Source organism: Bubalus kerabau, chromosome 2 (assembly GCF_029407905.1).
Source record: "Bubalus kerabau isolate K-KA32 ecotype Philippines breed swamp buffalo chromosome 2, PCC_UOA_SB_1v2, whole genome shotgun sequence".
NCBI classification, from domain to species: domain Eukaryota; kingdom Metazoa; phylum Chordata; class Mammalia; order Artiodactyla; family Bovidae; genus Bubalus; species Bubalus kerabau.
This window is the reverse complement of record NC_073625.1, coordinates 102,819,922-102,892,010: the sequence shown is the minus strand read 5'-3', so window position 1 is coordinate 102,892,010 and position 72,089 is coordinate 102,819,922. Positions and strand designations below refer to the sequence as shown.

General features: G+C 42.7%; 1 protein-coding gene and 1 long non-coding RNA gene across 3 annotated transcripts; one reads left to right on the top strand and one right to left on the bottom strand.

The window, feature by feature from the left end:
- Positions 1-12,699: 12,699 nt before the first annotated feature.
- On the bottom strand, positions 12,700-64,949 carry PLCXD2 (phosphatidylinositol specific phospholipase C X domain containing 2). Its single transcript, XM_055568134.1, has 4 exons — positions 64,247-64,949; positions 27,631-28,091; positions 19,971-20,212; positions 12,700-13,605 (listed from the first exon to the last, which is right to left on the bottom strand). The coding sequence occupies exons 1-4, from the start codon at positions 64,404-64,406 to the stop codon at positions 13,446-13,448; spliced, it is 1,023 nt and encodes a 340-aa protein (XP_055424109.1). The 5' UTR covers positions 64,407-64,949; the 3' UTR covers positions 12,700-13,445.
- Positions 18,891-58,606, top strand: LOC129643508 (uncharacterized). 2 transcript variants are annotated; one of them, XR_008710339.1, is made up of 3 exons: positions 18,891-19,192; positions 20,903-21,005; positions 58,224-58,606. It is a non-coding gene; the product is annotated as an uncharacterized LOC129643508 (long non-coding RNA). The 2 variants fall into 2 exon arrangements; XR_008710340.1 differs by lacking the exon at positions 58,224-58,606 and adding an exon at positions 27,683-27,815.
- Positions 64,950-72,089: the final 7,140 nt, after the last annotated feature.

The following is a 72,089-nucleotide window of genomic DNA, read 5'->3' as shown; positions in this document are numbered from 1 at the left end:
ATAGTTCAATTCTTGGTCCTAAGAAGTACCAGATAAAGGTGAAATGTTGCTATTTGTCCCTCTATTTCTGCTCAACTTTTCTCTTTATCCTAATGTTTTAGTTGGCAAAAATGATAGTATGTGAGCAGAGTTCATGTGGGGCCAGATGCATTAGAAAAGGGCGTTCAGTGGACGTGGTGGTGCAATCCCTGTTTTTAATGCCTTTGCTGTCACACATTTAGGTATGTATGAGGCAGGTCAGTAAAGAAACTCTTAGTTAACCAACCACATCTCATGATGGCATTTCTTTACCTTGATCTTGTAAATGCTGAGGAATTGTGGCTGCTTTGGAATGTCTGCCAGATGTCTAATTTAATTTTTAGGATGTATCTGAAAAAATAGTGCAAGCCTCATTCTGTCTACATTCCTTGGGTTCAGTTGAATGGATATTAGCGAGGTAAAGTGAGATAGTAATTAAATCCTTGAGTTACCAGAGAAAGATTAAGATGGTGTAATTTCTTTCTCTGGAAATGGTGCCGATGTTGTACTTTGGTTGGGGCTCATGAATCTCTGGAAGAGAAAGGGGCAGAGATCTAGCCTGAGAATTGCCTAAGTTTCTTTAGGATGTATTCAGGACTCCAGTGATTGCCACTAGGAGTGGAAACACTTCCCTTTGCTCCTCACCCACTCCTCCCCTTACCTTTCCTCAAAGAAGGTCCAGTCAATGCTGGCCTTTTAGTTATAGTGGTACCCAATGGTCCGGGGACATGGCACATCCAAGGGCCAGTGAAGAACCTCTGACTTTGTTAGTCAGCTTGCTTTCCTCAGTGACTCCCCCCAGTTTAAGCTCCTGCATGTGCTTAATTCCATGACCACTTGGGGAACGCAGTGGGTTGGGAATGAGGCAAAAGTGAGTAGAACCCTGGCTCAGCCTCTGACTGACTGAACTTGGGCAAAATAATTATCTTCTGAGTTCTAACTCATGACATGTCAAAGGAATAATACTGTCTATATAATCTAGTCAGTCTCAAGAATAATCTTCCACCACTTAATATATCCAATATGCATGAAGTGGGAAGAAAAGCTGGGTGTACTCTCAAGGGGCCACCAGCATTTTGGTCTCAAGCACAGGTAAGACCTAGTGTGGGACACGCAACCTACAGGACTGTGGGTGAATCTGGCCAAAGCATCCGAAGTGCTGACAGCCTTCTCCCTCTTTCAAACCACCTCCATCATTATCTCTAAGAGTTCTGGAAACTGGCCAGATGTGCACTTCACATTTTACTGAGCATAATATTGTCACAGAAATCTATCAGTTTCTCATAATTCTTCCAGAACATTCCCAGGAGTTAGCCCCAGATTCATCCAGAATCACACACGGGGTTTCTGCCTGGGCTGCACTCTCAATGGCCTCAACTCCTGCCTTGAGTTAACCTCAGGAGCCACTTAAAACTTGTGGTCACCAACCTCACAAGGGGACCATTCCAGTTCCATGAATGATTGACAAAAGTAGTATCAAACATTACCTGGTCTCACACGTGGCCAAACTCCTTCCCCAAAGGCAGTTCAAAAAAAAAAAAAAAAATAGGGCCTCCTTATCACCAGGTTTCTAATAATTATAAGAACCAGGAACCATATCACAGAACTGCCAGACATACGCAGTGACAACAGGACGATGTTTCTAAGGCAAGTTATGTTCAGACCTGAAGAAGAGCAGATCATGCTCACTAAAAATAGCATATTTCCAGAATGTGTACTTGGAGGGGAAAATTCCATGTTTTTTGGGAATTATGCAACAACCTCAGTCCCCTGCTAGAACAACTTATTCTACAGCTAGTCTGTTTTCTCCTATTAAACCTCCAGCAGCAGGAGACGCTTCTCCACAGCCACAAGCTCCTATATCTGAGGTGGTACTAGATATCCAGTTTGTGTGTGAATCTTTTTCACATTTGTTCATTATAGAGCTGGGAAGGGCCCTGTGACATTTACTGCTCTGGGCAGGATAAAAATGTGCTCTGGTCTGGAACGAATACAGGCTATAGCTTCAGAGAAAGATACCTTCTATGTTGCCTTGTGTCTATTCTTTAGAGAGAATCAAGCAAGGGCTTTAGCGATCCTTCGTCAAAGGTAGGAAACAGCTTGGTATCAGTAAATGATTGACCTGCTGCCTGGGGTGATCAGCTTAGGTAAATAAGCTTGATTCTGCTCCAGCAATTTCAAGACTTTTAACTCCCTAGGTTCCAGAGCAGAGAAGAGCACAGTGCTTCCTGAGAGACCTTGTTATTTGAAGTTGACAGTCCTCTGCATGGACAGTGTGTTCCTCAGAATAATTGCTAACTGTCCTCTCTGGTGTATCTTCAATCCATGCAAGCAAAATTCTGGAACAAAGCCATGACCACTGAAAGAATTTCAATAAATTTCAATAAATAGGATTTTTTTTTATAATGAAAGATTAAAAGTCTTTTGAAATATGTAGAGCAACAACAACAATTTTCAAAGGAGAGAGAACCTGGAAGAAAATTACAGCCCATTCTTCAGAACACATTAGTGGACAAATGATTGGACTGGCCCAGTACACACACACCCTGACCACATCTTCAGCAGAACATCATGAGATGCTCTGACTACGAGGTTGGGTCAAGTGTTAGCTTTGTGATCTTCAGAGAAATGCCCGTGAGCAGACAGAGCACCTACCTTGATTGCTGCTTCTCAATCTGGTTTCTTCCCTCGGCTTCCTTCCTGATTCAGCAGCGGTGGCCTGCGACTGCTGTAATCTTTGTGGAAGATTTTGGGATGTTCGGAAGAAGAATGGACACAGGCTTTTACATTCCCTCCAAGCACAAAATTTAGATGTTCCCCTCCGTTTCCTTTCCTGGCCTCTCTGGCTCCTGCAGACAGTGGTCACGAGCAGTAACTTGCTTGCAGCCAGGTATGTTGACAGATATGAAGGCGGGAGCCCGTGCTGGTTTCAGCTGCCCTGACTGGCCAATCATTACATACCAGGTCAGACTCTCAGTCCTGCTCAAACCCAACCAGAGATCTGAGTGACAGTCAGCAGTACCACAGGGGGCAAAAGACAGGATCTGTTAGCTATTTAACAATCCAGATAAGCAAATATCTTACAGGTGGATCTATAAAGTAGACAGGACAATCATATCTAGGAGGAAAATCCCTTTTATTTCATTCCTTTTTATTTTAGCAATGTCAGAAGGGAATTTGGAGGTCACTTAATCAATTTTTTTGAAATTTAATAAGGAAATGTCTTTCATTGAACTCCTGTCCAGGGAGAATCATCTGGAAGTACCTTGAACAAATATGGCTATCATTTACTGAGGGTGTACTATAGTTTAGGCATTTTACATATATTGCCACAAATCCTCATAAATATAACCTTGAGATTTTATTCTTTCTTTATGGATGAAGGGACAGAGGCTCAAAGGGGTAATGGTCAGGCAATGAATAGGTGTCTAGTCAGGATTTTAGGGCTTCCTAGGCACTAGTGGTAAAGAACTCGCCTGCCAATGTAGGAGATGTAAGAGATGCAGGTTCCATCCCTGGATTGGGAAGATCCCCTGGAGGAGGGCATGGCAATTGCTCCAGTATTCTTGCCTGGAGGATCCCATGGACACAGAAGCCTCGCGGACTACAGCACATAGGGTCGTGGAGAGTTGAACATGACTGAAGTGAGTTAGTACACGGCACACAAGCCATTAGGTTGGTGGTAATTTGTTATAATAGCAATATGAAATGAATACAGATTCTCTCAGAAATGTTCTTCACGATGCTCACTCGCTCACTTAGCATCCCATTCCACATACGAATGCTTTTTATCACCATGATCTACCTGCTTGAAATGGCAGCTCATGAGTTCTAGTTCTTTCCTGCACATTAGGCACTCAGGGGGGCAGTTGATAAATGATGGAAAAGGGCTCAGAGACTAGATTCTGCTGCCAACTCTGCCCTAGGTCAGGTGGCTTTCTCTCTGGTTTTGTTTTCTCTCCTGTAACATTAGCACTGGGACAAATGCTCTTTGGTCCTTTCCACATCTAAAGTCATAAGATTCTAAAATCTCAGTCATAAATATCATCGTCACATTTCTCTCAATCTTTTCTGATGTGTGGCAAGTTATTTCTACACCCACTGGCTGCTGGTGGGGGATACTTTTGTAAAAGGCAAACTAATATCACATTTCACAGAGACCATGAAATGAAACTCTCTGGGCCCTGATTGAGAAAACACCCACTGGGGATCAGGGAGGAAAGTCTTTAGGCCAAAAAAGCAGAGATATTCTCAGGTTAAACAAAGAAGCACTTTCAGTGGCCTCCCTGTTCACCAAGAGCTCGGCTTCTCAGGGCCTTTCTCCACAGGATAAATCTTGTTCTTTAGACCCCTTAGATTAAAGCCATGTGCTGGCCCAAGGCTTCTCTGGATGGGATGATGCTACTGGACAGAGGCTGACACTTCTGGGTCCTCCTTCTCCATCCATCCTATCCCCAAACACTGCCCAGCTGTGCAAACATCCTGGACTGAGCAGCACTTTGGTTTACTGGCGCTCATCCAGGCCATCTATCCTGGGTGAGGTTTGAGGCACATGGGTTTTGGCCATGATCCCTCCACTGCAACCCTCCATCCTGAGAATGAAAGGTTTCAAGTCTTAAAGATAATAACACTCCTTTAGTCATAGTGAGCGGATCTGCAGAGGGGTAAACAAAGAACATACTGCTGATCAAGAAGAATTCCTTTGGGGCAGGGCAGGGGGAGAATCCACAACAAAAATCCAGGATACTCAGGCATCTCAAGTTCAGGAAGACACAGAAAAGGAAACACTTTCCAAGTTGGAGGAATGGTATTTGGTCTCTGCATTGAGCGCTAACTGGGTACAGCTGTCCATGGAACTGAGTGACCCTCAACTTTTCTCTCCTGAGTTTAAACTGCTGCCCTGGACAATGTGGCGAGAGGATAGTCTGAGCACAGACTTCTGCAGGAAACATGAAGAAAGTTCCCTTATGAAAAAAAGAGGTGATTTCCTATCTCAAATAGCAGTTTATTTATATAGTTAGTTAGTGAGTTAAAGATGTTCAACCAAAAAGAGCCCAGCCAAACCCAATTCTTGGCTAAAGTGTGGTAGAATCAATTATAATTTTTTTTCAGCCTGGGAAAGAACATAAATTTAGGTCATTCCAATAGCTTCTTCACAGTGGACTCTTTTAAAAATGTAAATTTAATTTGAAAGGGAATTTTATATCCCTTTTGAAAAACCCTGATCACTTGGTACAAAGAGAAGGCAACCACAAAAATAAATACAATACAAAAAAACTTAAAAAAGATAAATACAATAGAAACAAAATGATATTTAATATTTGCTTACCTGGATGGTAAAGAATCTACCTGCAGTGTAGGAGACCAGGGTTCAACCCCTGGGTCAGGAAGATCCCCTGGAAGAAGGCATGTCAACCCACTCCAGTATTCTTGCCTGGAGAATTCCATGGATTAGAGGAGCCTGTCAGGCTACAGTCCACAGGGTCACAAAGAGTTGGACATGACTGAGCAACTAACACTTCACAGATACTATCACCTTTTTGTTTTGTTTTTGCTGAATAAACAAGCATCAGAGAAATTTTTGTCACTAAGCTGAGACCTTCCCCTCAACTGATCAGAATGGTTAAGTGATTAACGATATTAATGTTAATTAGGGTGTGGCCACTTTCCTCCTTGCATCATTTTACAGACCACCAGTGATGTGAATCCTACTCTCTGAGCAATGCATATTTGGTCCAGTGATTGTGCAACATGGTCTGAATTTATCTGCTTTCTCTTTCATTAACTGGTTTATGTTAAATCATTTACCAGTGGACACAATGGCTAGCAGTCAACCATGCAGAAAAGGCTGTGCTCAGTGCTCTTTGGAGGGGTAGGTGCAAAGTCCCCACCCTAGCACTAAGACTAATAGCTAAAGTATTTACTACATGCCAGACTCTGTGCTAGATGCTCTTCACATATTTTCTTATTTGGCCTTCTCAATAACCCTTTGTAGTACATATTGTTAGTCCTATATTCTATATATTTAGATATATTAGTTTGCCTAAGATCACATGGCCACGGTGCGATTGAGTTGAGATAGAAACCCACGTCTATGCATCTCTGAAATGCCTGTTCTTAGTTTCTGGGCTAAATAAAATGTTTATAACCCAGCAGTAATATGATAAATTGTGATTAGATAATAAAGGGTTCATACATAATACAATGGTTCCATTGTCATTGGGGCAATGTTTCAATGCAAGTATATGTTCAGAAATTGAGTTAGACCAGCAGAATCATTGCACTTTCACCATGCAGGTTATGGGCTTCCGAGGTGGTGCTAATGTTAAAGAAACCGCTTGCTGATGCAGGAGATGAAAGAGACATGGGTTCGATCCCTGGGTCAAGAAGATAGCCTGGAATCGTAAATGGCAACCCATTCCAGTATTCTTGTCTGGAAAATTCCATGGGCAGAGGAATCTGGTGGGCTACAAAGAGTCAGACACCACTGTGGGACTGAGCTCACTCATTCGTGCAGGTGATACCTGCTTTGCTTCTGTTTGGACCCAGTCCTGTCTACATTGTTATGTTTTATTAAAATCAAATGGGGTGACTGGAAATGGTGCTTATCAAAGCCAACCAAAGTATAGTATGGTAGATTTACTCAAGAATCACTAAAATCATGGGCAGAAAATTCTGAATATGACTATTTTCTTTAACTGTTGTGATAACTTGAATAGAAATATAATTATCCCGAATTACCTGTCCTAAAATTCAACTTCAAGAAATGATTACTTAGAATTAAATTTGATCTCTGTTAAACTTATAAACAGGACTTTCATCCAACCTATTCTTTTTGTAGGGGAGAGGGCAAAAAGAGAAATTCACCAAAACTCAGTGGCCTCAGATACACTATCAAGAAGAATTATGAATGAGGGAATTACTGAAATCTTTACTGCCAACAGAAACTGTAGGCCCACTTTTATTTATTCTTTGCATGCACAAACACATGATCTCTTCATTGTTCTATTTCTGGGCATTTGGCAACCACTCAGAGTAACATGGGACAGAGGTATTAGTCAGATGAGAGCATGAATGTCAAGAGGACTGAGCCTAAGCCTTGTAGAAATAGCTGAAGTGCTGAGGGGAAAGCTTGGAAAAGCATGGGTGACAAGGCTGTGTACATTTCATGCAAGGCTCATTTCGGGAATCCCAGGCATGTGCAGTTAATTTCAGTATGTGTGAGACAAGGCTGAAAAGGTCTTCATCTAATATACTATAATCAGGTATTTTATTGATGCTGAGTCTATAACTTTTTAAAACAAAATTAGAAGTGAACCAATAATAAATTGTGCACACCAACGAAGGAAAAGTGCCTGCCAGAGTTTTATATTTATTCTGAGGTTTAAGCCTATTTAGGTAGTTCAAACAAAACACAAGAAAAAACATCATGTCCTCATACCTATTAAACTTTTTTTCACAGTTAAAATGAGGTAATCTGGCTTTACAATGTCTTAGGTTGAATTAAACAGTTTGATCCAGGTTACAAGAAAGACGAGAGAGATATATTTGAACAATTATTTCCTAGGGGGGAAAAAGCCATGTGAAATGCATATGAATAAGATAATTATGCCACAAAATACATTTCAGAGTGTCAAGCAGCACATATGCAAAATTTTCTAACCTTAAAATTGGTATAACATTATTATTTTTTACTTAGCAAACAGCATGCATTGTCATATAAAACAAGCATAGAGGACAAAATATATAATAGAGAATTTACCAGATTCACATTATCATCTGAATTGACCAAGACTTATTTTCACTATGACAATCTCTGTATTTTCTAGTCAGTGAGGTTAAGTATTACATTTGGCATATACACAATACAAATAATGTCATACATCATCTGTATGTAATACTTATTACTATCAGGAATTTAGTAAGTATAATAGCAGCAAGGTACCACTGTTTCTAGAATATATTCTAAGGTTTATCATATTGATACCATAGATTTATGATTGAAGTGTTATTAGTGCTCTAAACTAATAACAAGTGTAAAACTGCAAATGTACAAAGCTACAGAAGGCCTATCTGACTTTTCAAAGTGCTGTGCTTCTCGTTGGGCTCAAAGCTTATGAGCAAGCCCCAACTGTCTGAATGAAGCATACTGGCCCCAGTTCTGAGTTCCAGTCAGGTCAAGTTCTAGTGATGGGGTGGCAGTAGGGGTGCAGAAGAATGCACTGGAGGAGAATAAGGTGCAAAAGCCACTGCGGTCAGAGCGCATTTGCACATTGCTGAATGTATGTGCTTTTTATTGTAAGTTTTGCCAGCATCCACAGTAATCACCAGTTGATTGAGGATGACCAGGAGACAAGAGGAAGCAGTGGTATATATGACAGAGATGAGAGGGAAAGAGATGGAGAATGCCTCTAGATTATTGATGGAAAGCCTCAGTAGACTGTGAGATCGAATTTCCAGTGAAGAGATTTTATCCAAACTATGTGGCTTAGAAACAAATTTGAGAATCTTAAGAACAAGTTTTGTTGGAGTAAAGACTAGAATAGTATACCCACTGCAGGATAGGGTTATCGTAGAATATTTTTACAGTGTCTTAAGACTGTGCTATTTCAACAACGTTAATAGCATTTTGTACTGTACTCCTCTGGTTTAGGACCAATTCAGTGACGACAGTGCCGTTAGCGTCACTGTTTCATTTAAGAAGCTGGGGAAGCCAGGGGATAAGGAGACAGTGGGGCTCTTGGAACAGTAAAGAACTGTGTTTGGAATGAAAGGTAAAGTTTCTAGCTAAACCACTTATCACCCAGTCAGGTCACCCCTGTGTGTCCCAAGGCAACATCTGTGAGTGACAAAGCTCTGGTGGCAGATACCAGGAGGCAGTATGAGGAAAGGGAAGTCAGTGGAATTTAGAGTATGTCTGTTAGGGGACAGACATTTCTCTGCCATACAAAATAAATTTTATATCGGTCTGAGCATTTAATGTTATCAACTTCTATTCACTCCCTTTTGGCATAACATGACTATTTTAGTGTGTATTTAGGAAAGCTCAGCTCACTAGCTCAGGTATTTCTTTCAGTCTCACTCATCTCATCTTACAGGTCACTAAAGGTGCTACTGATAGACAAGGTCTGTCATCCTAAGCCACTCTCTTGAGAAATGAACCCAGGTAGCATTTCCCTACACATGCCAAACAAGGAAGATTACCACCCCTGTGCACCCTCTGAGCACAGGCATTCAAGCTAATTATTAAGGACCTGATATTTGGGGGGAGCTAGTCGACTGTGGCTTGCAAAACTGCAGACAGCATCTTTATCCCGGATGAAAGAACCAATCTGTGCAGATTGAGCACAGAAGTGCTTCTTTGCTCTGCAAGGAGGGGGCGGAGGAGGGGGTGGTTTCTCATGGCCCTGCCCTGATCATTAGCTCATTCTGTTGCCCTAGGAACCTAACAGTAAAAATCTGCAATCAGCCAATGAAGAACATTACAAAAACTTCAGCTGAAGCATGAACAGATTCTGTAAGATGGTCTAAATTTGTGTAGGACTTTGGCTTCCTAGAAAAAGCAGCAGTTTAATCTCCATCTTAATCTCTTCTGTTTCTCCACCTTTAGTTTGGCACTAAGCCTCCCAGCTGGGTTGTATGTAATAATAACGTCTCTGTGGGCAGCACGTTCTTACTGTAAGATTCGGAAAAAAGCGAAAGTAGAAAATCATTAAATTCCAGAATGCTCCACTACATTGTCTTCTTGAACAGAGAGATAATGTGTTTGATGCAAATATAAGGTCATATTAGAAGCAGGACTCTTAAGAACGATCATTACCTGGGTTTAGCTCTCGTGCTTTTGTTTGAGTTTATATAAAATCCTGGGTTTGGGCTGTGGCTTAACTGTTCTTAAGAATTCAAGGGTCTGGACTCAGTGCTGAGGAGGAAACTTAAACTTAATTACTATAGAATCTAATACAGCAAATACATAATTTTTGGCATAACCCTCTTAGACCTGCCATTAATTTAAAATTTAATCCTCAATAATTGTTCACTCCCTTCCATTAATTCCATCTTGACCTTGCCCTCTAGTCCTAAGAATACCTTCTGCACCCATGAAACCACGGGGGTACCTCTAAAGGGCTCAGAGTTCAAGCCTTTGAACACTGCTCTACTCTGACAGGAGATGTTGTCTGCTGTTTTGCAAACCACAGTCAGCTAGCTTCCCCCAAATTTCAGGTTCTTAGTAGTTAAGTTGAATGCCTGTGCTCAGAGGGTGTACAGGACTGGTAATCCTCCTCCTGCAGCACGTGTAGATGGTAACCTTTGCATGAAGCCATGGCGGTGTGGCTATGTGAGAAGTGGTCTAGGGAACTGTAGAAAAACTCAGTATACATTTCGGAATAAATGTGGCCCCAAATCCTGTGAAACTAAAGCTCTCTTTGACTCAGTCAAGTGGCTTTTTCTCTGATCTTGAAGTTCCTCCTGAGTGAATGCTATAGCCTTATTTGACCTGAAAAGTCCCCAGAACTTGTGAGAAAAAGAAATGTGATTTGGTCACCATTTTTTTTTTTTTTTTTCTTGTTGGCAGTGGCAGAAGGAGTCATAGACCTAAAGTCTCTTTCCGGTTGGTCCCATCATTGAGTCTCCTGCTTGACTTGAGGTCAAGGAGCAGAACACACACATCCTTTACAATATATTAAGCAACTGAGTCTTAGGGCAGCAATTCTGCCAATTCAGGGGTGTTTATCAAGGATGAACTGTAAATAATCCTCCTCCTATCTCCTAGAACTCCCTGTGCAGAATTTCAAAATGCATGCATGAAGGAGTGAGCAGCTGCCCCTCCACAAAGAGCAAGGCTCCATGTATGCAACCTTGGTACCGTTTTCTGTGCTTTTTTATCATGTGAACACTGAGGTGCACTTAAATGTTACAACCCAAGTGAAGTGCAACTATATATTTTAACACTAAAGGGAAAAATCAAGTAAACATTTCACTGAACAGTCAGCAGCCCTTGGGTATCATTGGCATCCTGTGTAGATACCTGTCAACACACCTGGCCTCATAGCACCAAGCACCTGGGCAAAGCTGAGGCTGAAATAAAACAGAGCAGAACAATTCTCCTCTTGCCTCCGTATATCTCTTTGCCAAGTAACAAAGTATTAAAAGAAAGGAAATGATCTAGTCCTTAGCAGTTGACCAAGTTCTAAGATCAAGACCAAAATGAAACAATGACAACACAAATAAAACCCTGAGGGTAGGCCAGGGAATTTCAGAGCTTATCACTGAAGTTTAATACCAGAATTGAAGGAAGATTAAGAAAGCGAGGGCACTCACTTTCTTCGGCCTTTCCATAGAAAGCCTTAAAAAATTAATAGCAAAATCCCAGAAACCTCTTTGGAGAGAGATTCAAGTCCAAGAGAAGGGACAGTTAAACCATATTTCCCCAGAAGCATTTGTGTTGTGACCTCTCAAGCTGTGGAAGCTAAAGGCTGGGGCTTAAATTACTCTAAGCAAAACAAAGGCTGGAAGACCAAGCATCGGTGGGGTGCATATGCTCTCAGTAGCTCAGCTCGGACACCCCCACTGCAGGCAGCATGCAAAATCCAGCGATGAGCATCAGAGAACATGATGGAGAAGCTGCTGGGAGGGTGTCCAACCATCTGTATAAACGCACACAGCTGTCCAGGATTCCAGGTTATCTTTCCACCTAAAGGATCCAGATGCTGGCACTTCCTTAGGGATTCTCAGAGAGTTGTGAGGAGTACTCAAGTGCTCACACTTCTGTGCCCAGCATTCTTTCTACTTCCTTCCTTTTCATCCCTCTTCTAGAGGGTTTTCCTCCGGAACCGAGAGATCCTTAGGACCCATTTCGCCTTCTGCTCCAGTGTGTGGTTTGGTAGAGGCGTCTCAGGTCTGGACCACACCTACACATGAACACTGTCCCCAGCATGACTGGGGGGACCAGAATGTCTACAGTTTCTACAGTAGAGTCAGAAGTCACTCACGGTCCTGAGATGTGCGGTCCTCTTGAGGGCCATCTGGCCTACTGAGAAGAGTTCAGGAAGCTCCTTGGTGAGTGCTCTTGAAGTAAGAAGCACTGAAGATAGTTAATCTATAAATACATAAATGAATAAATAAATAAATAAAACACAAGAGGGCTCTTTGTAGTTAAGCACCTCTTATCAATAAAAAATAATGATAATAATAATAAAATCCCCTCTTGAGTTTCAAAGCCCTCCTGCAGTGATTAGTAGGCTCAGAATAACCTGCAGAGAGTAGAACAATCAAGACACAAACCGGAAGTGTTCCGACACTGGGTATTACTCGCTGGATGACATATGGTCATCCTAAATGTTCCCGAGGTAGTCTTGTGTTCAAGGATTTACAGAATGGCTCCACATCCACTTGGAGCCTCCTTAAATCCATTGCACTTTCCCACGCATCCTGTGTCTGCCTCCAAGGTGTCATGGACAAGGTGCCTTCCATTAGTGCTGAGTCCCACAGAGCAGACTTGAGTTCTAGACAGACAGCAGTGAAATGCAATTCCAAAATCTGGCTGGAAGATCCCACTCCAAAGAGGACTTTGCCAAAATGATGCAGGCACTTGCCCGGCAGCCACTTTGGGGAGACCTACAGAATTAGATCAAAGAAATATGGCATGCAACAGACATGCATGTCTATCTCTTGTTGGGCCTCAGATTGCAAAGATGTACCAGTGTTGTTCCTTTCAGTTTTAAGAAGGGGCCAAAGAAATGGAGAGGAATCAGTGTTTTAAAAGTGGGAAACATCTTTCCGATACCAGGGACAGTATGCACTGTTTATCTGAAGAATGAAGGTGACCAGTTACCAAGCACAAGCATGCCAAGAACAGCTTGTGGCTGAAATACCTTGGCGATAGAAACATCTTACTCTTGGGGAGGAAGTGGTGACATTCAACACGCCTAGAGAAAACTGGTGCTTGACCTTTCTCCCTTCAGAGCCCCACGGTGGTGAATGAGCCACCCCACAAGGCAGTCCACATCTGCCTTGAGCCATCCTTTGGATCAGGAATGCCTTTCTGCTTCAGCCTTCTCTCTGGCTCAAATACAGCATCCTGGAAGACAACAGGGAACTGGGCCAATTAGGGGACACTCCAGCATCCCAAAGGAAGCTGGAGACCCCATTCCCATATTATATGCAACATCATATGCCATTAGGGAGATGCTGACCTTGACCATAAGAAACATGCTTTCTTCCCTTGGACTTCAGTTTTTAAAAAGTCTCATTTGGGAAAAATGCAAGTAATAGCCCTATAATTTTATCCAAATAACCTCGTGAGGAGGGGAAAAAAATGTCCCATCCTCTTACTCACTTCACCATCACTGCCCAGGGGCCAATAGGAAACCCTTCAGAACTCTAGCCTGGATCAACAACTTCAATATTAAGTTAAATAAAAAATTAAATCAGCATTTAGCCAAAGCTCTATCCTCCTGTAGGAGGTCATTCAATTCAATGACTGTCGTGGCAAAGTCCACCAGGTCTACGAAGTCAGACGTGATGATGTTGACCCCCATGGCTCCAGGCTTCTGAGTCTTCACCCAGTCTAGGATGGCAGGAAGATTCCTATGCAGGAGAATATTGGGGCAAGAGAGGACAGAGAATTGTGTTTAGAAAAGGAAATAACACATTTCTGTTAATATAACAGAAGCATGTCAATAGAGGTATAAACCACAAACCCCCACCCTTGCCTCCAAATTGGTCTACTTAAATAATCTCTTTGAGGGACAGAGTGATGTCAATTTCATCAGACACCTGTACTTTCAGAATTTCTGTGCTGGAAGAGGAAATTATTTGCCTCAATCACCAAAGAGATAAAATGTCAACAGGACCTTGAAAAATTAAGATCAAGAGTGTAATTATTGGAGGGTTCTTTAATTTTTTTAACCATGAAATTTTTTTATCATGAGAACTTTAAACATATTGCGACACTGAAATAAACTTACAGGAAGCATCTCAAACATCTAGGTTCTACCACTAACGTTTTACTCTATTGTTTACCACATATCTGTCCATCATGCTCAGTGCATGCTCAGTCGCTCAGTTGTGCCCAACTCTTTGTGACCCTATCAATCAATATTATATTTTTTGACAAATTCCAACTACAAACTTTTATATGTGTGCGTGTGCTAAGTCGCTTCAGTCATGTCTGACTCTTTGCGACCCTATGGGCTATAGCCTGCCAAGCTCTTCTGTTCATGGGATTCTCCAGGCAAGAATCCTGGAGTGGGTGGCCATGCCCTCCTTCAGGGAATCTTCCCAACCGAGGGATCGAACCTGCGTCTCTTACGTCTTCTGCATTGGCAGGTGGGTTCTTTACCACTAGCACCGCTAGCATTCCCCTCAATACCTCAGTAAGAAGATCATTAACTAGGGTTCAGTATTTCTTTGCAATTTTTCTTTTGACATAAAGTTTGTACACGATAAAATGCACAAATCTTAAGTGAACACTAGTTGAGGTTTGACAAATGTATATACATAACCCATAGCCATCTCAATGTAGAGAACATTACCAGCATCCCAGAAAGTTCCTGAATTCATATTCCCCATCGATCCCTGCCCCCTCTCTCCCAGAGGCAATTCTTATACTGACTTTCTTTTAACCACAGATTAAATTTGCCTGGTCTAGAACTACACATAAACCATGCATTTTCTGTTCTTGTGTGTAAGGCTCTTTCACTCAGCATTATGGTTTTGAAAGTCATCTGTGTCACTGCACACATCAGCAACTTGTTCTTTTTTAAAATCACCTGATAATATTCCACTGTATGCGTACACTGCAATTTATCCACTTTCTTATTGATGGGTAAACAGGCTGTTTCCAGTTTTGGGATATTATGAATAAAACTGTTATGGTCATCTTTACGTAAGTCTTTTTTAATGGACATTTACTTTCATTTTTCTTGGGCAAATATCAAAGAGTGAAGTTGTTTTATTATATGTGAGATTTACATTTGGTTTTATAAGAAGCTTCCAGATCTTTTCCCAAAGAGGTTGTTTCATTGTATATTCCATGAACAAAGTGTGAGAGTTCCGGTTGCTTCACATTCTCTCTCAGATTTGGTGCTATCTGTCTCTTTTAATTTTAGTCATTCTAGTGGGTGTGAAAAGTTACCTCATGGTGTTTCACTTTGCATTTTTCTGATCACTAATGATGTTGACCAGTTTGTCATGTACTTACTAGCCATTTATGTATCTTCTTTCGGAAGTATCTGCTTAATTCTTTTACCCTTTCTCCCTTTTGCTCTTTTTCTTTTAACTGTTGAGCTGTAGAGGTTATTTATATATTCTGGATACTATGCTTTTTGAATATTTTATCCTCCCCTGTAGCTTGCTTATTCATTTTCTCAATGGCCTATTTTGGTGAGCTAAATTCCTTAATTTGATGGAGTTTATCTTTTTTTTTTTCTTTTATGGTTTCTGTAACTTAAGAAACTTCTGCCTGCTCCCAAGTCACAAGATATTTTCCTGTTTTCTTTAACAGTTTTATAATTCTAGCTTTTATGTTTAGATCTAAGATCCATCTCAAGTTAATTTTAATATATGGTGCGAAGTACGGGTCAAGGTTCACTTTTCCATATGTATACAGCAGTATGTGTGCTTCCTAACAGACCAGTGCTTGTTCACAGTTGTCTTACAGACAGTCAGTCTCATGTTATAATCTGAGGACTTTCTATGTGAAAGCCAGAATGTTATGTCCAAGGAAGCTTGCAATTCAGAGATGTAAACAAATGATGACAGTTTAATGTTATAGTTCCTATTAGCAGTAAGTGTAAACACCATGGGTGGTATAGAGGAGGAAGTAACGAAGCACCAAGTTTTACATTATGGTAAAATAGCTCACTAAATGCTTGCAACATTGAAGATGCTGCAGGAAAGACACAAACCAGGGCTAATGTTTGGTTAAGAGATTGGAGTATTTTTAGGAAGGATTTTCTCTAGGTAAAATCTGAAAATAAACCGAGTTTATTTCTCAATGGCCCCATTTCTCTTCTTTTGGTAACACTGTCCTTGGTTGTCACTTTCTCTGCTCCGTGTTCCTGGGAAGCTGTCCTCCCTCTTCCGAGCACAGAGCTGACTTCTCAGTCTCTCCCAGGCAACCTTGTGGGTCAAGGCCACACAGCACTTTGTCTTTCTCTTTCTTTCCCTTTTATCCTGACAACTATAATCAGTTCGGGGTCTCTTCCCTTGCTCAGTGGACTCTACAATCAGCCATGGGCTAAAACACATCTCATATATTGATTTGCATTTTTAGATTCATTGCTGATTAGGACTTAGTAGGCCACTATCACAGGGGTACTTTCATTTTTAACTGGGACTCCTGAAGACTTGGTAACACCCTTGATTTGACTATAACCTATTCAAAGTCTCTGTGGCTCAGTCTCTCCCCCAGTAAAATGGGGACCATAATAATACTTCATATAGATTTGGAGGGAATTAAATAAAGTAATGGAGGCTTCCCAGGTGGTGCTAGTAGTAAAGAACCCGCCTGCCAATGCATGAGAAATGCAGCTTTGATCCCTGGGTCAGGTAGATTTCTTGGAGGAGGGCATGGCAATCTACTCTAGTATTCTTGCCTGGAGAATCCCATGGACAGAGGAGCCTGGTAGGCAACAGTCCATAGGGTCGCAAAGAGTCGCTCATGACTGAAGCCTCTTGGCACAGCACACACAACACAAATAAAGTTGGCACATTAAGTAATATGTGTAAAGCGCTTAGAGGAGGGCCTGGGATATAATAAGCACTATGTAAGTATTGGGAGAAGGAATCATAATGGTGGAGAGATTTGAGGGTGGAGGTAGGAAACTTTCCTAAAGCACAAAATGCTATGACCTGAGAAGGGAGGGTCACAAATGCAGTTTTCCTTTGGAGACAGAGATCTGGAACAAGGAGTGGCCCACATGAAGGCCACAGCAGCACAGAATCTGATGCATTCAAGCCTTCTTGGGAAAAAAAAACCACCCGCTTGTCTGTATTTAAGGATGAAATGCAGGTGCCACCTTCTGGTCATCACGGGGAAATGAGGATTAAGCGTTTGCTGGAGGCACGTCGGCTGACTCAAGCCAGAGCCAACAAAGAGCTCTGTGTCACCTTTGTGTTCACAGGGAACCCTCCCCAGGGCAAGGATCAGATAACCAGGATTGCTCACAAAGAAAGGGGAATGCAGAACCCACTGTGAGCACGAGCTGCTTTATTTTCTTAACTCTTAGCCTTCCCCAAGGCCTCTTTACCAAGAGATCAGTGCAGACAGCTGAGCCACATACAGCTAGACACAGGCTGCAGAGCAGCTCAGAAAGGTCCCTCTGGCTTTCTACCCACTGAGAGCAAGGCTGGCCCATTACGGGGATGGGCCTGGCAGGCCTGTTTTGTGCCAGGCGCTGTGGGAGGCACTTTCCTGTTAAGACTCCACAATCTTGTGTGGTGTTACTAACCCCACTTAACTGGTGAGAAAAACCACAGCTCAGAGTCCTCAGGAAGCTTGTCAAAGGCAGCCTGTTGTAAAGGGACTGCATTAGTTTTACAGGGCTGCTGTAAGAAAATGTTTGAACACCAGAACTTTATCTCCCCACAGCTCTGGAGGTCCGAAGTCAGAGATCAAGGTGTCGGCAGGTTTGGCTTCTCCTGAGGCCTGTCTCCTTGACCTGCAGACAGCCACCTCCCTGTGTCCTCACAGGGTCTGTTCTCTGTGCACACCCATCCCCAGGGTCTCTGCATATCCTAATCTCCTCCTCTTACGAGGACACCAGTCAGATTGGATCAGGGCTCACCCAAAGGGCCTCACTTTAAATTAACTACCTCTTTAAAGCTTCTTTCTCCAGATACAGCCACATTCTGAGGGACTGGGGGTTACGACTTCGACGTGTGAATTTCCAGGGAACATGTGAGTGTATGCTCAGTCATGTCTGACTCTGCAACCCCATAGACTGTAGCCCACAAAGCTCCTCTGTGTATAGGATTTTCTAGGCAAGAATCCTGGAGTGGGTTGCCATTTCCTCCTCTGGGGGCTAAGATATATCAGGCTAATAAGATAAAACAATCCTTATTTTTAAAGACTTCCTCTCCCGTGTAAGTACAACTCTCTGCACAGACTTCATCATAGAGAATCCCATGGACAGAGGAGCCTGGTGTACAGTCCATGGGGTTGCATAGAGTGGGACACGGCTTTCACTTCACTTTTTTCAGTGTTACACAGAAATTTACAGGTTTATTTTTCCTCACAGAATGTACATCTGTGGGGGCAGAGACTAGATTATTCATCTTGTGTCTCTGGATCTAGCTCCTATTCATCACTGAATAAATAAATAAATAATATTACTCTACAAATTTACCAAAGGCATAAGGAAATGATATGGATATGTGAACATATACTATACAAAGAAAAGTTCATAATTCTGATCTTGGTTTATGAAACTCTTTCCCAAGTTAACCACAGGTAATTCAATGAAGACAGTAGAGCCACAAAGAAAGGGGTTTTTTAGTTCTGCTCATGGCCAACACAATCAGGAGCTGTCAGGTTGTTTCCAAACCACTGCCAGATGAGCTCCTGTTATAGGAAGTCACGCTACCCAAACTAACCAGATAGACAGGGACACATTTTTTGGGTGGATCTTTCATTATCTGAACACTGGCACTCAGCACCTAGAACAGAACTTGGGAACGAAGTGATTCTTGTAAATATCCCTTGTTACCCAAATATATTAACTTTCTCAGCTCTGACTGCAAGGGATGCCCTATTAGGTAGATGTATTTATAACATTGCATTTATACACAGGCATAGGCATACACACATACTTGTACATATATAAAAGCCATCCTTTTTCTTGACAACACCTATCATTTATCAGTGTCCAGGATAAAAAACATCATTTAATACAACATTTCTGGAGCTTCTCCTGCCTAACTGTATGCTGCTGCTGCTGCTGCTAAGTTGCTTCATCGTGTCCGACTCTGTGCGACACCATAGACGGCAGCCCACCAGCTCCTCTGTCCATGGGATTCTCCAGGCAAGAACACTGGAGTGGGTTGCCATTTCCTTCTCCAACGCATGAAAGTGAAAAGTGAAAGTGAAGCCACTCAGTCGAGTCCGACTCTTAGCGACCCCATGGACTGCAGCCTACCAGACTCGTCCATCCATGGGATTTTCCAGGCAAGAGTACTGGAGTGGGGTGCCATTGCCTTCTCTGGCCTAACTGTATAGTCAGGATCAATTCTGCTCCAAGGATGTATCTGAAGCTATGACATGGTGGGTGGTATCCTGAGCTGCTTCTTTGGACTGTCACTTAAGGAAGGGAGAAGTGAAGTCGGTCCTTTGTGACCCCATGGATAGTAGCCTGCACCAAGCTCTTCCATCCATGGGATTTTCAAGGCAAGAGTACTGGAGTGGGGTACCATTTCCTTCTCCAGGGAATCTTCCCAACCCAGGGATTGAACCCAGGTCTCTCAGATTGTAGACAGACACTCTACCGTCTGAGCCACCAGGGAAGTCCTAAGGAAGGGAGAAGGACACCCTAAATCCTGGGTGGGCCACCTCTGAATCACTAGCACCTGGCCCAGAAGCTTCATTTAATGCTTCATAAGAGCATGAGTGCTTGGGCAGCTTCAAGGGCAGGGCAAGAACAAGACATAACTGCAAGCCCGATGTGAACAGGAGCAGACTGCTGGTGGCTGAAAGTGCTTTGCCTTCGTATTGAAATTTAGAGTATTGATGGTATGATATATGTATTTCAACAGAATATTTTATTTAGAGATCCTCTGGCTACAATTCTTGCAGGTCACCTCAAGTGCACAGCTTTTTCAAATACTATGCTTTTGGAATTTTGTTATTTTAAATCTTCAAAGTATATAGTTTTACTGCTGTTTATTCAGAAGAAAATCAAGATAAAGAGATTTTTTTTTTAACCCTCACTTGTGGGAAGGAAGCTCATTCCTACCTGTGGACCAGTGTGTTCTTGAGGCCGCCAACCAGGCCCCGGGCAATGGTCTTCACTCTGGGTGTGAGGATAGCTTGAGACACGTGGAAGGAGCCATGGGGGGAGCGCTCACTCAGTGTGGTCTCCAAGAAGAGGATGAGTTTGCGCACACTCGTGGTATTGGCCCACGGTGCGGGGATCTTCTTTCCAGGCCACAGGAAGGGGTATTGCTTGTAGAAGGGACAGTGATAGAAGATAAGAACCTGAAACGTTTAGAACAAAGGAGGGCAGTTCATGAGCCACACTCCTATCAGCGGTTATGCTGATATTCAGTTAGAGGCTGAAATTACATAGGCAGTGCTTTTACCATCCAAAATCATGGACTTCCTCAAGTCTACCCTGACCCCCTGCCCTTGGGAATCGCCGGACCCCAGGTGGAGAACCTTTGTGGTTGGTCCTGTAAGTTATGACTCCTGTGCTCACGGAATTGACCCTGAGCCCTTGGGTTGAGATCGACACACTGAACTAATCCGGGAGGTCTCAGGTTTTCAGTTGTGTGTGATGATTCTGAAGGAAAACTGCCAGGTGAGGAAGGGAGAGCAGGAGCCGCACAAGACAGGGAAGACTTCGAGTAGGGGAGGCGTCTCCATTGGGACCTCTCAGGATTGTGGTGATACTAGCAATATTGCTAAAATAATTAGCAGCTGCATCGCAGCATTAATTAGCTTCTGAAGGCAGCTGAGAGACAGGGATTGTTCCAGTCCAGAGCTCTGCTGCTTAGGTTTCCAAAGTGAGTGAGTGAAAGTCGCTCAGTCGTGTCCGACTCTTTGCTACCCCATGGACTGCATAGTCCATGGAATTCTCTAGATCAGAATACTGGAGTGGGTAGCCTTCCCCTTCTCTAGGGGAATCTTCCCAAACCAGGGATCGAACCCAGGTCTCCTGCATTGCAGGTGGATTCTTTACCAGCTGAGCCACAAGGGAAGCCCAAGAATCCTGGAGTGGGTAGCCCATCCCTTCTCCTGCAGATCTTCCTGACCCAGGAATCGAACCGAGGTCAGTAGTGTATTTTCTCTCCTCCTGGGTGGCAGGGATTCTTTCCTAAGGGAATGTCCAGCCTGTGTATTTACATTCCCTGGACTGCAATCCTTGGATAGCTGGCCTGAGAGCATAATCCTCCAGGCACCCAAGGGCAAGACTCTGAATGTGGGTCTTGTTTCCGGGGCACATTCAGCTGGTGACTAAGGAGCCTAACTGCTCTGGAAGGCCTGGAGCAAGGGAGCGCCAGGCTCCGTGCACTGAACAGACTAATGGTTGTTCTCGTTGTGTTTAATGGCTCTGAGTAATGTCTGACTGACTACTAATGATGTCTGTGGTAAACACATGTGTTAATGAGGTTAATCACAGGCTCATCGTAAGCAGATTGCCTGGGAGATTGGGGAGGATTTCCTGCTGGCGTTGTAACTGGCTTGTTTGGAAGGCCGGGGTCTCCAACATCCATACGGGTGAAGAGCTGGCTGTGAAATGGATAGTGAGAGGAGAGGTGGAAGGCTGCATGATCCTTCAACACGGCCCGTCAGACCACTTCCTGTGCTCCTGGTCCCTGGGCAGAGGGTCAGGGGTTGAAAGGACAGTGCCGTTCTTCACTCTGCCTTGGAGAATGTGCAAAAAAGACACATTCTACAAAAGGGGCTTTATGCCTTTCCTCAGGAGCCTCTTAAGTAATCTGATCCTGAAGGTTAGAGGGGTAATTTCTGTTTACAGTAGGGGGTTGGCCTAGCACACCAGGACTCTTTTTACAGAATTTTAGGGGCAGCAGCTTGCCCGGGGCCTGTGTTTGGCATCAGACTCCCGACCTCACTCTGCTGTATTTCCCATATGAGATATTCTTCCCTCCAGCTCAGCAATTCATGCGCCAGTTTTCTCCCGAGACTCAGATTTAAAATCTCATTTCCTGTATAGAATTATTCTTTAATTGACCTCTTATTTTGATCATTCTTTTCCAAGGGCCCCAGGATGTAGGTTTAGACTATATACTGTTTTTCAACTGATGGCTTACAAACGCGTTTCTTCATACAGTACATTTGAGGCAGTTTCATCTCGTAATTGTATATCAGTTGTCTTATATTTTACTAGTGTCACATATTCTTCTTACCTTCTCATTAAGATTCTAATACTGCCAAATTGTAGATGAAATCTTCTCATTCACTGTACCTTCAAAACCCATAGCCTCTAATGTACCGGCACATACCTGTGAGCTGGGATGTAATTGCATATGGAGTAAATGAAATGTGACTGAATGGTTGTACACTTCTTGCCATTAAATTATGGTAATAAAATACTCTGGGGGTTACACGCAAGGCAGCTCACTACATAATGAATAAAGTTTAGCTGCCAGCGTGGTGTGCTCCAACAGTGGGGAGGTAACTGAGGCTCTGCTGGAGATCTCTTGTTCAGCTTTTAAGAGGCATGGCAGGGAAATCTTTGGGAAAGAAAGTGGAACAAGGAAGCCCTAAAATTCAAATTGATGACATGAGACCTTTTTCTGACATGTCATCACAGTCTCTTTCCATCATAATTTTAGGGGTGTTGGTTGTTGAATGATATAGATTCAGTTCAGTTCAGTCACTCAGTCGTGTCCGACTCTGTGACCCCATGAATTGCAGTATGCCAGGCCTCCCTGTCCATCACAAACTCCCTGAGTCTACTCAAACTCATGTCCATCGAGTCGGTGGTGCCATCTAGCCATCTCATCCTCTGTCGTCCCCTTCTCCTCCTGCCCCCAATCCCTCCCAGCATCAGGGTCTTTTCCAATGAGTCAACTCTTTGCATGAGGTGGCCAAAGTATTAGAGTTTCAGCTTTAGCATCAGTCCTTCCAGTGAACACCCAGGACTGATCTCCTTTGGGATGGACTGGTTGGATCTCCTTGCAGTCCAAGGGACTCTCAAGAGTCTTCTCCAACACCACAGTTCAAAAGCATCAATTTTTTGGCACTCAGCTTTCTTCACAGTCCAACTCTCACATCCATACATGACCACAGGAAAAACCATAGCCTTGACTAGATGGACCTTTCTTGGCAAAGTAATGTCTCTGCTTTTGAATATGCTATCTAGGTTGGTCATAACTTTTCTTCCAAGGAGTAAGCGTCTTTTAATTTCATGGCTGCAGTCACCATCTGCAGTGATTTTGGAGCCCAGAAAAATAAAGTCTGACACTGTTTCCGCTGTTTCCCCATCTATTTCCCATGAAGTGATGGGACCGGATGCCCTGATCTTCGTTTTCTGAATGTTGACCTTTAAGCCAATCTTTTCACTCTTCTCTTTCACTTTCATCAAGAGGCTTTTTAGTTCTCTTCACTTTCTGCCATAAGGGTGGTGTCATTTGCATATCTGAGGTTATTGATATTTCTCCCAGCATTCTTGATTCCAGCCTATGCTTCTTCCAGCCCAGCGTTTCTCATGATGTACTCTGCATACAAGTTAAATAAACAGGGTGACAATATACAGCCTTGACGTACTTCTTTTCCTATTTGGAACCAGTCTGTTGTTCCATGTGCAGTTCTAACTGTTGCTTCCGGACCTGCATACAGGTTTCTCAAGAGGCAGGTCAGGTGGTCTGGTATTCCCATCTCTTGAAGAATTTTCCACAGTTTATTGTGATCCACACAGTCAAAGGCTTTGGCATAGTCAATAAAGCAGAAATAGATGTTTTTCTGGAACTCTCTTGCTTTTCCATGATCCAGCGGATGTTGGCAGTTTGATCTCTGGTTCTTCTGCCTTTCTAAAATCAGCTTGAACATCTGGAAGTTCATGGTTCACGTACTATTGAAGCCTGGCTTGGAGAATTTTGAGCATTACTATACTAGCGTGTGAGATGAGTGCAATTGTGTGGTAGTTTGAGCATTCTTTGGCATTGCCTTTCTTTGGGATTAGAATGAAAACTGACCTTTTCCAGTCCTGTGGCCACTGCTGAGTTTTCCAAATTTGCTGGCATATTGAGTGTAGCACTTTCACAGCTTATCTTTCAGGATTTGAAATAGCTCAACTGGAATTCCATCACCTCCACTCTCTTTGCTCCAAGTGATGCTTCTAAGGCCCACTTGACTTCACATTCCAGGATGTCTGGCTCAAGGTCAGTGATCAAACCATCATGATTATCTGGGTCATGAAGCTCTTTTTTGTACAGTTCTTCTGTGTATTCTTGCCATCTTTTCTTAATATCTTCTTCTTCTGTTAGGTCCATACCATTTCTGTCCTTTATCGAGCCCATCTTTGCATGAAATCTTCCCTTGGTATCTCTAGTTTTCTTGAAGAGATCTCTAGTCTTTCCCATTCTGTTGTTTTCCTCTATTTCTTTGCATTGATCACTAAGGAAGGCTTTCTTATCTCTCCTTGCTATTCTTTGGAACTCTGCATTCAGGTGCTTATATCTTTCCTTTTCTCCTTTGCTTTTCCCTTCTCTTCTTTTCACAGCTATTTGTAAGGCCTCCTCAGGCAGCCGTTTTGCTTTTTTGCGTTTCTTTTCCATGGGGATGGTCTTGATCCCTGTCTCCTGTACAATGTCATGAACCTCTGTCCATAGTTCATCAGGCACTCTGTCTATCATATCTAGTCCCTTAAATCTATTTCTCACTTCCACTGTATAATCATAAGGGATTTGATTTAGGTCATACGTGAATGGTGGAGTGGTTTTCCCTACTTTCTTCAATTTAAGTCTGAATTTGGCAATAAGGAGCTCATGATCTGAGCCACAGTCAGCTCCCGGTCTTGTTTTTGCTGACTGTATAGAGCTTCTCCATCTTTGGCTGCAAAGAACATAATCGATCTGATTTCGGTGTTGACCATCTGGTGATGTCCATGTGTAGAGTCTTCTCTTGTGTTGTTGGAAGAGGGTGTTTGCTATGACCAGTGCGTTCTCTTGGAAAAACTCTATTACCTTTGCCCTGATTCATTGCGTACTCCAAGGCCAAATTTGCCTGTTACTCCAGGTGTCTCTTGACTTCCTACTTTTGTATTCCAGTCCCCTATAATGAAAAAGACGTCTTTTTGGGGTGTTAGTTCTAAAAGGTCTTGTAGGTCTTCATAGAACCGTTCAACTTCAGCTTCTTCAGTGTTACTGGTTGGAGCGTAGGCTTGGATTACCATGATATTGATTAGCCCACTCTTAAAACTATATCAGAGCTTTACTCTCTGCTAGAAATTCACTGCCAGCATGATTCGTTACTCCTGAAATTACCTGTTTCTCTGCAAATTTCTAAATGATCTAGTATGCAATATGGCAGCCAGTGTACAAAATTATAAAATTATAACCTGTTTACCAATTTAGCTCAAAATTTAACCTTACCCAAATCCTCATATTCAAAGGCCCATTCACAGATCTTCCCTGTCTCCCATTCAGCAAACCCTCTGAAAACCTATGATAATAGAGGCTTATAAATAAAGCCAAAGTGTTTTTGTTAGCATAATCTATGACTCTGGTTGTGAAAATCACCAAATGTGTGAACAGCCCTGGGAAAGCATTGAGAACTGTGGGAACTCTGGGGAGCTGACAGTCTGTGACTGAGACCGCCTTGCCACTCACCAACAATGTTCTCCTGGGAAAGCCTCAGTTTTCAAATCTGTAGAATGAGGGTAATAATGACAACCTATGTCCTAGTGCTGTGGAGAGAATTTAATGAGTTAGCCTGTACTTAGCACACTGTAAAAGTCCCATGAATGTTAGTATTGCTCTTGTTACTAGTATTATTTAATGTTGTAAGAGAGAGATTCCACTGGGGAAAAGTTTCTCCAAATTAGGCTTGTGAGTCCAAACAGATATAAACTTATGTTTACGGGAGAGGTGTGGTAAATGTTTGGCAAAATATCACTTATGAAAGCTTTAGTGAAGAAAAACACCTTAGATAACTTTAACAGACACTGAGAGTTGACTCTTTAGTCTTTGTAGAGCCATTTAGGGGTGCACAGTGCGACCCAGTGTTTTTTGCTCCTTAGGCCAAGTCTGGGAGTCATCCTTGAATCCTCAAGTTCCCAATAATGAGGAAACCCTATTAGCTCTAACTTCTCCTGGGTTCAAAATCTGACCACTTTCCACTGAGATTCTCCTCACTGGTTTCCATACTTTCCTTCTGTCTCTACTCCAAGTCTCTTCTCAGTAACCAGAGGGATACCATCAAAACCTAAGTCAGGCCATAGAACCCTGGGCTTGGAACCCTCCCAGAACCTTCCCCACTCAGAGTAAAAGCCAAGTCCTTACCAGGCCCCTACGATCCCCTACCACCTCTCTGCCTTCCTTTGCTGCTCTGCTTTCCAGCCCCACAGCTCGTGCTTTTCCTCAACAATGCTGGGCGCCTTCCTGCTTTGGGGCTCTGCTCTGGTTGGTTCCTCTGCTGGGAAAGCTCTTCCCCCAGTAGATTAACTCCCTCAAATGCCATTTTTTCAACAAGGGCTACTCTGATCAAACTATTTAAAATTGTGACTGATCTTCCAACCCACAGAACCCTGGTTTCCCCTTACGCTGCTTGCCTTTCTTTTTCCATTGCTCCCATTACTTTCTAACATTTTATATGCTGTATTTATCATATTTATTACCTATGATCTATCTCCCTCCACCTGAATGAAATCTCCATCAGGGCAAGGATCTTGGAGCTTGGCACATACTTGGTGTTCAACATATATTTGCAAATGAGTAATCTTAAATTGATTTTTAATTAAAAGCTCTTCTCTCATTTCAAAAATAACTGCGTCTTGAAGATGTTTTGGTTAATGCATCTATGAGTAAGGAAGCAACTGTGAATGAAAGGTCTTTTTTTTCTTCCTTTTTAAAGAGTCTATATCAGAGCCTGACCATTCCTAAAGCTCTCCTCTCCCACCATCACCATCCTCTGGGACCAGAGAAGAATTTATCTGAGGCTCACACTCCTTTTCCTGAGTTTCTGCATCATGGGTCTAAGTTTGGGTCTCTTCTCAACTTGGGGGTGCTCTTCCAGACTTGATCCCTTCATGGGCTTTTCCTTCCTTAACTCTGTCTCCCCCACTGACCCAAATGCCTTTAAAAATGTTAACACCTCTGAGATGAATCACTTCCTGTGCCTTTGTCAGCTGACGCTTCTACCTATCGATTAACATTTGTCAGGGATGATCTGACATTGAGTTGAAGGCTCAGTGGGACAGATTATCCCTAAAGGGAATGAGGAGGGTGAAAACAGACTGGATGTGAGATATAAAAATGGTAATGGCCAACTGGTCCTGTTTCACAACTCTGCCTTGGGCTGGTTCTGGCCAAGTCATTCAAAGTCTACTTAGATGCTCAGCCAGTTGCCAAACATGTAGTAAATATTTGGCAGGTATCAATCCCGGTTCTGGAGAAGGAAATGGCAACCCACTTCAGTGTTCTTGCCTGGAGAATCCCAGGGATGGCGGAGCCTAGTGGGCTGCCGTCTATGGGGTTGCACAGAGTTGGACACAACTGAAGTGACTTAGCAGCTTGGCAATCCCAGTTCAGTGGTACCCAGGGGAGCCCTTGGAGCCATCTGAGAGCCCAGGAACCAGATTTTTATTATCACAGACACTCTACGCTTCTACCCCAAGGGCCCTGGAATGAGATGTCTTAGAGCTGGTGACCCTGAAAAAGCAGGAAGAGTTCCGTTCTTGCCCTTGGAAATTTCTCTCTGTTCCCTCCTACCTGACACTTCTTCTCCCACAGCCTCCGCAGTGTCATGCTCTCCACACTGCAGGCTGAGCACAACTTGCTTCCAAAGGCCTCCTGGATCCGGAGAATCAGGCGTTTGTGATGGGCCTCATCCATGGCATAGAAGTGGTTGAAATCCAGGAAGACAATCTCTTGGGGGTGCTGTGTGAGGAATGAGTTGATCTCCATCAGTCCATCCCAGACCTTGATGCCAAAAAGCCCGTGAATGAAGTAGATTTCCTGGTCGGCGTCCCCTGGCTTGGAAGACACACGCAGGTCAAAGTAACGGATCCCGGCATCCAGCTGTTCTCGGAATGTCAGGTTCTGAGTCACAGACCATTTCTTCATGACCTTCTTCACGAACGAGATCCTGGCGAGGCGTTTGATCGCTGGGGTTTGGTCAGGCCCCACTGGGGACTTTTCATCTACCCAGTAGCTGAATGAATCATGGGAGCCTACACAAAGCAACAAAGGGGAGGTGAGCAGTTGAGACTGAGCTCGGACAGATAATCCAAAAAGATAAGAATTAAAAAAGAAGTACACACACAGAGAATACTGTGAACAAATAGTTGCAAAAATTTTCAAGCTTGCAAGGGATGAAATAAACACAAATAAAGGTAATGTAGTCTTATTAGCAGCTTGTTCATAGCTCAGTTGGTAAAGAATCTGCCTGCAATGTGGGAGATCACGGTTTGATCCCTGGGTTGGGAAGATCCCCTGGAGAAGGGAAAGGCTACCCACTCCAGTATTCTGGCCTGGAGAATTCCATGGACTGTATAGAGTCCATGGGGTAGCAAAGAGTCGGACACGACTGAGCAACTTCTACTTTTCACTTTACAGCCAGGAGTAAAATGATAATTTCATACATTGCTGGTATAAGGTAAATTAATAAATACCCTTTTGGAAAGGTACTTAGAAAAATGTTTGAGAAGACCTTTAAAATATTCACACCATTTAATCTAGTAATTTCATTTCAGAAAATTCATTTTCAATAGGAAATCTATTCCGAAGAACTAAACTAATGTTTGGAAAAATAAAGATTTCTTCTGAAGAATATTCCTAATAGATACAAACTAGAGGTTGCTTAAGTGTACCTCATAGAAGAATATTTAATGGTGGCACAGCTGCTTTATTCAAGCAGGTATTGAAAGAAAAGATAAGACAACTCTGTCTATCTCAGTAATGATGGGTCAGGCATTTAAATTCTAAGAAAGGCTGATTTTTTTTTAAACTGCCTTCTTACAATTTTGTATATACTATTTTCCTATTGTAAAAATAAATCAGTGGGAATGATTTCTTAACAGATCATATAAGCAATTCTGAAGAGCCTTGGTTAGTTATATGCCCCTTTCTGAAATCATCTCTTAATAAGCCAAAATTGCCATTAAATGATCAAATGCATGTTGTATTTCTCTTCCTTAAAGAGGGTAAGGATCCTCCTAGACACTGAGACGATCTTACTGTTATAAAGTCTAAATGACCATGAGAGACACTTTTCTAACTACAGTGAGAAAATATTTCAGTAGTAACTTAAGTAAAAATTATCTTTAACAAATATCTTCCATTTTGTCATCAGTTTCTATCTGGTGTCAACCATTATTATTTGGTTGGCTTGGTGAGTGGCTCTGACCCCAGGGGTCTCCTCACAGGGTGCTGCACTTTGCAAACAAAATTTAAGAGGAAAGTGTTGTGCTCTGCCAATCTTGTCCTTAATCACTACGACTCACACCAGAATCAAAATTCTTATATTCATATAGAATACTCTTGACTGTCACCAGTTATACTTTTCAGTAAGTTTTAGAGTAGGTATTTCATACATAATGTAGGGTTTTATACAATTCTACTGTTTTATGTTTTATTATTTCCATTTTCTTGAAAATAAATCATTCTGGGAATGGTTTTTACTGTTTTATCTTTTTAGAAATAAACCCAAAAAACAAACAACAACAACAACAAAAAATGTGACAAGCAATGCTTTATTGTTAGGTAGTCTCTAGAACATGAAGGGTATTCAGGAACTATTAAGAAAAAGCATAGTTATCAATCCTCAGGCAAAGTGAATTTTGTGAGCAAGAAAATTACTAGCATGTTTCAGGTAAAAAATGGCTGTTACTAATAGAAATGTGGAGCGAGTCCCTCTGGAGTTCCCACACTGGTTGTCTCTGCTAATGAGACTCACTGGATACTTGCCGAATGCTCTGCTTCCCTGGGCTGCAGCAGAAATAGGAGCTCTTTATACCTCTTCACTGAGAGATTTATTATGAATACATTATGTACAGATGGAGGACAGCCAGTTCTCTCTTCTTTTTAGATTTTATCAGCAGCCCAGCTGTTTGGGATTGAGTGTGTAATATAGTATGAGTTATGTATTGTACTTAATTCTTCCCTGGGTATCAGGGAATAGCCATTATCCAAGCATGGAGAAGAGCAAATCCCTGCTGGTATTCTCTGGCTGGTGCTGAGCCCAGTTTCATGCCCAGAGGGAGATGTGCTAACAACCTCCGGGGTTTTCTCTGTGTCTGAGGACTGTGCGGCAGTGTGACAGCCGTGGGGCCCCAGGGACCGTTTCTGAATACATGGGGACACTCTAGGCACCAGCGCATCCTGCGGAAGAGGAAGGGCACGCACGTCTCCTGGGAACTCGGAGTCTCTCTGCTGCTCCCTTTTCTATTCTAGCTGCCTAGCATTGCCCACTGCCATCCCCTGGACAGGAAGGAACAGGACAAGGGAGCCGGTTGTTCGCTGACTGTTTGATAGCGTTTGTCCTTCCGAGGCCTCCAGCAGTCAAAGCCAACACTCACCCATTAACCACTGTCAATACTTTTGCCTTTCTACCTAATTTTTTCCCAGGGAGTTGTTGAGTTCACTCACGTAGAGTGAGAACAATAATATCCAGACACTTGAGTGCACTTAACTCTCTCTTTTTTGAAAAACCAGGTAAAAATACCCCACACTTTACACAGAATATTTACAAGGTTACATTGTGCAAAGAATACTTACAAAAGGAAAATCTTAATATTTTCCACCCCAGATTTATTATCAAAGTTTCCTCTTCTCCCTATTCCTTGAAAGAAGACATTTGACTCTTTAGACTGTCTTGGGGCTTGCCTGGTCATGCAGTAGTTAAGAATCCAACTGCCAATGCAGGGGATACGAGTTCCATACCTAGTTCAGGCAGACGCCACATGTCTCAGGGCAACTACCGAGCCTGCTCATCCTGAGCCTGTGCTCCACAACTACAGCGTAGCCCCTGCTTGCTGTAACCAGAGAAAGCCCGAGCAGCAAGACCCAGCACAGCAAAAAAAAAAATGTTTCAAGACTGTCTTTAGGACTGTTTCTCTCCCTCTGCCCTGGGATATATGGATTAAATTCACACATTTCCCCCAGAGAAGTGACCGCCCCCTTCACTGGCACCCCTACCTCATTGCCTTGTTCTCGAAGACAACTGCTGTGTGGACTCGGTCAGGATCATGGCTCCATGAGTCCTGGCTTGTTTTGTGACAAGGTTAGGAAATAGTTTAGAACTTCATTCTGTTGCCATTTCTGCCACAGGAAGGGTTTTGCTGCTACCACCTGAAAGTACCTGTGCATCTTCACTCATCCTCTCTAGGGCATTTTTTAAAAAATCTCTGACTACAATAGATTTATGGAGAAGGCAATGGCAACCCACTCCAGTACTCTTGCCTGGAAAATCCAATGGATGGAGGATCCTGGTAGGCTGCAGTCCATGGGGTCGTGAAGAGTCAGACATGACTGAACAACTTCACTTTCACTTTTCACTTTCATGCACTGGAGAAGGAAATGGCAACCCACTCCAGTGTTCTTGCCTGGTGAATCCCAGGGACAGGGGAGCCTGGTGGGCTGCCGTCTCTGGGGTTGCACAGAGTCGGACACGACTGAAATGACTTAGCAGCAGCACAATAGATTTAAGTGGTCTTCTTTATCTTAAGAACAAAACAAATCACTTTCCACGTCTCACCCCTTCAAGTGACTGTCCTCTTTTTTTCTGGGTGTCGAATTCTTGAAACAGAGGCCAGTGCTGTGACCTTTGTCTCCCTGATCAACTCTCTCCTTCCAGTTGGAAGCGACCTCCTACCCTTGTGTTGCTACTCTTCATCCTTATATCCTTGGAATCGACAACTCCAAATGGCTTTTTTCTTCATGGCCTCTGTGAGGGTCTGCTAAGCCAGCTCTTTTCTGGAACCTTCTTACATTTTTGTATATATTATTGGGCTTCCCTTGCGGCTCTCAGCTGGTAGAGAATCTGCCTGCAATGTGGGAAACCTGGGTTTGCTCCCTGGGTTGGGAAGATCCCCTGGAGAAGGGAAAGGCTACGCACTCCAGTATTCTTGCTGGGAGAATTCCATGGACTGTATAGTCCATGGGGTTGCAAAGAGTCTGACACAACTGAGTGACTTTCACTTTCACTTTCCATTCCCTTGTGATGCACGATGCACACCTTCAGGAGTGCCTGTCCTTCTTTGACAGCTCTCCTTTGGCCTCCTTTGCTGGCTCTTCTCCCTTCTGCTTGTCTCCCAGTTTAAAGTTTCCAAGGGTCTTTATTCCTTCCTTTTCCCACCCCCAGAGATTTCATCCACTTCCCAAGTTTCTAATCACAGCCCCATTATGCAGATGACACCATAAGTTTCATTTCTAGCACAGACTCTTCTAAAGTTCCAAATTTATGTGTCCAGCTTCTGCTGTGGTCTTCAGGCTTCACCTGCCTGCAGGTGTAGGCACAACAAATGACAGATTCTCCATGTACTCCATAAAGCCAGCCACTCATGTGGCCCCTCTGGTCCCTACAGAATGCCTCTGCTAAATCTGTCAATAGTTCACTCACTCAGACTTGAACTATGGATTCTAATTAAATTCTTCCCTCTTCCTCACCCCCTGCATCCAACCAGTTACCTAATCTTAGTATCTGAATTCTAAAAAAGACATCAAACATGTTTCTTCCTTTGATCTTCACCTGCCACCGCCCCCACCCCCCACTACCTATCTTATAAGCAGGATCAACAGAGCCCTGACTTGTCCTTTGAGTCCAGCCTAATTTGTTCAAATTTAAAAGTCGATCGTCTCAATAGTGCTGATTACATCATTTCCCTCTTACCCACAGATCAGGTTCAAACTCTGGTCACTGGTGTTTAGGGCTCTCCTCAACAAAGTTCCAATGTATTATTCCGGCCTCATATCTCACCAGGCCCCTTCCTCTGACTCTATGCACTTACTTTGCTGATAGCTTTTATAAAATATTCTCTCATCCCAATTCTGTCCAACAGTGTTTAAAATGCATATCGGGTAAGCTGCTTACCCTATGCCTCAGTTTCTTCATCTGTAAAATGGGCATGATCATATTGATTGTCACAAAAATTGTTGTGAATGTTGGAATGCATGCAAAGTGCCTGGAGCAATGCTGATACATACTAAGTGCTGAACTATTGTTACTGTTATTATTAGTCACTCTCTGTCACTTGGAAACTAGAGGGAAAAAGGAGTGATCAACTGAATTCCTTATCTTAAATACTTAGGGTCTGGAGGATTTTCTTTCATGCACCTGAAGCACTGTTCCTCTGCACCTTGTTGGCTGATGTGGAGATAACAGCTTAGCCTCTTCCTTGTTGACGGTAGCTGTCACTCGGCCTCTGAGTCACCGCCTAAGCTCTGTCATTGCCCGCTTTTAAAATCTCAAAACACAATATCCTACTTTCTGATCACAACTTACTTTTCTTCTTCCTCATTGTGACTTGACTTCTATTTACTCTAATCTGAGAGCCCAGAGTAGGCTCTATATCGTCCTTTGGCTGGCTACAACCAAGCTGTTACTTGCCACTTTTATCTGCAGAATTATTAATTATAACCATCTGAAAGCTGCAAGGATCACTGTGAAGGCACATTGTCTGTCTATACATACCAATCATATGCACAGCCCCCAAATGCACATGGAAATAGTAACATGATATTTTCTAACAAACTTTTTGTCTAACAACCAACATTTTACTTCTCTAATTTATCATTTATAGAGTAGACTAAATAAGGTTTTAGAAAATAATAGTCATTAAATACTGGATAACTATCTTTAAACGTCTCTGGGAAGGGAATTTTTGTCATCCTAAGAATATTCCAACAGAGAAGGAAATAAGAACAAATAGGCCTTTCCTTAATGTTCTACACTCCATGGATTGATATCATGCCTAATTTTAGCCCTACACAGGTGAAGGCATTTTCCTCCAATTTTTGAAAACATTTTTATGTAATCTTTTCATTTCCAGTTACTACTCTTGTCCCTTCCTGTTTCCTTATACAATAAAAAGGCATTAAAATGTTTCTACTTCCTCTCTTTATGTATACAAAACCCTGAATAATGTATGTGAATGCACTCTGTAATCTAAAGTAGTGATTCTCAACCTTGAATGCACATCAGAATCCCCTGGGGGAGCTTTTAGGAAACAGAAGTGCCCAAGATCCCAGTCAAGACCTATGAAGTCAAAAAATCTCTCTGGGGTGGGAGTTGAGAAGGAAAAATATGAAAAGCTCCCCTGGTGATTCTGTCTACCCAGGCTTGGCACCCCTGCTTATAAATGTAAGATTATCCTTTGCCAACAAGCTCTCGGACTTCTTGGGATCAGTTTCTCTGGTTGGTCTTCCAGTACTTTCAAATCTTCAGATGATAATCTGGTGGACTGCCTTTCCCATGTCTGAGGAGCAGCTCTCTTCACCAACCTTTTTGTTCTAGGAATGCCTCCAGCCCTTTGACCAGTTGAAAAATCACAGCTTGTTTGCAAGAAAAGAAAAATATTGGGGCATCTTACTTCTTTATCATGCCTTCTAGTAAGTCATTATATGAGGATACTTAAGTTTAATTAGGGCATTTTATATATGTACTGGGTTACTTAGTTCAGAATAAAGTTACTGAAGCAGCAAAATCACAAGGAAAAAGATATTTGAACAAGAGAAGGTTAGCAGGACATTTATCCTATGTTAGGTATTTCCTCCTACACTGCATTGGGGTTTCTAGGTGGTAACTAAGTGATAAAGAACCCACCTGCCAATGCAGGAGACAAGAGACACAGGTTTGATCCCTGGGTCTGGAAGATCCCCTAGAGGAGGGCATGGCAACCCAGTATTCTTGCCTGGAGAATCCCATGAACGGAGGAGCCTGGCGGGCTACAGCCCATATGGTCTCACAGTTGACATGACTCAAGCGACTTAGGGACCAGGTAGGAAAAAATGAGCTGCTATGTCAGGACAGGGGACAGTCAGTTTGCTCTTTATCTGGAACACCAACTGCTGCTTGACTCTTTCTAAGGGGTGTTATTTGGGAATTGGGAGATCTCAAGTGAACACACAACAGTTTTTAGTTAAAGCACTTTCATTACCCATTTATGGCAAATTGGAATAGTAGCCATTTTTCTGAACTTAATTAAAAAGAGTGTAAAGCAAGCTTCTTGGGAAGCCGGTCTCTAAATAAAACAAACAATTCAAGTCACCACCATGAAATGATACATACCATCAACAACACAATGGCATTTTCGATTATGTAGTGACTACACTTAAAAACAGAGAGGGAAGGATGAAACAAGAGTTAAGTGAAGAATAAGAGGAAGAGGATGAAATGGTTGGCCGGCATCACTGACTCAATGGATATGAGTTTGAGCAAACTCCAGGAGATAGTGAAAGACAGGGAAGCCTGGTGTGCTGCAGTCCATGGGGTTGCAACGAGTCCAACACGACTTGGCAACTGAACAATGAGGAAGAGAGAAAATCTTCTTTAACATACCTCGGGGTGGCATCTGGGGAGGTGGGGATGGTGACCCAGGTCAAAAAACACATGATCTCATATATTCGAGAAAATTTCTTCTCACCTACCTTAGGTACTACCCCACCCTCAGGGGGCCCTTTAACCTTGAAGCTCATGAGCCCCTTCCAGGTCTGCCTACTGAAGGCCACTCTCTCACCCAGTGCTTACTCAAATCACTCAATGTATTGGTGCTGCTAGGCTATATGTTCCCAGGGCGGGTGACACTGCCCCAAGGAAGCAAAAATTGGTTTTGTGGGGATGAAAAACCCTTCTTTTTATGGGTAAAGCATAAAGAGAATACCCAAACAGATGTACCGTGCAGTGTATCTGTGGAATTAAAATGTCATTGTTTGGGGGGTGGGGGCGCTGAGCAGGAATAGAAATGGCCCAAAGTTCTCGTTAGCATGGCTATAAAGAAAACCAGGCTGAGAAACAGCACTCCAGACAGAACTCCCTAGTAGTCACATGGACAGCTGACTTGTCTGGGCTGGATCTCCGACCCTGAACCTCTTTTATCCTTAAGTGGCATGTCTGTCAATGCCATCAGTGATTGTTTCCCACAGGGCACCATTCAAAAGGTGAGCTGGAAGTGGAAGGTCCTCTTCCCATTCCCTGCCCCAGAACACTAAAGGGTTGGGAACCAATTCAATTCTCTCTTTCCTAGTTATCTTTTAAATATTCCCACCAGGCATCTCCCAAGTCATTTCTCCACCTACATAGCCCTGAAGGACCCAGAGTTTTAGTGTACAAAATACAGGTTTAAGAAGAAGAGATTTACCAATGGTGAATCCTGAGACCTCACTTGATGAATCACTGTAGCTCTGGATAGGCTACATGAAAAGTTCCCCCAGTGATAAAGAGCCTAGGGTCTGGTGCCAGGCCGCCTAGATTCATGACTGTGGCTCCACTGCTTACTAGCTACGGCACTGAAATGCGGTACCTTGTTTCTCACTTGTCAAGTGGGCACAACAGCACCAATATCAGTGGTTTGTGGTGAGTGCCAAGTGATTACATCAGGTAAGCATTCAGAAGAATCCTTGGCCAACAGAATGAGTTCCAACATATTATTATTATTTCATTATTAAGGAATTTATGTTATCTTCTACTTGAAAGACATGACCTGAGAAACAAATAATTCTAGTTTTTAAATAATGTTGTGATATCTCATTAAATATTCATATTCAGGGATCTGCTGTGGGAGTTAAACTAATAAAAATGAAGTTTTCAGTTTAAGGGATTTATTTTAGGTTACATCCAGAATTAACATCAGAAGAAATAAATTCAAATCACAGTCTTATACAGGCAAAGTATAAATTGGCACTAAAAGTTAATTATAAAAAATCTCTAGTTTGTGCCTATGTCAATAACAAGAATAAATAAATTCAGTGACTACACAGCTTGAAAATATAACAGAGAAAGTTTAAAGGTTCCTCTTGAACTTTTTATTTTTAATATCCTAGAACTAGACATCCAATCCCAGGGATGGGGGAGCCTGGTGGGCTGCCGTCTATGGGGTCGCACAGAGTCGGACACGACTGACGTGACTTAGCAGCAGACATCCTCATTTCTATAGAAAAAAAAAAACAAAACACACACACACAAAAAAAAACCAAGTCCAGGGACTTCCCTGGTGGTCCAGTGGTTAAGAATCTGCCTTGTAATACAGAGGACATGGGTACAGTCCCTGGTTGGGGAACTAGGAATCCACATGCCATAAGCCAACTAAGCCTGTGTGCCACAATGAGAAGATGCTGTGAGCTGCAGCTAGGACCCAATGCAGCAAATAAACAAATACTATTAAAAACTCAATCTATTGCTTAAAGCGTGTTGGACAGCAGATTTTTGGAGAATGAAAAGCTATAAATCATAACTTGGAATGGAAAAACCAGTAATGCTTTCCCAATCCATCAAAAAAGCCCTATCAGTTCTAATTGTTTGTTTTAGCCATTAAGTCGTGTCAGATTCTTTTGTGACCCCATGGACTGCAGCGCATCAGGCTCCTCCGTGCATGGGATGTCCCAGGCAAGAACACCGGAGTGGGTAGCCATTTCCTTCAGGGGATCTTCCTGACCCATGGATCAAAACTGCGTTTCCTGCATTGCAGGTGGATTCTCTGAGCCACCTGGAAAGCTCATCAGTCCTAATAAATATCACAAAAACACTCAAACACTTACATAACCATCAGTAAAGAATCTTTCTATAATAGAAAGCATTTAGAACACTAAACACCAGTTTTTCTGAAGTTTTCTTCAGAAGCTTTTTCCTGAATTTTCTTACATATTGAATATATTAGTGCATAGTCCTTAGGGACGTGACCATGGCCACTTTGTGCAGTTCGCTTCTCTCAGCATGTTTTATCACTTTGTTTTTTTCTTTGCATGTACAAGCTTTTCAGGCCTTTTGGGTTCACCGATTTTATTCACAGGCTTTTGGCTTTCTTAGAAGAGATTTCCACTTGGTAATGTGGCAAGTTGAGAGCACGAATGCGCAGCTGAGCCTATTGAAAGAGCAGCTGGGCCCTGGATGTGACACGTTCTCCCTCTCCTGGCCTGGATGCACCTGCAACTTAATGTTTTGCTAGCCCACACGTGTGAATTCACTATGAGATTTTTTCATTCAGGTAGTGAATTCCAGGTAAAATACATCTTGTATAAGTTGTTATGGCAAACATTTAGATAGCAAAACCTCATAGTAGGGATATCTACAGAGGTTTGGAACTAAGGTCTCTCAGTGTCGAACGTGTTTATGTGCATGTCTCTGTGTATATATTGACACTAAAACAGCCCATCTGAAATAAAATCCAGAAAAAACTTTTATTCAGGAGGAAAAAAAAACCTGCTTCATTTACTTGGAAACATATAAAGGAGTTGAGAGAAATCCACTATTTCATAGAAGTATTTTTACTAATATCAATAAAGAGCTTCTAATAGACATGATCATCATTCTGCAAATTTTCTTTTAAAGAGAATTACTATTCTGAGCTTACTTTTTAAAACAGCCATCAAAACTCCCAATTTTTATCAGGACTTCATCATACTATTAATATGTCTGTCAAAATAAAATTGATTTGGCCCATTGCAAGCCTGGTCTTAAAACATACAATGAATCGACATGCATTTTCTGTTACGGATCGTCAGAGTGGCCACTTAGGGCTTGTATATTTTCATCCCAGTTTGAACTTTAGGCCATATGATTTGTAATTTCACATTCTTTCACTGATTATTAGTTTATACCCTGTCAACTAAGGCCCAGTTTGTAAGAAAACAGGTACAGCCATCTTGACAGTTACCCAGTGGACCTGAAATGGTATTGAATGTCAAATTTATTTTTCTAAATTAATGTAAAATACATACCAAAAATTATTCCAGGAAAATGAATAAGATCTTAGCTGCAAAGACTCTTCCTCATCTAAAAAATACAGCAAGAGGATATTAAAGGTGCCCAAACACGAAAGACCAGAAATCTTGCTTACACTCTATCTGAACGAAGCTAGGTCATTCAGATAAGCAGCAGGAGTCTGGGTGGGAATAAAAACTCAACTAGATCCAGTGATGACCAGTGCGAACAGCAGAGAAGAGAGCAGTAGCAGGCTTTATAAAGAGAGAAAAGATAAGTGTTCAAGCCAAAGAAAGAAAGCAATATTCTCCTATCTCTTAAAGAGGAAAAGAAAAGAGAACAGATCTCAAACAGAGTTGGGATCAGAAAATGAGAGGCCTAGCTGAACAACACCTCTTCCTGATACAGTCCATCCATCTTGGAGAGTTCTGGGAGACAATCTGGTGATGTTTTAATTCATTTCAAAGGGCCAGATTTTTCTGAGAAAATAAGAGGATTGTATGCCTTGATTTACATAGAGATCAGAAGATTCTATCTTCATATAATTTCTAAGAAATTTTCCAACAGTATTCCTTTGAAAATGTGTGAAAAATGAGCTTTGGGTGCTCAAATACACTATTTCACTAAAAGCGTTTGCATTTTAAAGAACCTGTGCTTTTAAAAAATATATATATTAAAAAATAAAAATACTTTATAAATAAAATACTTATAAAATAAAAAAAAGAACTTAAAAAAATTTTTTTCTAAAGTACTAAGATAATAAAAAACATTCCCACTTAGGATCATTTGATCAAGGATGCTAGATATTCTTCTAAGGTTTGGAGAGACCACTGCTTAGTTTTACAAATGACTAGGAACATATATCTCAAGTTCTGTATTGAGCTTATCAGCAAGGTCAAGTTTCCAAAGAATAGCCACTTGGAAACTGCTCACTTCCTCAGTGCCAGGGTCCACTCTCAGACTCACACAGTGACAAAGAATATAGAGGGACCCCTCTCTGGCCCTTCAGGGAGCAGTGGTACAGCCAGACTCCAGATGGAGCACTACTTGGCTATCACTTCTCGAGAAGGCTGCCACTAGCTCATCTTCCTCCCGGGTATCTTCCTGCCTCCTGACCACCATTGTGGGCTTCCTGGGAGAGCTGTGTTGAGGGGCATAGTATCAGAGCTGTGGCTGAAGTGACCTGGCAACAAGGGATGTGAAGGAATCGCTGGGATAATCTGTACAAATTTGATGCCAGTTGATGTAGGATTTCACCAGAGACTCCTTACAAAATGGGCAAGATGTTTAAAAAAAGAGGGAGAAAGAGTGTGTGCTCTCTTTAACGCACATAGTAAACTCTTTATTTTGAATATGAACATGTGATAAGAGAAAAAAAAGTCATTTGCAGTTCATGCTATCCTCTAAGCAGAGCAGTCCTGATAACTGTGGTATCTTTTGTTTGTGAGGCACAAATAAAATATTCATCTTTGGTATTAATGGCTTTTGACATACTTGCAGCAGTACTAAGCAGCCGGTGGGGGTGTGCAAATCTGGAGACAGAAGCTTGGAAGGGCCTAAACTGTTCTGCAGAGGAAAGGGAGGGGGACTGAGAGACCAGAAAGGAAGGGGAGAGAAAGAGGGAACCCTAGGGCAGCAGGGCTGAGGAGAGTCCTGGGAGAGGGCAGAGCTCGTGGGGAGTTTTCAAAGATGTGGTCTATAGCTAAATCACAAATTCTGTTGTTGCTGTTGCTGTTTAGTCTCTCAGTCGTGTCCAGCTCTTTTGTGACCCCATGGACAGTAGCCCACCAGCTTCCTCGGTCCATGGGATTTTCCAGGCAAGAATACTGGAGTGGGTTGCCATTTCTTTCTCCAGAGAATCTTTCTTACCCAGGGTCAAAACCCTGCTCTCCTGCACTGGTAGGTGGATTCTTTACCACTGAGCCACCAGGCAGGCCCAAATCACGAATACATATTTTCAATGACAATGTGAGAGGTGCCATGATATTAACTAGTCAGGAGCAAATACCTGTCTGGGTCCTCGGCTTTCCAGGCCCAGTCACACCGGGGTTCCTCTTCCCCCAAACCATCCCTCCTTGCCTCTTCCCTCCCTCCCGGTGCTGGGCCCAACAGGCAGAACTCCCTGGGGAGTGGGGAGGGGGGTCATTAAAACCGAGGGAGGCTTCCCTCGGGTTGAGATGGGCTTCCTCCATGAAAAATCTTTTTTCATGGTATGCTGGAGTTGAAACAGGACCACAGGGGCTAGTATGTAAGCGTCAGTAAGCAGGATATATAGATGTTCAAGGGCATTCTGAGGAGAAAAACGATGTATAAAAGAACAAAGGCATAAGGTAGAAAATGAGATGAGCATTAGGAACTGAGCGCTTCACAAATGCTATCACGGTAACTACAGCAGCTGGAAAACTGCTGCTGAGTATTGTTGAGTTAATCCACACAAAGAGGAGACTTCCAAGTTATGAGCCGGGGAACACCTCGTCATTGGCTGACTAATGATTTATGCCCACAAAGCGAGCTCAGCAAGGGCAGCGCACTGCACTGCATGGAGAGCAGCGGGGACCATAGCGCTCTGTAGTTCTAGGGCTGCCGCGTGGGCATCCGCCACCCAGCAGGCAGAAGCAGTGCCAGAGGCTCCACCTCTATGGCCATGAAGGAACCCAAGGGCGAACTTTCCATCAATAATAAATACCTTGGCCTCACGTGCTGTTTTTGTCTTATGTGAAGTAACAGATTCCCCAAAAGGATGAGTGACCCCAGGGACAAGGTGACAAAACTGATCAACCTCTTATCTGCTCTTGCGGTGCGACAATCCACATACACTTCCCAGCGATTGTGGTATCTAGGATAAGTATGTGGATAGCAGAGTCCAGTCCAGTCTTCCCTCCCCCGCCTGGGTCAGGTGAAAACAAAGAGAGAGGCACAGGTGAGCGTTTTCTCTCACCCTGACCTGCTACCCACTTAGGCGCTTCTGGACAGTCTCTCTCAGCTCTCCAATGCTAGTGAAAGAGAAACACTGACAGAATCCCAGACTCCCCACTTCCATTGACATTTAAAGGTCAAGTCTCCCTGTATTGTACATAATGATATCTCCCACCCACATGTGTGAAAAGGATGGCTGTGAGAATTACTGGAAGGAGGAGGGAAACTTTGAAAGTTCATTGGGGCAAAAAGACTTGATTTAATGCCATTTTTGCAGGAACACTTAAGCTGAGAGAGCTTGTTTCATAAATAAAGAGTTAAGGAAAATGAAAACCAAAGGATGAATTCATCCAGCTATTGTTTTTCACCTCTGTTATTTACTGATTTTAATATGGCTACCCTCTCAATAAATCATATCAGATCAGTCGCTCAGTCGTGTCTGACTCTTTGTGATCCCATGAATCGCAGCACGCCAGGCCTCCCTGTCCATCACCAACTCCCGGAGTTCACTCAGACTCAGGTCCATCGAGTCAGTGATGCCATCCAGCCATCTCATCCTCTGTCGGCCCCTTCTCCTCCTGCCCCCAATCCCTCCCAGCATCAGAGTCTTTTCCAATGAGTCAACTCTTCGCATGAGGTGGCCAAAGTACTGGAGTTTCAGCTTCAGCATCATTCCTTCCAAAGAGATCCCAGGGCTGATCTCCTTCAGAATGGACTGGTTGGATCTCCTTGCAGTTCAAGGGACTCTCAAGAGTCTTCTCCAACACCACAGTTCAAAAGCATCAATTCTTTGGCGCTCAGCCTTCTTCACAGTCCAACTCTCACATCCATACATGACCACTGGAAAAACCATAGCCTTGACTAGACGGACCTTTGCTGGCAAAGTAATGTCTCTGCTTTTGAATATGCTATCTAGGTTGGTCATAACTTTCCTTCCAAGGAGTAAGCGTATTTTAATTTCATGGCTGCAATCACCATCTATAGTGATTTTGGAGCCCAGAAAAATAAAGTCTGACACTGTTTCCACTGTTTCCCCATCTATTTCCCATGAAGTGGTGGGACCGGATGCCATGATCTTCGTTTTCTGAATGTTGAGCTTTAAGCCAACTTTTCACTCTCCTCTTTCACTTTCATCAAGAGGCTTTTGAGGTCCTCTTCACTTTCTGCCATAAGGGTGGTGTCATCTGCATATCTGAGGTTATTGATATTTCTCCTGGCAATCTTGATTCTAGCTTGTGCTTCTTCCAGCTCAGAGTTTCTCATGACGTACTCTGCATATAAGTTAAATAGACAGGGTGACAATATACAGCCTTGACGAACTCCTTTTCCTATTTGGAGCCAGTCTGTTGGTCCATGTCCAGTTCTAACTGTTGCTTCCTGACCTGCATACAAACTTCTCAAGAGGCAGATCAGGTGGTCTGGTATTCCCATCTCTTGAAGAATTTTCCACAGTTTATTGTGATCCACACAGTCAAAGGCTTTGGCATAGTCAATAAAGCAGAAATAGATGTTTTTCTGGAACTCTCTTGCTTTTTCTATGATCCAGCAGATGTTGGCAATTTGATCTCTGGTTCCTCTGCCTTTTCTAAAACCAGCTTGAATATCAGGAAGTTCACGGTTCACATATTGCTGAAGCCTGGCTTGGAGAATTTTGAGCATTACTTTACTAGCGTGAGAGATGAGTGCAATTGTGCAGTAGTTTGAGCAATCTTTGGCATTGCCTTTCTTTGGGATTGGAATGAAAACTGACGTTTTCCAGTCCTGTGGCCACTGCTGAGTTTTCAAAATTTGCTGGCATATTGAGGACAGCACTTTCACAGCATCATCTTTCAGGATTTGAAATAGCTCAACTGGAATTCCATCACCTCCACTAGCTTTGTTTGTAGTGATGCTTTCTAAGGCCCACTTGACTTCACATTCCAGGATGTCTGGCTCTAGGTCAGTGATCACACCATCGTGATTATCTGGGTCGTGAAGATCTTTTTTGTACAGTTCTTCTGTGTATTCTTGTCACCTCTTCTTAATATCTTCTGCTTCTGTTAGGTCCATACCATTTTTGTCCTTTATCGAGCTCATCTTTGCATGAAATTTTCCTTTGGCATCTCTGATTTTCTTGAAGAGATCCCTAGTCTTTCCCATTCTGTTGTTTTCCTCTATTTCTTTGCATTGATCGCTGAAGAAGGCTTTCTTATCTCTTCTTGCTATTCTTTGGAACTCTGCATTCAGATGTTTATATCTTTCCTCTTCTCCTTTGCTTTTTGAAAGACTCCTAAAAGAACTGGACCAAGGCCCTAAATAAGATCTGGTTTTCAAACCTTTTCTTTTAGAGCATTCTTTGACTGCTGGGCGCTTAGCACCGAAGAACAGGTGTTACCTCTATAAGAGAGTCCATCTGTGGTAAAGCCATTGGGCCTAGCTCCATTTTAACTTTACCATCTAAAGGAAAATTTTATTTTGGAAGAATCACATATTTAGTATGTAAAATAAGGTATGTGTTAGTCCCTCAGTAGTATCCAACTCTTTGCAACCCTATGGACTGTAGCCTACCAGGCTCCTCTGTCCATGGGACTTACCAGGCAAGAATACTGGAGTGGCTTGCTATTTCCTCCTCCAGGGATCTTCCCAACCCAGGGGATTGAATTCAGGTCTCCTGCATTGCAGGCAGATTCTTTGTCTGCATACTAAATGTACTAAATATGTACTAAATACATTTAGTATATATTTCTTTACAAATGTACTCCCTCTGACCCTCCGGGCACATGGAAACCTTTTTTTTTCCAAGAGCTAAAAACATCACAAGGACATTCTGTTCACTCTCTAGTGTTTGCACTTCAGTTCCTTCATTATGAACTTGCTGGTGATTGATCCCTTGTGGGGGGCTCACATTTGAAAATGACTAACAATTTCAATTTATTGTTTATTGTGTACCAAATGTCAGAGATCTCATCTGGTCTCTGCCAGTCCTGCAGGGCAGGGATTATCTGTATTTTACCGATGAGAGGACTGAGGTTCAGACTGGTTAAGCAGCTCGTTCAAGGTTACCAAGATTGCCAGTGGCTGCCTGGAACAGAAACCTAGGTCTGCCAGACCTGAATCCATACAAAACCATTCTAGGGATGATGTTATTGTTTCCATATCTTTACTGATGAAGTAGGTCAAATGCATTGTGCATTTACTTCTGATAACATGGTGATCACAGGATTTGTTTGCAGAGGTACATGTCTGACACTCACCCCAATGCAGTAAAATTTGTGGAGAGATTAAAGTGATTTTTAAATTTTGTAAAGACATGAAGAGTTTCTGTGTAGCAACACCAGAGGGCACTCTAACCCTCTTAGATTTGAGAACACAGATTTTTTTTTTTTTTTTTTTTTTTTTTTTTGTGGTTAACGCACCTCTGAGCCTTGAATCCCACTGCGGGTTTTGCTCTGATTACCTGTATGAACTTGCACTTTTAGATTCAGACTGGAGTTCAACTTCTCCCTTTGCAGAATTAGGAAGGTGAGTGAAATGAGCTTTAGGATCTCTTCTGTCTAAAGAATCGAAGGATCCTAACTCATTAACAATTAATTAAAGGAATTTATGACCCTATTTTAACAAGGATTATTAAGCACTGCAAAGAAGTAAGATATGTTCCTTTCATACTTGATATACTTGAACCGGGCTTCCCAGGTGGCGTTAGTGGTAAAGAACTACCTGCCAATGCAGGAGACATAAGAGACTCTGGTTGGGTCCCTGGGTTGGGAAGATCCCCTGAAGGAGGGCATGGCAACCCACTCCAGTATTCTTGCCTGGAGAATCCCATGGACAGAAGAGCCTGCTGCAAAGAGTCGGACACTAAAAGGTCTTAGCATGCACACTTAAACTGAAAATGGCCTTATTGATTTATCTATTTGCAAAAAGCAAATCATTCCCAAGCCTGGCAGTGGTATTTATTTTTGGCTCATCTTAGACTTGCTGGAGAAATTCTCTCCCCTCTCACCAGCTCAGGTTGGCAGGGACAGATCTGCACTATGCAGCTGAATACATTGGCCAGTAGTTTGCTTCTTGTCTAGCATTTAGGTGACAGTTCCCTTTACTTCAAATCAACTGGCATTTGATTGCTTTGTGGGACATTTCTATGGAATTTATTGTTGGGGCTTTGAGAAAAACACCTTCCTAATTACCTAGCGTGGGCTGAAATTTTTCACAGGGCAGCGTCATTTTAAGATTCACTGGACCAATTGCTGAATGGCTGAGATCCAGGGATGCTTTTCAGCTAGATTCCCTCAAAACAAGAGGGTTTTTCTCTTTCCTGTAAATGACAGACTAAGTCAGGAGCTCTGACAGGGGAAAAGCAAAAAGGAGTGGGAAAATCCAACAAGAAGAGGTCTAAGTTACAAGAAATGATGGGTTTAAAGGAAATTTGTACATTGCACACGGCAGGGAAGGTGAAGGAAAATACACCCACCCAGGGAGACAAGTGTTCTGACAAGAACACACCTGCTGAAAGCCTCTGCTGACCTTTCTGCCGAGAGGCGGAAAGATGTTTTCTCTGCTGGAGCTTGCTGGGTTATCACTACACAGTCCCCTTCAACCACTGGATGCTTTTGTTCTGAGTCCAGAAGAAGCCTCCTAGATGTGAGGTCTTGGAAAAAAACTAAAAGTGACTTGTTCAGCTGGAACAGGTGAGCAGGCAGTCCAAACACAACTGTCCTGAGGGGCTCTCAGGCATTAGAGGCCTGGCGTGGAGACATGTGCCTCGGATGAAAAGAACACTGGCCTTTATTCCAGCCAGCACAAAGAACTGAAGTTACAGCCCCACATTAGGTCAATCTCCAACTCTACGGATGTCTTTTATTCTGATGCAATTAAATGAATTTGGCAAGACCAAGTTTTTACAATCCTAGGGTTGTTATCAGAATTTCTCTTGCAATTTGCTTAACTTCTCTGTACCTCAATTTTTTTCTTTGTAAAAATGGAGATAATGATAGTACTTACACCACTGAGTTGTAAAGATTAACTGGGTTTGTATAAATCAAGCAGAGCTTATCTGGTGCCTAGTAAGTGCTTTCTAAGTGTTATATAAGTAAGCTCTTCTGCCTATTACTATAGTACTACTCCTACCTACAACGCCTTGGGACACCTTGAGAAGACTCTCCCATGCAGTTATAGATTCTGTCTTACTTTAGGCACTATTATTCACTTTCTGTGTGTCTTAGTTTCTCTTTAAATTAACTAGAAACATCTGCTTTTAAAATTCTTTTTTGATGTTTCAAGATTTCATGTCTCTCTCTGATTTCAGTTGCTCCCTTTTTTCCTTTGAACAAGTACATAGACACTGAGTATATAGAGATGACAAGATGCAACACAGGTCCCAATGACATATAACGTGTTCTATTATGGAAGTGTGCCCAGAAGTAGTTCTCAAGCTGTGTCTTGCAGGATGAATTGTAATTAGCTAAGTGAAGTGGGGGTCTTGGGAGGAAGAGTGAAATGGGGGAGGAAGACTGGAGACATGAAAAGAGCCAGCATATTCTCTTTCAGGGTGTTATCTAGGCCCTATAAGCAGAGATATTACTTTGCCAACAAAGGTCCGTCTAGTCAAGGCTATGGTTTTTCCAGCGGTCACGTATGGATGTGAGAGTTGGACTGTGAAGAAAGCTGAGTGCCAAAGAATTGATGCTTTTGATGTGGTGCTGGAGAAGACTCTTGCGAGTCCCTTGAACTGCAAGGAGATCCAACCAGTCCATCCTAAAGGAGACCAATCCTGGGTGTTCTTTGGAAGGAATGATGCTGAAGCTTAAATTCCAGTACTTTGGCCACCTGATGTGAAGATTTGACTCATTGGAAAAGACCCTGATGCTGGGAGGGATTGGGGGCAGGAGGAGTAGGGGACGACAGAGGATGAGATGGCTGGATGGCATCACCGACTCAATGGACATGAGTTTGGGTGAACTCTGGGAGTTGGTGATGGACAGGGAGGCCTGGCGTGCTGAGATTCATGGGGTCGCAAAGAGTCGGACATGACTGGGTGACTGAACTGAACTGTCCCTGGCTCCCTAGTGTCTACGAGAAAAGGCATAAGGTGCTCATATCACACTGTAAACCCCTCTCAGTCTGTCTGTCCAGTGCTTTCTCATGTCTTCCTCTGGTTGCTTCTACGGGTCATCGCATTCCTTCTCTGTTTCCCAAAGGTACACTTGCTTTCCTACTTCTAAGTTTATTCCTTCGGTTCCCTCCGTCTGGAATGCCCTCCTCCCTGTTTCGGAATCCCCCCACCCCTCAGTGCAGCTCAGGTGCTGTGAGTTCAGCTGTCCTTTGACCCCTACCTGGAAATAACCTCTCCTTTCTCCTGGGCCCTAACACAAGTTGCTTGTTTCATTACTGTGGTACTCACCTCACTCTACTTCTATTGGTTTTACTTGAATCTTAGTATCTCCCCTATAAGATTATATAGTGCACTTTGTTAATTTTTAAATTTCCTATGGTATCTAATATGATGCTATAGGATCAAAAAGGATTGTTAATGATAATAGCTATATATCCAAAATTTATGCTTGTTTTGTACTAGGCAATATTCTAAGCCCACTGCAAGGATCATCTTACTTAATTCTTAAACACATTTGTTGTGTAGTAAAGAATTTAACCTTGTCCAAAGAGAAGTCTGGTCTTTGTCTTAGGCCTCTGGGAGGCAATCTCTTAGGCCCTTGGAATATTCTGCCTGATAAGAGTATCTTTGTTTACCTGAGAGCTTTGGGACAACATCAAAAAGTCTGAGGATGTGATTTATGACAGGGGTTTTGAGTCATGCAGGAAAAGGCTTGACCTCTGTGGGGCAGGATGCTGAGATCAGGCATGTGGACCCTCAACGAAGACTCTGGACACCAAGGATTGGGTGAGCTTCCTCAGTTTGCAATGCTTGGTGTGTTTTATCACATATCAATACCAGGACAGCAGCTCTGTCCATGTCTCCAGAGGAGATGACAACTGGAAGCTCCACATTTGGGATTTCTTTGGACTCTTCATGTGGTTGACTGTAACTTGTGGCCTTTAGCTGTATTCAATAGAAGCTGAGTATAACAGCTTTCAGTGAGCTCTGTCAGTCCTTCCTGCAAACTGTCAAACCTAAGCATGACCTTGAAGACCCCCAAACTTGCAACTGGTATCAGGGTGAGGGTGGACTTGTGAAGTACTTTGCACTTCTGAAATAAGTATTATAATTATTTCCATCTTACAGATGAGAAAACTAAGCCATAGAGAGGTTAAACTTTTTGTTTGAAGTCAACTATTATCTAGGATTTGATCCCAGGGCCACTAAAACAGAAACCACCCTTGGAGCTACTTCTATATATTGCCTCTGATATGAATAAAAATTAAAGATAGATATAAGATAAAACTGTGAGGTTCTAAGTCAGAGAAAACAAGACCTGGAGCTGACTGTGGCTCAGATCATCAGCTCCTTATTGCAAAATTCAGGCTCAAATTGAAGAAAGTAGGGAAAACCACTAGGCCATTCAGGTACGACCTAAATCAAATCCCTTATGATTATACAGTGGAAGTGACAAAAATATTCAAGGGAATAGATCTGGTAGGCAGAATGTCTGAAGAACTATGGACAGAGATTCATAACATTGTATAGGAGGTGATGACCAAAACCATCCCCAAGAAAAACAAATTCAAGAAGGCAAAGTGGTTGCCTGAGGAGGCTTTACAAATAGCTGAGGAAAGAAGAGAAGTGAAAGGCAAAGGAGAAAAGGACAGATATACCCAAATGAATGCAGAGTTCTAGAGAATAGCAAGGAGAGATAAGAAAGCCTTCATAAGTGACCAATGCAAAGAAATAGAAGAAAACAATAGGATGGGAAAGACTAGAGATCTCTTGAAGAAAATTGGAGATACCAAGGGAACATTTCATACAAAAATCGGCACAATAAAGGACAGAAATGGTATGGACCTAACAGAAGCAGAAGGTATTAAGAAAAGGTGGCAAGAATACACAGAAGAACTATACAAAAAAATCCCTTAATGACCCAGTTAACCACGATGATGTGGTCACTCACTTAGAGCCAGACATCCTGGAGTGTGATGTCAAGTGGGCCTTAGGAAGCATTAATATGAACAGAGCTAGCGGAGGTGATGGAATTCCAGCCAACTTATTTCAAATCTTAAAAGATGATGCTGCACTCATTATGTCAGCAAATTTGGGAAATTCAGCGGTGGCCACAGGGATGGAAAAGGTCAGTTTTCATTCCAATCCCAAAGGGCAATGCTAAATAATGTTCAAACTACTGCACAAATGCACTCATTTAACATGCCAGCAAGATTATGCTCAAAATCCTTCAAGCTAGGCTTCAGCAGTACGTGAACTGAGAACTTCCAGATGTGCAAGCTGGATTTAGAAAAGGCAGAGGAGCCAGAGATCAAATTGCCGACGTCCGCTGGAACATAGAAAAAGCAAGGGAATTCCAAAAAACCACATCTACTTCTGCTTCATTGACTATGTTAAGGCCTTTGACTGTGTAGATCACAACAAACTGGAAAATTCTTAAAGAGATGGGAAGACCAGACCACCTTACCTTACCAGGAACAACAGACTGGTTCCAAATTGGAAAAGGAGTATGTCAAGGCTTATACTGTCACCCTGCTTATTTATCTTACATGCAGAGTGCTTCATGAGAAATGCTGGGCTGTATGAATCACAAGCTGGAATCAAGATTGCTGGGAGAAATATCAGCAACATCAGATATGCAGATGATACCACTTTAATGGCAGAAAGTAAAGAGCCTCTTGATGAAGGTGAAAGAGGGGAGTGAAAGAGCTGGCTTAAAACTCAACATTCAGAAAACTAAGATCATGGTATCAAGTCCTTTCACTTCATGGCAAATAGATAGGGAAAATGTGTAAATAGTCTCATACTTCATTTTCTTGTGCTCCAAAACCAATGGGGACAATACTGCAGCCAATAAATTAAAAGATGCTTGCTCCTTGGAAGAATAGCTATGACAAATTTAGACAGTGTATGAAAAAACAGAGACATCACTTTGCCGACAAAGGTGTACATAGTCAAAGCTATGGTTTTTCCAGGAGTCACGTATGGATGTGAGATACACACATCTTTGGGCCATGAAGATGGCTGAGTGCCTAAGAATTGATGCTTTTGAACTGTGGTGCTGGAGAAGACTTTTGAGAGTCCCTTGGACTTGCAAGGAGATCAAATCAGTCAATCCTAAAGGAAATCAACCCTAAATACTCATTGAAAGGACTGATGCTGAAGCTGAAGCTCCAATACTTTGGCCACCTGATGTGAAGAGCTGACTCACTGGGAAAGACCCTGATGCTGGGAAAAATTGAGGGCAGGAGGAGAACAGGACAAAAGAGGATGAGATGGTTGGATGGCATCACTGACTCAATGGATATGAGTTTGACCAAACTCAGGGAGATAGTGATGGACAGAAAAGCCTGGTTTGCTGCAGCTCATTGGGTCACAGAGTCCAACATGACTTAGCAACTGAATGACAAGAAGATAAAAAATATTAAGAACAAACATAAAAATGAACATGTCTTTAAATGCTAAAGATGTTTATAGCAGCTTTTGTAGGAAAGCATCTTGCATTACGACTTACTTATTTAATGTTTATGAATATGGCAATAAATTTGATCTGAACAGACTGCAATTGTGCATATTAAAATAGGTCTGTGGCCTGAGCTAAGAACATACGTATTTGCAAAAGTATGTAGAGAATTGAGCCTGATGGTTATTAAGTACAGCAAAATATCTGTTAAAAAAAACCCAAAGCACCCTTAGAATCCTTGGGAAAAATCTCATTGTCCCTTGCCTGTCCAATTTAATTACTTGTATGTGACTCAGGTCACAATCTTTCGTCTGTGAGCTCACGTGACTTAACCATGAAGATTTAACTGCTCTTTGCCCTGTGCTGCTTGGGACACTGGTGGTAATTATCTCCACGTCTGTCACTGACAGCTGACTGTGAGATTTTGAGGATGGGGATCATATGTAATTCATGCCCATATCTCCATACTTAGTAAGTTTCTGGCATATAGTAGGTATTGAATACATGTACTGCAGATGTTGACTGCAGCCATGAAATTAAAAGACGCTTACTCCTTGGAAGGAAAGTTATGACCAACCTAGATAGCATATTCAAAAGCAGAGACATTACTTTGCCAACAAAGGTTCGTCTAGACAAGGCTATGGTTTTTCCTGTGGTCATGTATGGATGTGAGAGTTGGACTGTGAAGAAAGCTGAGCGCTGAAGAATTGATGCTTTTGAACTGTGGTGTTGGAGAAGACTCTTGAGAGTCCCTTGGACTGCAAGGAGATCCAACCAGTCCATTCTAAAGGAGATCAGCCCTGGGATTTCTTTGGAAGGAATGATGCTGAAGCTGAAACTCCAGTACTTTGGCCACCTCATGCGAAGAGTTGACTCATTGGAAAAAATGCTGGGAGGGAGTGGGTGCAAGAGGAGAAGGGGACGACAGAGGATGAGATGGCTGGATGGCATCACTGACTCGATGGACATGAGTCTGAGTGAACTCCGGGAGTTGGTGATGGACAGGGAGGCCTGGCGTGCTGTGATTCATGGGGTCGCAAAGAGTCGGACACGACTGAGCGACTGATCTGATCGGACACAGACAAAGTGCAAGCATGCCTGTTTGAGTGAACAGCTCTTTAAAGGCTTGCTGAAGGCAGATGAGCCTAGATCTCCTCATCCTTTCCCAAACTTCTCTTTGGTCCATCCATCTTCTTTAAACAGGTAGAGTTCACTCTCTGCACCTTCCCTCCCCTAGCACCTGAATGTCCCCAGCTCCATTTATCTCTATGTGTCCTTCTAGCTTGAGTTATCTGGGTCAATGAAGAGGAATGTGTTAGAAAACACAGAGGACAGAAATAAACCAGAACGGATGATGAAAGGAACAGCTAGAATAAAATTTGGTATTGCACAATTTAAAAGAAAAAGTCCCAGAGAGTAGATTTCCTGCAACTTAAGCTCATATAAATTATCTTTTAATAACATCTCCTTGGGGCTTCCTATCTTATGTACCTAAATTAGGTCCTTGGGGGGGAAAAATCCACATTTATAGAGAACTTGACTCCATTCTGATAAGGGTGGAAAGGCTGAGGCATCTTTAGGATGTACAAAATAGAGCCAACACGGATCCGAGGTTCATGATCAGGGGACTGCTTAGCAGTTTCCCAAACCAATGAATAATATCTTTAAAGCCTGCCAACCCAATGGGATAAACTTGATCCATCATACTTGATCATCTTCCATGGGGCAATGTGGGAGAGTATTAAAAATAACCATTATACTTTCAGCAAAACTTGAGAGGGCCATGTAGCCAATATAATTTTTAATCAGTTGCCTATTTAATTCATATTTATTTACTGTGCAAAAAAGCAACTGTGTTTTGAAGCAAGGCAGAACATTTGGAAGCAGAGGATGTAGATCAACATATTTTTCATGTTCTGAGAAGCCAAAGGGCATGCCATAGTCTGAGAACAGACCTCAGTCTGGGAATCCAGAGAGCTGCTCCTGGTCTAGCCCAAGTGGCTTGATAAGCTAGAGAAAACTGAAATAAATCAGGGGTTCTCATGGTGCTTTCAGACCTGGAATGTTGTCCAGTGAAATATTTATATATAACAACAAATGCAAGTAAAGCTTCTCTGGTTCAAAGGCCTGTCCAGACAGTCCCACTTCTGGCCTGGAGATGTCCTTGTGGGGCTCAAGGGGGAGCCAAGCCTCCTAAGAACTCTGCAGGGGATCAAGGGAATTCATTGCCTGGGACAGTCTCCAAATATCCTATGATTTATGCAAGTCAAGTGTTTTTCAATTCCATGTATTGGAGGCATTTTATATAGATGGGTATCTATCTTTCTTTGAAAGACTTTCTCTTCCTTAAATGTCCATTAGACACTAATATCCAAATAAGATATTGTAGAGATAATTCATTAATAAGAAATTCTTCCTCTATCTTGCTAATTACAACGCTGATCTGTCTCTGAACAGATGGCATAATTTTTGGTGAAATAACACCTCACAAGGGGCACTTGGTCATGCTCTGATGAGGCTTCTCAGTTCTGGGATAATCATACTTTAACAACTTTTCCTTTCAACACAAAAGAAAGAACAATATGAAGGTTTAGGGAGAACAGGAAAATGTTCAGAGTAGGAGAAAAATTAGATTAAATACTCAACTGCAAAATTCTCCTGCTTTTACTAAGCCTCCTGGTGTAACCCTAGATGTCAATGTGTAAAATAAATGGTATTTGATAATGTGGTAATGTAACTATTAATAAAAAGTTTCCATTTCACAGTTGGTTTGTGGTGCGGTACACATAGCTAACTTCCCCTCTCCCACTGCAAGCTGCCAACATGGTAGGGGAAAGAATGAAACCAGAAATGACAGAATTCTTACAGAATAAGCAGAACAGTAAACAAGTTTGGGAGGGTTGCGAGGGTCACTTATGTATGACTAGAAGTTCAGGATAGCTTTCTTGAAAGTAAAATTTTAGTTGAAATCTAAATATGTATACACACACACACACACATATATAAATATAATGGTTCAATCCCTGGGTTGGAAAGATCCCCTAGAGAAGGGAATGGCTACCCACTCCAGTATTCTTGTTTGGAGAATTCCATGGACAGAGGAGGCTGGCGGGCTACAGTCCATAGAATTCCACGGTCAGAGGAGCCTGGTGGGCTACAGTCCTTGGGGTTGCAAAGCTGGACATGACTGAGTGACTATACAGTCAAATCACCTTAACATGGCTTCCAAGACCTCTCGGTATCTGTCACTTTCCTCCTGGCCCCCTTCTCTTTGCCTACAGTAAACTAGAGTGAACTATCTGGGTTTGTTAAATGGGCCATTTTATTTCTTCAAGGTCTTCACCCATATTGTTTCATCTCCTAGGATACTCTAGCCTTATTCCTCTTATCCTGGGGGCTTATTCTGATGTGTTCTTCAGGTTACAGTGTATTCATCACTTCCTTCTGGGGGTGTCCCTGTCTCCCTGTTAAGATATCCCTGCTGTATCAACAGCAATCTTTACCTCCCTCATCATCTTACATAGCGTATTGTATTATAACTGTTTGATTAAATGCCCATTTCTCCAACTATATTGTAAGTTCTCTGAAGGCAGAAGCCATGTCTGTATTGCTCATCACTGAATCACCAGTGCCCAGGAGAGGACCTGGCATATGGAAAATAATCAACACATATGTATTAAGTAGACTGAAAGAGATAATGAATTTCTCATATTACCCCTCAGCAGCCCTAATAATGAATGGGTCATTTTGTTTCTCTTCATCCAATGCTGTTATCTTAGAGTTTCTAATCTATTCCTGATCAAGTCTTTAACTAGCTGCTTTTTTGCCTTTGGGATAATGTTTAATGTTTCATCTTGGCATGACACATAAGGCTCATTAGCCTACTTTCCCGGCCTTATCTCCATTACTTTGTTTAAATGAAATCGATGCTTGGGTTTCCTCAAGGAAACTTTATCTCCCAGTCCTTGGTACCCCTGCACTGCATCACTCTTCTCTCTACCTGTAACAACTGGATACACACTCATGGCTCTTTATACTCTTTATATCAACCCAAGGGTGATCTCCTCTTGAAGTCCAATCTACCAAGCTTTCCTCCTCCTACCAATAACGTGTTGGTTTTCTGAGTGTTTTTGTGCCCTGTGTATTTTTATCCATTATGTTTGAACTTTGGCTTTCTACTTTTATGATCAGAACTTCATTAAGAGCAGAGAGAATAATCTTATTTATCTATCACCTAATTTAACACAGTACCTGACACAAAAGGGCCACTTTATAAATATCCTTTGAATACTTTCCTTCTAAATAAATAAATTTTTAAAAGTACCGGTAATGAGAAGCAAAAGGAGCAAACAAGCACCAGTAATATTTTTTAGCTAAACTGACACGATGTGCTCATATTATTCCTATGAGGGTCTATGCAGATACCTCCTGCCAGGGCAATCTCTTAAACTCAAACCAGGGAGGAAGGAGAGAGGAAGGGAGGGGAGAAGGGAGAGAGAGAATAGGGAGGGAGGAATGGACGGATGGATGCTGCCTTCACCTTTATCTGTTCAGCATGTGTTTTTGCCTGGCTTCAATACTTTAGCATATTGCTTTCAGTATACAAGCCTTCAGTCTGCCAGAGTCTAGGATGTCCCATTCTCACCATCACTGCAGACACCTCCAAGCTCCAAGACATTTACATTATAAGGTACCACTGCTTCCTATTTTTTTTTTTTTTCTTTACTTAGATTTTGTTAGGTCTGTACAGAGGGAAAAAAAGTACTGATAGAATATTCTCTGAGAAGACATAATGCCCTCCAGCCAATAGTTCTAGAATAATTGGAAATTATTTTTCAAAACCCTATTATTCTCTTAGAAAATGTCAACTGCTTAGTAGCCAAGGAATCCAAAAAAGACTGTTGATGTCTCATAGATAACACGAGCTAGACATCCCCTGAGAGTGGTATAGGGCTCTGTGGCCAACCCACATGACCTGGGAACTACCCAGAGATCTACTAATGCCATCCTCCCAGGGACTGTTTGAGCCTCACTGGCATTCAGCAACCTAACTCCCACATTTCTATAGATGTGAGAAGGTGGAAGAACTCCTACTCACCACATGTGTGTAAATACTCAGACAGATTTAGTCACAGGTCTCCTCCACCTAAATTTGGTTCTTGACGTGTGTTCAAATTCTTTTCACACACACAAATACACCCACCTATTACAATTTCTATAAATAATCCCTCCTCTGCAGGCCTGGTATGAAACTCTAATTAGGGTTAGTCAGCATTTACAAAGTGGTTTGTGCTTTTCTTGAAGGCAAAGTTACAGGAGCTAAAGCGCTTCACGACCATTCCCTCTAGTGTGCATGTACCTAAAAGCTCTTAGAAGTCAGGGAGAGTTGTGGAGCCAGCCTGTCACATGGAGCAGAGATCAGGTCAGAGCACGTGTCAGAAACCAAATCCCCAGCCTCAGAAGCTTGTCTGAAACAGCAGCATGCAGGTGACAGCAGCAGGCTCACAGGATCTGAAATGTCAGTGGGCATGTCTTGCAGGATTTTTAGAAAGGGGAAGCAATAGTAGGCACTAGAACTGGGGCTCCTGAGGGTGAGGCTCAGGGCATGGCTCAGTGTGTGTGCACTGTGTGTGGGTGTGGTGATGGGTGGTATGTGCGCATTTGCATGTGTGGATGATGCATATGTTTGGAGGGATCAGGAAGCCTTCCACTGCACGGGAAGGTGTTATAAAATATGTAAAAAGATTTGTTTAAAGGAAAGCATTTTGCAATATTCCTACTCTTCATCTGGTGATAAAATGACCGGGTTAGGAGTGTAAGTTCTGGGGCCAAGAAGAAAGCAGAAGCACATTTAGCAACATGGTCAAATTTTCCCAAAGGCTTTGGATGGCTGGAGATGACAAAGTTTGGGATAGGGGGATAAAGTAGCTGAAGAGGATTTCTGGCTCTCTTGATCAGTTCCCCACAGACTGCATTTAAGACTCCTTTGATACTCACAATCTGGGCTACCCACCAGGTAGCCTTCCCTTAACTCCAAGTCCCCTTGAAGGGATGACCATTCAAGTTACACTGATCTGGTCAGAGAACATGGAGCCACATGGCTTAATTGGAAGGTCAACCCCTTAACAAGACTGCAAATTACCTGAAGGAACAGACTGCATTTTACAACTCTTTTTTGCTGTCCATTCCCGACACAGGCTTTCAATAAATGACTACCGTGACTAATTTTTTTTTAAATATGCATTGTTTTGTGACAGATGCTGTTCTTAGCATGCTCTATGAATTTATTTAAATTCTCAAATTAACCAAATGAGGTAGTGCCACTATTATCTCTGTTTTGAAGAGATAATAGTGAGCATTGAGACACGGAGAGGTTAAGTAACTTGCTCAAGGTCACAGTCATGAGCGGCAGAGCTGGGATTCAAATCCAGACAGTGTGGCTTTAGCATTCATACTCCAAACCAACCCATGGTTCTACTTCTTACAGATATGCGTGATTTCTGAATTTCTTGTGGCTTTCGTGTGACTGGGGCAGGGAAAGGATCTCAGAAGTGATGAACCTTCTTAGAAGAGAAACCTACTAATACAAACACTAAATCACAGCCTCTTTTTATTCCTCACCATGACCACCTGGAAGGGAAAAAGGAAACACAATGGCAACAAAAATGTACTCCCACTTAAGATACGATTTTGGTTGCGTGTGATTTTTTTTTTTTTTCTCGATTGGGTCAGCCCTGGTAGATTCGGCTTGGTCCTTGGTTTTCCACAGCCTCCAATTCCACAGCTTCTGTAGGTGAATGAGTCTCTTTTAGGGCCAGCTTATGGTTTGTGATATCCCTAGAGTGGCGCCAACATATCCTTCTGGTTCCACAGTGGATCTTGTGCCATTTTGGGTCCCCATCCTGGTGAGATGCACCAGACCTGATCCAACTTCCAGATGCAGGACTGGAGTAATGATTCCCTCTGTCCTGCTCTCATAGGGATTCCGTCTCCCTGCACACATGTGGGAAGTGAGTGTGGGGCCACAGGAGAAGAGCTACAGAAACCGCCAAGTAGTCAAAGGCAGGACTGCACAGGAAAAGGACAGGATTCCAGAAGGATGAAAGAGGAGAGGAGGGCATATCATCCACCAGGTGAGAGCAGAGAACGCTCTGGGAATTGAGGGCAGTGAGGTCTGCACGAGGGCTGGTGCTGGAAAGGGAGAGGCTGGGACACAGGCCAGGTCAGTGGACGGAAGGGGAAGAGTGAACAAGAAAGGAGAGCAGGCTGAGGCTGCAGCCACACTGGAAACATGAGACGCTCACATCTGACCAGGGCAGAGGGAAGACAGAAAGGATGCGGGGTGAAAGAACTGTTCCTGGGGCAGAGTGACACCAGAGACCTGCTTCTGATCCTGCAGACCATCTGACTCTGACTCAGAATTTCCATGGCCAATGCGGCTCAGTGATGAGCCTTATCTCGAGCTACAGTAATATTGTGCAAAGATAACAAGAAACCGATTGGAAAATATTCAGAGTGTTGCATACGGCATTCACAGAAGGTGAACCTAACCTATCTGTTAGGTTTAGCTCTGATCACAGGTGAACATGATGGGGGCTGCAAGCCACTTCTCCAGCATTCTTACTGTCCTGTTCCATGCACTAAACGACTGACTCAACAGTTATCAGTGATGGAGCTGCTCTCCTGTGCTAGGACTTAGGATTGTAAAGGGAAATAAGCCATATTCTCTGTACACAAGTTGTACCCAGATGATGCAGAAGAAGATGGATGGAGAAGTGCAATGATAAAGATGTTAACAAAGCCTTCCTGAGGGGCAGCGAAGGCAGTCCTCCAGCCATTTCCCAAATATACCTCCATTCCTAAGCTTAACTGCTTTATTTCCAATGGAAAGCTCTCTTCCCTACCCTGACTCCCCCAGGCCATATTTCTTGAAATTCTGACCATTCTTCAAATTCCAGGTCAAATGTCATTTTTTTCAAGAAAGTAGTTTCTATTCTTAAAAGCTGAAATTAATCTCTTCATTCTATGTGCTCAGTCATGTCCAACTCTTTGCGACTCTATGGATTATAGCCCACCAGTCTCCTCTGTCCATGGGATTCTCCAGGCAAGAACATTGGAGTGGGCTGCCATTCCCTTCTTCAGGATATCTTCCTGACCCAGGGATTGAACCCCAGTCTCCCACACTGCAGGCAGACTCTTCATCGTCTGAGCCACCAGGGAAGACCTAGTTGCTACTCTTAAAAGCTGAAATTAATCCTTCCATTCTATGTGCATCTGTAACACTATTTACATCTCTGTTTTAATATTTAACACAATTAGTTTTTTAAAATTGTGTATGGTGGATACACGTGTGTGTTTGTGTGTGTGTGTATGTGTAAATATCTCTAAGTTGTAAGCTTGTTTGACAGTAGGATTGATGCCTGATACTCCCACAGACCTGAGCATGAGGTTTCTTTAAATGTACTCAGAGTATGTACAATTTGAACTACTCTACAGTCTGTTTTATGATGCTAAAGTGAGAAGACTTTGCTTCATTCTAGCAATTGTGGGTGCTTGTCTGCACATGCCAAAAATCATTTCTTGTTCTGAAAAGGCATAAAAAATAACCTTCACAAAAATGACCTAGTCATTTTTCTATGTTTGTAGGTGAACAGGAAAAAAAAAAAAGAAACAAAAAACCTTCAAACTAATCAAAGAATTTTTAATTTGGAAAGGACTCTACCCTGGTGGCTCAGCAGATATAGAACCTGCCTGCAAGGCAGGGGACTCAGGTTCGACCCATGGGTCAGGAAGATCCCCTGGAGAAGGGAATGGCTACCCATTCCAGTATTCTTACCTGGAGAATTCCATGGACAAAGGAGCCTGGCAGGCTACAGTCCATGGGATTGCAAAGAGTTGGACATGACTGAAGGGTTTTCGCTTTCAATTTCTAAATTGCATTTAATCCAGCACCTTAATTACAAATGAGGAAACTAAGACCTAAGAAATTCAGATACTTCTACAGTATCAAACAGCCAGAATCAACAATATCAAATTTCCAGACCCTTATATTCAACATTCTTTCCAATAGACCAAATATATTATTTTTTAAAAGAGAGGAAACATGGTTTCTTAAAAAAGAAATAACACTGAAATATATAGAGAAGAATTCATTGGAAACCACACACAATATAGAGAAAAATTTTCCTATCAGTCCATTGTCCATAGAAAAAAATCATGCTTTCACTAACATGAACAAAATTGTTTGTAGAGTTTAAAGCTTTAATTAAAAAATCTGACTTTTCCAGACTTTTCACCCTTAAGGTCTCAAATTATTCTATGCAGTTGGCAGGGAGAACTGTTTTGAGGTTCTCCAAGATAGGTCAATATGTCTGGGTGAAACTGGTCATTAACAGGTGTTCTTAACAGTTTTGGGCACAAAATAACACATCAAGGCTTTGCTGAGAGATGCACGTTCACGCTTGTTCTCTCCCATCACGATTTAGGCAAATGCAATAGATGCACTCAAATCTGACACAGTGAACTCCATCCCAGTTCTTCTATTAAGGTCAGAACCCCTGCCTTTTCCCTGCCCTTTCCCATGTCCCACCCTGACAGAGCTGACCCATAGTAAAGACACCCTGGGTTGGTACACACAAGCACATGTGCACATATAGAATAGGTCTAAGCACTATATTTGAATTTAAAACTTTCTGGATTCCAGTTCCAAATGGGGATATCTTACTGGCTTCTGTTTCTGGACAGGGATATATATGGGGCTTCCCAGGTGCTCTGCGGAATCTGCCTGCCAATGCAGGAGACATGGATTCAATTCCTGGGTTGGGAAGATCCCCTGGAGAAGGAAATGGCAACCCACTCCAGAATTCTTGCTTGGAAAATCCCATGGATGGAGGAGCCTGGCAGGGTATAGTCCATGGGGTTGCAAAGAGTCAGACATGGCTTAGTGACTAAACAACAACACACACATACATTAGTGTGTAACCTAGACAGCATATTAAAAAGCAGAGACATCACTTTACTAAAAAAAGTCTGTCTAGTCAAAGCTATGGTTTTTCCAGTAGTCATGTATGGGTGTGAGCTGGAGTATAAAGAAAGCTGAACATCGAAGAATTGATGCTTTTGAACTGTGGTGTTGGAGAAGACTCCTGAGAGTCGCTTGGACTGCAAGGAGATCCAATCTATCAATCCTAAAGGAAATCAGTCCTGAATATTCATTGGAAAGACAGATGTTGAAGCTGAAACTCCAGTACTTTGGCCACCTGATGTGAAGAACTGACTCACTGGAAAAGACCCTGATGCTAGGAAAGATTGAAGGTAGGAGGAGAAGGGGACGACAGAAGATAAGATGGTTGGATGGTATCATCAACTCGATGGACATGAGTTTGAGTAAATTCTGGGAGTTGGTGATGGACATGGAGGCTTCGCATGCTGACGTTTATGGGGTTGCAAAGAGTCGGACACGACTGAGCGACTGAACTGATATGTATATATATATATATATATATATAATAGATATATAATATGTATACATATCTATGTATATATCTAGCTAGACAGTGATATATAATTGGTCAGATAAAAAAATCACCCAGTTTTAAAAATTCTTTCATTTGTTGCAGAGGACAGTCTGAAAACTAGTTTTCAGTTACAGAACTCTCCCCCTTCCCTCCCTCTAGCTGCTCTGAACTTCCCAGGGCCTCCTTAGGGGCACAGGGAGAGTGCATGGGTTTTGGAGCCAGCTACATAGGAGCTTAAATATTACTTCTGCTGTTTGTTACTTGTGTGATCTTGAAAAAAAATTACTTAATCTCTCTGGACAATAATTTTCTTATTTCTAAAATGAGGTTACTACCCATCTTGGAGGTATAAGGGTTTGAGGTAATATATGCCAGAGAGTGCTCTGTGTGTGTGCTCCGTGAATAATAACTATTATGATGAAGGTGATGATGAGGGAAAAGGAATAGAGGAACAGGGAGGAAGATGGTGGCCTCCACTTCCCAATGGCTGTATATATTCCAGAATCTCTTAACAAGTCCTGGCAGAACTCAACTGCTAGTCCTTAGCTGGGGAATATGAAGCTCAAGGTAGACAAAGGAGAACTAGCATCGAGGCAGGGGTGCAGGGGCTGGGGGAGGAGGGGAAAAGGGTTCACAAATGGCTAGCATTTAATATGTGATTTTCGTCTTCTGAGCTTTATATTTTTGCATACACTCATGTCCCATCCGCTGCTGGGAAAAGGACATTCACAGCAATGAGTTCAGTATCTTTTGAGCAGTCAAGGACACTTTTTTTGTTTTTGTTTTTTTTTTTTTTTGCTTAGAAGGACAGGACTTCACAAAGCAGTGGCTGAACAAATTTCTGTGCCCCCTCGGTGGATAACCACAGAATTTCCAGTTACAGCAGAAGGCCCCACTATTTGCTAACTCTGGCAATTCTAGTAACTGGAGAAACCCTACAGATTAAGAACAAATGCCCAGCTCCTTTCTGGAGTCATAGGGTCAGAGTACACAGCCACATCATGGGCAGAGTTGCTGCTGTGGTCTGAACTGTCCAAAATACAGCAGGAAGTACAGCCTACCCGGACATGCCCCAAACGACAGAGTCATTTTGTGCCTGCCTAAGATGCCATTCTGTTTGCAAACACATTCTATTTGCCATACCACCTGACAAAACATTCCATCAAAAAGCCTAAAGACAAATGACTCATGTTGAAGGAGGCCTGTGCATCATTTCAGCAATGACTCCACAGGCATCAATTAAACAAGGAAAAGACCTGTTCTGAAGCACTGCCGTCTGATATTTCCCAGAGAGCCATAGTCAATGGCTGATAAAACACAAGTGATCATAACTATAAAGAGATTTAGCAACCCTCTCCTTGCTCAAAAGCAACAAGAGCCTATGAAGACGATGAACCTGGAAGACCTCCAGAAGAAGAGGCGACTCAGGGAAGGCTGCACCTGAAGCCGGCACAACTCTTCCTCATGCATAGAAAGCAAAGACCTGGGGTTGCATGAGGTCATCCTGTCTGCCACGAAAAGGCAGACTGCTCCCAGGGATGTTTGGGAGTTTGCCTGGTAGTCTAGGGATGAAGGCAATTGTTATGTCTCCAGGAGAGAGAAAGGATTGGCAGTGGTCCACTCCCCCGCTCCTGGCAGTGCTTTCCAAGTATCAGAATCTAGACCTTGCCCAGCCCACAATACCAGGATTACTGTAGTCAACCTCCTTCCCTGGAAACCCAGCTTCAATCAGCTTTTGGATGGAAGGAAAAGGACAAATCTAATGAGAGTGTTGTCACAGTACAAACCCCCCAGGAGGGAGAGCGGCTGGTGCAGAAGTGGGTTCCAAGCCTTCAGTTCTAGATCAGCCAGGCAGACACCTGCGTATATATAGACAAAGCTTCAAACACCACTTCTTCATCACACCTAATGACTGGCTGTGACAAACACCTGTGTTCTCTATTTCTGGCTTTTCCAACAACAATAATATGCGTTTGGATATTCAGTCCTAGTTCTGAATCTCTTCTTAAATGCTAATCTGTTTGTTTCTCCACTATGCAAGGTCAGATAAATGAGAAAGAAAACACTTTACAGTGTTAATTTTGATCCAGATCTAAAATTGTTCATGACTCTTTATTCATTACCTTGATCTCTCTTTTTTATTTTGAGTGATTCAAGGAAACACATCTCTCACATACCCTGGCCCCAACACTAAGAAGGTAATGTTCTTAGAATTAGTCTATTCAAGAACAAAACAAAAAGACCCAAACAAACAAACCAAAAATGGGGCTTCCATTCTCAAGTCCCTTTTTGCCAATGATGCAGTGTACTTAAATCTCTTTACAGGAGCTGCTTCAATGTTAAGCTTTTAGTTGGAAATAAAAAGAGGTTTAGTTAAGGTCAGTGACAATTATTTTCTCAGCACAATAGAAAGGCAGCCCAACCCATTAACCACACTAAAATGGCAGAAACAAACAGAGTGGGTACAAGTAGGAATAGAAGAATACCTGGAATTGCCAGATTGGAAAGGGGTACGTTGTGGAGGTGAGAAGGGAGTGAGGCCATCCAGTCGGCATTGCAGACCTCCAATGTCTTTGTCCCGCTGGGGTTGGGGGAGCAGATGGTCCCCATTCTGAGTTTCCTTCTTACCTTCCTAAATGCTAGCATCCCTTTCTGTCAGTCAGCTGTTCAAGCTCAGCCCAGTGCCACTCATTCAGCGATCATCATCGCCCAGGTTCTCCAGCATCTCCAGCCACCTTTGTCACGCCAGTCTTGCCCGAAGGCCTTCGTGCCCCAGAAAGACGCGGGGCAAGGACGAGATTCCCTAGCCCCCAGCACCCGCAGTCCCCACCCTCACCGACCCAGCCGCTGTTCCCTTAATCTGCTCAGACCCAGCTTCGTTAAACTTCTTACGCTCCCCCTCTGGACCGGGGGAACGTAGGCCCCTCGAAATAAATCTGACAGAAACTGAACGTCCTACGAGCAGCCACTCCTGGAGCCACTCACACGACAGGTGCTCACACGACACATAGACACGCCGGTGTGTCTATACACTCGTGAGCGCCCGGACGCACCATCCTCAGCTTGATTTACGCTTTTATGAGTGCCACTGGGCTGGCAAATAAGCTGGACCTGCCTGATCTCCCTCCTCCGGCTCCTCCGCACTGTTCCCCCTGCCCTGTGGCTTCCAGAAGGCGCTCAGAAGTGTAACCGGCGGCACCCGGACTCCCGGCCCCGCCCGGCAGTGCCGGGCAGATTTGCCGGGCAAGGCAGCTTGTGATTGGCCGCTGGCAGAGGGCGCTCCGATTGGCCCGCGCCCTCACGGGCTGCCCCTCCGAGCTGCGCCCACCCCTCCGCTGCCCGCCCCGACCCCCACATTCTGTTACTCCCGCCTTCCTTCGCTTATAGCCGCCGCAGAGACTGCGGGCAGGGCAACAGGCACGCTTGGACGAGTCAGGGCTTGGATCGGACAGGTCTTTCCGCTGGCCTTTTACACAGTCAGCACAGAGGTTAAACGCAACCCCACGTTGCCCTCCTTCTTTCCCTTACACACACACACACACACACACGCACAGTGACAATTACACAGGGAGTATATAACATTTCCAATAAACCATACAGGCAGCAGAAATATGAGAGATAAAGAGGCTGAGAAAAGAGCACTATATCATATCTGAATGACAGTATCAAGGATGGTTTGTATTTCAACCATTATCTAATTAAGATTCAGGTACACACTGCTACTGCTAAGTCACTTCAGTCGTGTCCGACTCTGTGCGACCCCGTCCCTAGGATTCTCCAGGCAAGAACACTGGAGTGGATTGCCATTTCCTTCTCCAATGCGTGAAAGTGAAAAGTGAAAGTGAAGTCGCTCAGTTGTGTCCGAGTCCCAGCGACCCCATGCACCACAAGCCCACAAGGCTCCTCCATCCATGGGATTTTCCAGGCGAAGAGTACTGGAGTGGGGTGCCATTGCCTTCTCCCAGGTACACACTACTTATTCCCATTTTGCAGAAATGGAAATAATGATACTTTACATTTGTATTGCCTGTTGTTTGGAACCTTCTTCCAAATTCCTTGTCCCATTTGCTCTTCACAGTATCCCTGTCAGGGATCCCTATCACCCCAGTCAGGCAGGGCTGGTGGTAGGTTGGTGGTACGACCCCCTTTTCATATTCGAAATGATAAGTCCGGGAGCCTTCTGGGAACAGTTCATGTGGCGGCCCTATTTGGAAATCCCATTTTGGAATTAGATCCTTGAGCCCAGAGGCTTGTGGGCATAGAAACCCATTTCTGTGCTTTCTTCAATATTCCCTACACTCTCAAATGGTCCTTTTCCACGGTGTAAACTATAGGGCCTCTGTAATGATGAGAACTTTGTACATGGATAACCACAGGAACACCCTTGGCAAATAGGCAAATGGAGAAAAACAACCAGACCTTGATGGTGGGACCCTGGAAGGTGTCAGGCCAGGCAGCTCCCCAGTGACTCCGGAGGGCTTCCGGGAAAAGGAAACAGTAACTTCTGCCAAAAGCAGACAGAAGGCTCCTGTACAAACAGACCTACAGGTCAGCTGACACTTAATCACTGAATGGCCCCACCTCCTCATCTCCAAGGTAACTACACAGCAGCAAAGCAACTTTCTGTACACTTAACTCTTGCTATATAGTGCCCCCTTTTGACATATTATTAAATTTCCTCTTCTAGCCTATTACTAACATTCGTTTAAACCTGCTTTTCAGCCTTTTGAGCTGTGTAATAATACCAAAAGTTTTGTTTGTTTCCTGAAGGAGTAAGTGAAAAGTGAAAGTGAAAGTCGCTCAGACGTGTCCGACTCTTTGCAACCCCATGGATTACACAGTCCAGGGAATTCTCCAGGCCTGAATACTGGAGTGTGTAGCCTTTCCCTTCTCCAGGGGATCTTCCCAACCCAGGGGTCAAACCCAGGTCTCCTGCATCGCAGGCGGATTCTTTACCAGCTGAACCACAAGGAAGACTTGGTAATGAAAAGAAAGTCTACACTATTTATCATGCAGCTTCTGATTTTTAGAGAGCACTTCAGTGTAAGTGCTGTACATGTTGGGAATGACTGTCACCTAGCAGTTTTAGTCAATGAAATGCCCCCTCACCCCCACCCCATATTCTTGAAGGAGTATCCCAAGATTTACTTTTGAAATGTCACCTTTTCTGGGCTTCCTTAAATGCACAATTAAAAAAAAAACAAAACAAAACTCAAAAGCTGCCTAAAGAAAACAAAAAGTGTTCTTTCAGCTTTACCTGGAATGTTAATTTCAATGACTTTCCCCCTTATTTTTGAGCTCTTAGTGGAAAGAAGGAGCAGAGTAAGAACACATTAAACCTTAAACTGAGAGATATCACCGTGAGAGAACAAGAGAAGAGGAACCACTTCAGAATGAGACGTTTTGCCCCTCTGGCAGTTTTCAGTCAAAACTACTTAGATCGTGTAAGAAAACATTCAAAAGAAGATAGCATGCTCTCCATATATTCTTGAGTCAGTCCTGGAAGAAATTTTGCAGGTGAAGACACAGCCTCTAGTACAGTACTTGGCATGTAGCAGGTGTTCTATAAACATTTGTTTGAAGGAAGGAGATGCTCAGTAAACATGCCCTGCTGGGTTCCAGGTAGTACCTTAGAGCAGTGCTTTTCAACCTTTAATGTGCAAATCAGCCATATTCTGATTGAGTTGGTCTGAGACAGGCCTGAGATTCTTCGTTTCTAACCAGATTCAAGCTGCTTCTGCTGCTACTGGTTCAGACCACGCTTTGAGTAACAGGGCGTTAGGAAATAAACTCATTTGCTAGGTGGGAATATGCACTGCATTTTCACTCTCTTTTCTGAGGTTTTATAACATTATAATATCATTTTTATAATGAAAAAATAAACTTGCATTAAAAATCCCAGCTAAGAATTTCTAAGTATTAGAGAATAATTTTTCTGTCATACTGTCTTGGAGACCAAATTACTAGTGGGATTTTTATACTATGCCACATTAGCTTCGGAAAAACCAATTTTAAAATATAGATTAATACCTAGAATATGAATAGTTAATATTTTGTTACATACTGTATTATGAAAAAAATTAAGCAGCTGCTACTGTTGCTGCTGCTGCTGCTAAGTCGCTTCAGTCATGTCTGACTCTGTGCAACCCCATAGACGGCAGCCCACCAGGCTCCTCCGTCAATGGGATTCTCCAGGCAAGAACACTGGAGTGGGTTGCCATTTCCTTCTCCAATGCATGAAAGTGAAAAGTGAAAGTGAAGTCGCTCAGTCGTGTCCGGCTCCTAGCGACCCCATGGACTGCAGCCTACCAGGCTCCTCCGTCCATGGGATTTTCCAGGCAAGAGTACTGGAGTGGGATGCCATTGCCTTCTCTGAAATTAAGCAGAGAGCAGACTAAATTAATAGGAGGATTAAATTTTAAAGCAAGTCCATTTTAATTGACAATTACAACCAAGGGAGTGTTGATCCTGTGCAAATAATTTTGATAGGTGCTAGGAATGGAGGAAAAGTTAAAAGCTGGCATATGATGAACATCAGATAATAATATAATCCAGGAGAAAAGAGAATCAAATATGGGAATTTCAAAATGTAATGTGAGGCTGAATGAGGCGTAATAATAATAGAGGGGCATGTGGAGGACAACTACATTTTGATGGGGGAAGGGCCAAGATTTGCATTAAAGAGGAGGTGGCATTTCAAGCCAGGTCTGGAATTCAGAGAAAGAGTTTCTGCAAGTGGAAAATGGGTGGAGGGCTTTGGTGCATGAAACAGATTGTATAGCTGAGAAAACATAAGCAAAGCTATGACAATGAATGTGAGATGTGAGAAACAGATAACACGCGAGGGATACATGGAAAATAGAACTCATTTACTCTCATTGGACCATCACAAGAGCTCAATGAGTTAAATACTCTTCCTAGCTCCATTTGACAAAGGACACTGAAGCTTAGAGGCTACATAGCTCTGCCCTAGAGCTCATAGCTAGTGGCAGAACTGTGACCCCAGTCTCCTGATCATGTGCCAATGGTTTCTCATCATATGTTACCTATTATTATTGCAAACCTGGTAAAGGATGTTTAAGACCACAGTACGTTAAAGAGTTCGGACTTCCTTTTTTACAGATAAAAGGGGCCATTGCAAGTTTTTGAGAAGGGGAGAAAAATGATCCATACTGTATATAGAAGATAACGCCAGCATAATGAAGAATTGTTAGAGAAATACAGTCATTTGGGTAAGTTATTGAAATCAGTTATCTAAGCAGGAAAAAAGTGAAAAAGCATGCAGAAACTCTGGCGCACAGAGCACCTTTGAAACTATGGTGCTTGCTTCTCGGTTCTCACTTCTTATCTCCAAGGACCTATAACTCAAGGGCCACAATAGACAGCCTGACTTCCTCTGGGATTATTTTCATCACTTGAAATTCTCATCAAAATGTTCATCAATTAATCAAACCTGTTTCTGCGAATACATCTTCAACTTTTATTTTCTTTTCTGGAATTGTTTTTCTCCATTACTTGATTAAGGACCCTACTGAATTCCTGAAGAGGTGACTGCAGGCTTTGTCCTGTCTTGGAGGCTACATTATTTTGGAAATGTTAAAGACGGTTCATTTTCTTTGGAATCATTTCAAAAGTGAACACTGATGGTCCCAGAGCAAACGGCTTGTCCTTTGGATATGTCTGGTTGGCAGGGCAAGATGGCCTGGGTTTTGCTTGACTGAAGGCACCCTAAGAGCTTCAGAGGAAACATGTCAACTTAATGATGCTGAGGCTGAGGCTGTCTCTGGCCCCTACTTCCAAGACCCTGTGTTACCTTCTCTCCCAGGCTGTGTCCTTAATGGGAAAGGAACAGCCCAAAGAGCATTACAACCAGGCATGTGTTTGTTCCAGGGACATGGTCTGGAGGTGGGAGTTTGTACGATGCTTTGAGTTCCACAGTGATGCCTCATTCATGACTTTTTTTCCTGGCTGGAGGATGTGGTGAGGGTGAGGAATTGAAATGATGAGCCAGATAAATGAAAGAGGAAATGGAGTGTAAGCCTGCTTTGCTTTGCGCCTTATACCAGCAGTTTATCTCTAGTCATTCTCAGCCCCATTTCCCCAGTACAGTCTCCTAAAACAATGTGATAAGGATCAGAATAGAGTGAAGAAATGTCCCCAATATGGGCAGTGCTGGGGACATGATGACAACAGCAACAATTACCTTCAGGAAGAGTGACATCATTGTAGCAGCTCGGGACATTCAGGAGCCTCCGTGGAAAGAGTGGTCACCAAGCACACTTGCCTTGTGGACATGTATGATACACCTCAGGCATTCCTGACAGGAGGCATGAGTCCGGGCCTGGGGGTCAGTCATTTTGTTGATTCAGGCTAGAGCCAGAGACCTCGTGGTTGTGACCCGACCCAGGTGAGTGTCTTTAAGAACCCGAGTAAGGAGCAGCAGCAGCTCAAACAGGAATTGTCCATATGTGGCTCCACCTTGTGCCTACCTGGTATTTGTGGTCCACAACCAGGGTTCTGTAACAAGACAAGAGTGAGTGTATGTAGCAGTACCAGCCCTGAGATTTTCCCTCCAGATGTGAAAGCTTGGTGATCAGGAAGAGCCTCTGAGCCTCTCTGTCTTTTTTTTTTTTTTTAAGATAATTTTACTTATTTATTTATTTAGGCTGTGCTGAGTCTTTCCTGCTGCGTGAGCTCTCTCTAGTTCTCTGGCTGTGGGGAGTGAGGGTTATTCTCTAGTGCGGTGCATGAGCTTCTCATTGCCATGGCTTCTCTTGCTGCGGAGCGCAGGCTCTATGATGTGTGGGCTCCACAGTTGTGGCACACAACACGGGTTTAGTTGCTTCGTGACATGTGGGATCTTCCAGGATCAGGATTCGAACCCGTGTCTCCTGCGTTGGCTGGCAGATTCTTTGCCACTATACCACCAGGGAAGTCTGCATCTCTGCCTTTTTTTATTTACTAGACATCAAGTGTTTCTGATATATTTAAAGATTTCCTTTAACAATACATGTTTGCTATAATACTTTTGAGAGAAGCTAAATAGCAAATGATGATTGTAAAATTAGTTCAATGTCCATTTATTCCTTCTAGCACACCATATTCCTGCAGCCTCTTCCATTCTCCCTTCCCACCCACCCCTTTCACTAAAAAAAAAAAAAATGTAATTGAGGGAAGCTCCACATCTTTATCTTTACAGTTAGCTTGTTTTTGCTTAGCCAAGTCAATGCTCTTTTGTTAGCTAGTTAGCTATAAAGTGCCTGATTTAATATGTTATGGAGCCACCTTCTGGTAGTAAAGGCACACTTCATGCATATAGTAAGTTCCCTTTCAGTTACCCTAAAAAAAAATGTCTCCACATCACCAGCACCAATAGAACAGCTGGGAACTTACTAAATACAGACTCCTGGTTCACACTCCAATCCTACTGAATCAGATCCCCTGGGGGTGGCATCTTTTTTTCTGTCTTTAAAAAAAGCTCCCCAGGGGATTTTTATGTCTCAAATGCTTTAGATCAACACTTTGGTATATCAATCAATTTCTTAAAAAAAAAAGTTAATATAGGTAGAATGGCAGTTCTTACCCATGTTGTATATAAGTTTAAGTGATTAGTGAAAAATATTTCAGTTTAACTGGCAGGAAAACCATCCACTATCTCTACTTACCCCACCCCAAGGTTCTTGGAATTATGCAAGTGGCATCAGTTGTTAGCATGTGTGTGTATGCTGGTAGGCATCTTCATCATCACTTGACCTTCCATCACAATTAGTATGACCTCTGTACATTTGTTATTCATTTGGCAAATAATGACCTGATTCCACATTTTGATTTGCTGACATCATTTGGAAATACCATGTTGCCACATCACCTGAGTGGTAAACAACATGTTAATTGACAGCAGATATTATCATTCCCTCCCAATCTTATTATTAAAATTATAAGTTTACAAAAAAAAAAAACTTCAACCAACACAAATAAACCTTTTTTAAAAACAAAGTAAATAAAATAACGAATCGTTAGTATTTTCCCCTTATCCACTCTCTCAATATTAGGTTATAGTCAAAACTCTTAGTATGTTTCTTGGCTTTTTGAAGATTTGGTTTCAGAGAATTCTGATCTGCAGAAATCTCTGCAGCTAACCTTCCACCTCAGCTACATCTTGATGCACCCTTCTTAAACTGTGCCCACAGCTGCTGCTTCCTTTTAGTAGCAAAAATAGAGAAAGTAAAATTTACCTAGCACGTTTTTCTGTTTCGTGTGTGCGTGCTGAGTCACTTCAGTCTTGTCCGACTCTTTGTGACCCTTCGATTGTAGCCCACCAGGCTCCTC

Excerpts from the sequence above, each read along its gene's own strand:
- PLCXD2 (XM_055568134.1), bottom strand. The coding sequence starts at position 64,406 with ATGCTAGCATTTAGGAAGGTAAGAAGGAAACTCAGAATGGGGACCATC. Across the intron at positions 20,213-27,630 it reads TGTGGGAGAAGAAGTGTCAG|GTTCTTATCTTCTATCACTG; the intron begins GTAGGAGGGAAC and ends TAAACGTTTCAG. Across the intron at positions 13,606-19,970 it reads AAGAACACACTGGTCCACAG|GAATCTTCCTGCCATCCTAG; the intron begins GTAGGAATGAGC and ends TCTCCTGCATAG.